The sequence below is a fragment of the Carya illinoinensis genome, chromosome 5 (genome assembly GCF_018687715.1).
Source record: "Carya illinoinensis cultivar Pawnee chromosome 5, C.illinoinensisPawnee_v1, whole genome shotgun sequence".
In the NCBI taxonomy this organism is placed as follows: Eukaryota; Viridiplantae; Streptophyta; class Magnoliopsida; order Fagales; family Juglandaceae; genus Carya; species Carya illinoinensis.
This window is the reverse complement of record NC_056756.1, coordinates 32,521,445-32,593,533: the sequence shown is the minus strand read 5'-3', so window position 1 is coordinate 32,593,533 and position 72,089 is coordinate 32,521,445. Positions and strand designations below refer to the sequence as shown.

At 37.0% G+C, this 72,089-nt stretch overlaps 3 protein-coding genes across 9 annotated transcripts; all 3 read left to right on the top strand.

Annotated features, from left to right (window-relative positions):
* The first annotated feature begins 27,172 nt into the window (after positions 1–27,172).
* LOC122310814 lies at positions 27,173–44,698 on the top strand. 2 transcript variants are annotated; one of them, XM_043124969.1, is made up of 13 exons: positions 27,173–27,793; positions 28,094–28,142; positions 38,144–38,365; positions 38,447–38,584; positions 39,064–39,404; positions 39,482–39,682; positions 39,755–39,943; positions 40,163–40,237; positions 40,315–40,381; positions 40,491–41,604; positions 41,685–41,741; positions 43,875–43,949; positions 44,098–44,698. In XM_043124969.1, exons 1-13 carry the CDS (start codon positions 27,194–27,196, stop codon positions 44,141–44,143), a joined length of 3,174 nt encoding a protein of 1,057 aa, XP_042980903.1. In that variant the 5' UTR covers positions 27,173–27,193; the 3' UTR covers positions 44,144–44,698. The 2 variants fall into 2 exon arrangements, with proteins under 2 accessions (XP_042980903.1, XP_042980902.1); XM_043124968.1 differs by having other exon boundaries at positions 39,479–39,682.
* Positions 44,699–49,898: 5,200 nt separating this feature from the next.
* Positions 49,899–55,156, top strand: LOC122310815 (beta-arabinofuranosyltransferase RAY1). Of its 6 annotated transcripts, none has more exons than XM_043124972.1 (6): positions 49,899–50,047; positions 50,223–50,563; positions 50,758–51,010; positions 51,094–51,867; positions 53,083–53,329; positions 53,535–55,156. In XM_043124972.1, exons 1-6 carry the CDS (start codon positions 50,042–50,044, stop codon positions 53,954–53,956), a joined length of 2,043 nt encoding a protein of 680 aa, XP_042980906.1. In that variant the 5' UTR covers positions 49,899–50,041; the 3' UTR covers positions 53,957–55,156. The 6 variants fall into 6 exon arrangements, with proteins under 6 accessions (XP_042980906.1, XP_042980908.1, XP_042980909.1 ...); XM_043124973.1 differs by having other exon boundaries at positions 49,912–50,047; positions 50,298–50,563; XM_043124974.1 differs by lacking the exon at positions 53,535–55,156 and adding an exon at positions 52,354–52,600 and having other exon boundaries at positions 49,901–50,563; positions 52,806–53,226.
* On the top strand, positions 54,291–55,156 carry LOC122310817. Its single transcript, XM_043124976.1, has one exon. It carries the CDS (start codon positions 54,291–54,293, stop codon positions 55,032–55,034), a length of 744 nt encoding a protein of 247 aa, XP_042980910.1. The 3' UTR covers positions 55,035–55,156.
* Positions 55,157–72,089: the final 16,933 nt, after the last annotated feature.

Below are 72,089 nucleotides of genomic sequence, written 5' to 3'. Positions count from 1 at the left end.
CTAAACATACGACCTTTGAACATGAACATAACATTACGAAAATCAATTCCAAGTGCCTCCTCACCGAATCCTCCAACTTCTTCCTCTAAGGCAACCAAGTGCTTCCTCAACACTATTAACTGTAACAGTAAAAAAAAATTAATTTAATAAAAAAATATCAACAAATATTTAGAATCACTCCCTTCTAAAAAAACCATCCCAAGTTTCTCAATCCTTGAAATAATTTAAAACACCAACTTGCACACCAACCTCATATTTGAACTGACGGATCCAAGTTTTGTGATATGTTACCAGTTGTATTTCCAATATCCCTACATAAAAGATAATAAACCATAAAAAAATTATTGAAATAATAATGAAAAATTTACAACACAAATTTTCAAACTCTCTTACAATCTCACTGAAGGACAGTTGTTCTTAGCATGACCCTCAGTCTTGCAAGTGCTACAACGCCTTTTTTTCATGGTTTGAGTCTCTTTCGGGTTTTTTGCTCTCAACGATTTTGGTCGGCCTTTAGTTGCCACCCGTGGAGGATCTTGTAAAACTTGTGTAAAATTTGATACAACTTGTGATTTGAACATTTGTGAATTATTCATTGACATGTTTTCATCTTCAAAATTTTTTTCTCCTTTAAGTTGTTCCATCAATAGTAACTCCTTGTAGACCCTGTCTAAGGCAAGAGAGAGGTGTTGACATTTTTGAATTAATTGTGAGTCAAGTTCGGCAATATCATAGAATTGCATCATCAATTTCCTTTTTCTCAATATTGGATCATCTTGTCTCATTATATGCCCATCAAAATTTGGTACGTTAAGAATAGTCCGACTCTTAGCATTGATGGTTCATCTCTCTAGAATATAATGATGTGGCAACAAATCTAATTTCGATTTCTTCCCAAGGGCACATAGGATATGCCGACAAAGAATCCTCACAAACTCAAACATATGACATGTACATATTGCCTTCACTTCTCCACTATCCAAGGTCACCTGATAAATAGGTTTTTCTTGGTCATTCTGTGTGACTCCGTATATCTTACTTTCACCATCTTTTCCAACTTTGGTTGGAATGTACCATTGGCTATTGAATAGCTCATCCTGGAAGATCATGAAAGACTTCCTTGTATAGATTGAGGCCACATCTTTTTCAATTTTCCATAATATTTTCATAATCGCCCGTATCAATTTTGTTCGCACGTCATTTTCTCTCTCCTTGAAATAACTTGAATCTAAAGCTTTCTTGTGTTGATGCACAAAATCACTCACTATTGTGCTCGAATGAACATAATCTTTAAAAAATTTATTCATGCTCTCGTTCCTTTGAGTTGTTGGCATACCGGCACAAAACATGGTTCGCAAGTAAGCTGGAACCCATTTATCCCTTCGATTGTAAAGATTTTGCAGCCAATCATTATCCACTAGACCATACTTCGCTAGTATTGAACTCCATTCCTGCTCAAACTCATCAACAATTATTGTTTCATGAATACAATGACGGAACTCTTTTTGAAAGTCCAGAAACTTGTTATACACATGTGCCAAATGTTCTGGGAATTTCTGTAAAATATGCCGCAGGCACAACCTATGGGTTGTATTTAGGAGGACCTCACTAATGGCCTTCACCATCGCCTTATCATTATCAGTAATTATGGTCGAAGGGCACGCACAAGCATTGCCTCTTGCCAAGTTCTCAATAGCCAAATATAGGATTCAACTATTTCATTAACTAACAATGCACAATCGAACATTATAGTTTGGTGATGATGATTCACCCCTGAAAATGGCACAAACGGCATCTTATAGATATTTGTCAAGTAAGTCGCATCAAACATGACAACATCTCCAAAATATTGATATGCAGCCCTTGATCTTACATCTGCCCAAAAATAACTTCCCATACACCCATTCTCATCAACTTGCATGGAATATACAAATCTAGGTTCTTTACACTGCCTATCAAGAAAGTAGGCATACAACCTTTGTGCATCTCCCTCTTCAAACAATTTCATTCTTTTATTTCCCAAATAATTCTCGACGTCCTTACCAATGCATCCAACATTAAAATCACTACCTGATTCTTTGCTCAACACCGACATTATCTTCTTTATTAGTACACCGGACTCATTCAAAGTGAGAATGAGTTTTTTTTTAGATACGTGTTACGCCTCTATGTCCACGAAGCAAACTAGTGCTTCTCGGTGTAAGTAGCTCATGGTTGTGTTTGCGGATGAACTTGCATACTGTCCACTTTTGACAATCTTTTTTTATACACATCGTTGCTTTACACCCAATCTTTATTTCTGCAGGTTCTAGAATTTTTCGTTCTAGTTGCTTCCGACTTTCATGCCGAAATCCTTCCCTTAAGCAAACATACTCTACTAGAATTAATTTTCTGTCATCTTTTGATAATCGAGTATGGTTGATCCTCATTGCAAAACCCGTTCATCTTGCATACGCCTTGTAAAATACTTGAGCATCTTCAACCTCATCAAATTCCTTCCCAACGAATGGTTCAATAAGACTACTACTCGAACTGGAAATCTTATTGACTTCATCTCCATCTTCCACTTCCACATTAACTCCATATTTCACATTCACTCGATCTTCCACCGCATTGTCTCGATCTTCCACTGCATTGTCTCGATCTTCCACCGCTCAATCTCGCTCTTCCACATTCACTTCATCTCCCTCATTCACACAGTCTCCCACATCCACATTCATATCATTTTGTTGTACTCCAATTTCAGCATCACTACTAACATCTTCAACTTTGGGACAATTTCTACTCATCATTGTCTCAACTTTATCATTATCCGAACTTGACAGAAAATCCTACAAAAAAATATAAAAAAGGATAACAATTCTTGTAAAAAAAATTTCTGTTATAAATATAGAAGCATAGAAATTCTTGTAATAAAAATTTCTGTTGTAAAAAAAAAAAACATAGAAGCATAACAGTTACTAAATTTGATGTGCATATATGCATCAGTTCCTCTTTCTATTATAATTAACGCCATGTTAGATTCCAATCTCCCCTAACCACATGCCAAAATAAATTTTCAAGAAGATGAAAATTCCAAAAATCCTCTTTTAATGTTTTAGATGAACGACTCATTTTTTTTTTTAATAGTGATATATAGCTTAAGTGGATTTAGCAGTAATGAACAACTAAAATGGGATGTTTTCTACCTATCAAATCTATCACCTATAACAGAGTGTATGCCTCCAATGGCATAAACAATATTCACAACATAAGGATGAACAAACACACTGGCCCAAATATTATCTGGGATTTTATTTAGAATCATCCACACTGAAACAAAATCGAGTTTACATCCAATAAATCTGTCAAGCGTATGACATCAGATTCAAGATTACAATAAAAACTTAAAATGGCTTTACAGATCGATTGAATGTGAGACGAAATAAAACCCAAAACTTAATAGATCTGAAAACAAGATGTTCACCATCTGGAAACAAGAATTTATTGGATGCTAAATCGACCATGTGCGACGGCTTGAGGCTGAAGTGTGCGACATGATTTTTGGGGCGGAAGTGAATGCTACGATGGGCTGAGGTGGAGGTTGCGAAGGGCTAAACTGGAGGCTGCGACGGCCTGAACTAGAGGCTGTGACGGCCTGAACTAGAGGCTGCGACGGATGACGTGAGTGAAGGCTGTGATGTTGAGAGAACCAGGAATGATTTTCCCTCTGCTTTTACAAATTTTATTGTGCTATCTCCTGTGGTGTGCTTCATGGAATTAGGATGAGGACCTCTAACGTGTTGGACTGTTATTGGTTGCTGTTTAAGTGTTGAGAACGGCGTGACCGTTCCGAAGAGGAACTGATATGATTTTAGGGAAATAACTAATATTGCCTTTAGTCCAACGAAGATATTAAACTTTTCCTTCCATATTTGTATAGATTCATTTTCTTTAATGCAATCAATGTAGAATCTAAACTTAGATACTTGCAATCAATTTGGCTTTGAATGAGTTGATAGGCAGGTCTAGCCTCTATAGTGGCCTAACTTCCCTCACAGAGGAGAGCGGTTCCAGCCTTTCGACTGCCCGAGCAACTTACCCCACCCCTATCATGGCGAAGTGTGGAATGGCTTCTCAGTTGTCCAACAAATTATCTCCCTGGAGGGACTAAAGGAGTGTGCTTAGCCTAAGGCATCCCTACCCTTCCCTCGGAGGAGTGCAGGTTTAGTCCTTTGACTACCTGACACTATTCTAAAATGCCTTCTCCTACAACAGAGTGCCAAACAGATAATGCCTCAAACCTTCACTGCACTTCGGCAAGACGATTCAGGTTGGCAAATTTCACATTTGTGATTGGAGATTGTTTGTACTGACTAGTTTGACTTTTGCAACATGGACAAACATTTCCTAATTACCTTCTTGTTAAGGTTCAACAGGTCGGTTAAGCCTTAAGGCTGCTTGGCCTACCTTGGGTGAAGTGCGAGTTTAGTAACTCGACTGCCCAATGTTACTCTAGGGATCGATTCTCCCCTAGCAAATGCTGACCTCCTTTAAAGGCTTAGAGCGAGTGCAACCTTAACGCACTTCTCGGCGTCCTTGCCTAGCACAAGGGCCAACAAGATGAGTCCAGTCTGAATGCATTGCTCGATCTCCTCTAAAAGACTTAGGATGAGTTTAGCCTTAACGCACTACTTGGTCCCCTTGCCAAGCGTAAGGGGTAATAAGGCGAGTCTAGCCTAAATGCTCTGTTTGACCTCCTTTAAAATCCTAGGGTGAATCTAGCCTTAACGCGTTACTCGGCCCCTCTTGCCAAGCACAGTGGCTAACGAGATGAGTTCGGCCTGAATGTGTTGCTCGACCTCCTTTAAAGACATAAGGTGAGTTCAGTCTTATGAACTGCTCAATCTCCCTTATGGCAGTGAGGCTAGTCTAGTCTTACTGATTGAGCTGAAATATTGCATAGTTTATCTATTTAAAATCAATGTATTTTAAGTTCTTCGTGACACTATTATTGGTTTTAGATAGAAAAATAGTTAATAAGCATAAATATGAGTTGTGATTTTTAATTGATTGATATCATGTTTATGCTTAATTTTATAATTATGATTTAATGGGACAATATTTCCTCACACATATAGTTTGTTTTTGATAATCTATTTTTTTTCTTTTAATTTATTTTTGAGTGTTATGTCTTTCTCTTATTTTCAGTTTGAATAAAATTCAAATGGGATCCAGTTGAAACTTTCGACCAAAAGTGCATATTAATTGAGAGGAATGAAGAGAATGAAGGAAGTACTTGGCAGCTGAAAAATAAGACACAAAATGAAGACGTGGTGACTTTCTTATCTTGATTGTTTATAAGCACATGCGATGAAAAGATTGATTTGCAGTAGACAAATACATACAAAGTTAAGGCTGAAATCAAATAAAGGCACATTGAAAAGAAAAACAAATAAAGAACATGGAAGTGCATGCTGTGCCGTGCTTGACTTGGAGGAAGGAGTTTGGCAGCACCAACTTGAGGCAGCTATATATATATATGTGTGTGTGTGTGTGTGTGTGTGTGTAGCTGGACAGTGCAGTAGGTACAAGAGAAGAAGAAGTGCCATGCTTAAGTTTTCAACCAAGAAGTGCCGTGCTTGAGTTTTCAACCAAGTGTGAATTTGAAATTATTTTTCTGGTGGATGAGTAGAAATTGAAGTGCATGCCGTGCCGTGCATTATTTGGATTGGAGGGAGTTGTACATTGAATATAAGTGTCGTGCTTGACTTGTGGAGAGTGATAGAGTTGGTGGGAAATTGAAGATGAAGAAATGAATTAATTTTTCTGATAAGAGAGTTGAAGATAGGTGCCGTGATTAAAGGGAATTAAAGAATGAATTCAGTGTCAAAGGGGTGAACCGACTTCACGTTTGGCTTGAGGCTATAAATATTGATGTTCTTACTCTATTAGAGAGAAAAGACGTGGGAGAGAGAGCAACAGAGAGGGTGAGAAGAGAAGAGGTTTACGTGGGGGACGGTTGGAGGTTTACGTGGGATTATTTTCTTGGTGGGAGAGAAAGTAAATAGAGAGGTACATGGGAAGTAGAGGGAGCTGGGATATGATTAATTTTCATGTGATGTGGTAGTTAAGGGGTACGTGGAATTAGATTGAAGGGGATGTTGGTCGGTTAGATTGATATTGGAGTGAATTGGTCATTTGTCAAAAGAGGAGTGTCGGCTGTAATTTTCCAGAGAGAGACATAGAGAGAGTTATGGTGGGTGCATGATTAGATAGAGCAGGTTACGTGGAAGGAAATTGGGTGAATTGAGAGAAGAAAGTCGGTCAGTTGGGATTAGTTAGATTGAAGGGTGAGTGCTGGAATTGAAAAAGGGAGAGATGTCGGTGCTTGAGTCTTGATTAAAAGAAAAAAGAGGAAGTCGGTTTCTTAGTGGGAGAGCAAGTCGGTTTCTTATTTTTTATTGGTTGGAATAAATTCATGTGTTGGAATTGAATAGAGTTGGGACGTGTGAGTGGAAGAAAGGGAAGTGTTGTGCTGGGATAGAGAGGAAGACGTGGAGGGAGTTTGATGGGGGATGAGATGTGAAGTGGTAGTTAAGTTTTTGTTGTTTAGTTTTAGAGTCGGGTGAGACGGACTCAGCACTCTGTTCTTATTTTCATTATGTTGGTTTCCGTTTCCTTGCTTTTCATTCAGAGTGGATGTTTTTCACTTGTGGCATAAAGCTCTTGTATTGATTCATTTTCTTTTAGAAGAGACGGATGGAATTCAATCTCTGATTTATTCCTCTGTAACAGCTGGATTTTCAGATTTTTGTTGTTTTTAACCTATTTCCTAATATTTCTTGTGTTTTATTTTAGTTATTTAATGGAAAATATTTATGTGATTTCTATAGTATTTGTAATGAATATGTTTGGCTAAATTTTCATACTAAGGTTAGAGGTGAAATTTAATGATTTAAATATTGTTTCCGGATCCATGTAAAATCTATTCTGCAAGCTTGATCGATTGAAAGATTTTATTATTGGATATTTTGATTATCTATATACTCATATTGATTTATTGTGATTTCCGAATACAGTGAATGCTTGAGGAATTCCTGTGGTATTCAAATAGATTTATAAATATTTTAATCATCAATCGTTCACGCTCAATCATAAGCGATTATTTTTCTTATTCTTAAATGCTAAATCTTCTAATTAAACGGAATCATTATTCTAGTTTAATTGAAGTAAATCGATCAGAAACAATATCATAAATTATTAAACAGATCCTCGAAACCTTAGTCTTCCTCCATATCAATTCATTTTATCATCTTAGTTTGATTCAGTTATTTTACAATCTTCATCTTTATATTCGATTGTATGTTTCTTTTAGTAATTTCGTTTCATCATCTGAATTTATTTTCTTTATCACAAAAGTCAATCCCTGTGGATTCGATCCTGTAAGATACTACAACACCTGTATACTTGCAGGTAAAACTGCACTAAATTTTTGGTTCATTAATTTGAGTCAGAATTTAGGCGCAGCACTTACAAACTACTCGACCTCCATCATGCTAAAGAAACGAGTTCAGTCTTTCGACTGCCTAGCTTGTCGCCATTTTTATAATAAGTCAACGGGCGGGAAAGGTCAGAAACCACCTAACCTCCTAGGTGTCCAGGCAATTCAATTGCCTACTCGACCACTTTTGTATGCACTCTATATTGACGAGTCCATCTCCCGCCTAACTCCAACAACGTATTAGACTTCTTGGCTGCGTGACAACTCACCCCACCCCCAGGGAGACCAAAGATGAGGGATTAGCCCAAGACATTCTAGCCTCTCTCCAACAAAATATGGGCCCAGTCTCTCCACAACATGGCATAAATCCCGAAGAGCTCCATCAGATTGGGATTATTCGACTATGTTGAAGGGTTAATTATGCTTACGAATTGTCCATAGTGCAGATAACGTTGTCCCTCACCCAATATACTCCCCCAAAGCAGGCAAAATATATATATATAGTACAAACAAAGAAAGCAAAGGATGCAAACTCATAAAAGTAGGAGATAAACGAAGTATATCATTAATATTATAAAGTACAAGCAAAGGAAAGAGATGGTGACGGACTCACAAAAGGAGAAGAAAAATGAAGTATTTCATTAGTGTTGTAAAGTACAAGTAAGGAAAGGAAAAAATATACATCAGTATGAGGACAATGTTTAGTTGGCGGGGTTGTCTGAGAGTACACTCAAGATCAGTTTTTTCCCTATCAAGGCATATCGCTTCAAGGCCATCAAGCTAGGAGGGAGTTCTCGTTTTTCAGTACCCTCGAATTTCTCTAGGGGTTCAAGAGCACATGATCCCTCATCCTCTCCCAACCCTCAAGGTAGCCATATTTCCAGGCGTTGTCATAGACCAAACAAACGTGAGACAACTACTGGCATAGCTGGGGCAGGGTGGCATCAACACTATCGAGGCGAGAGCGCGGATCCCAAATGGTCGCCTCATGGGCAACTATCACACTGTTGGCCTTAGTCTTCTCAAGCTCCAAGGCCTTCACTCTCTTAGACTACTCCTTGAGATCTTCTCTCATAGAGACTTGGAGGCACTCTTGAACTTCCCCTTAAATCATTTGTGCGATCGAGCATTGGAGTTGTGTTGCTTATTTAGCCTTGAGTTCTCATCAGGGGAAGGCACCTTTGACGTGTACCCTTCGAAATCCATGGTGCCTTCATCAGGGGAAGGCACATCCCGTTCAATGATACCCAGTACCTTAACTCTTTTTTTCAGTGACTCCAACTCATTAGGAGTCACTACCGACTCCCATGAGAAGTCGTGAAACCTCTGTGCTTTGGTACGGACCTCGGGAAGGTCTAGGTCCATGGGCATCCGAGGAGGATCGAAAGACTTCGTTGACTTAGGGTTTTTAGGGATTTTAGGGGTAGGACGTGGAGAATCCTTGGGAGCCATAAGAATGCAAAGATGGAAGGTAGAACACACAGAAAAAGTTCAAAGAGGAAAAAAACTCAAAGCACTCTAAGAAAAGAAGAAGAGATAAAACGAGCACCAACTACGAAGTGAGAGGGCTTAAATAGTCTCCAGGCAACAATTGATATCCCAAAGTTGTGAGAGCACATGTGCCCCACAAAGCCAAGGAGCCCATCATGAATCTCGCGTCACGTACTGCATGATGCAATGTGAGGGAAGCCGCCTGACACCATCAATGTAGAGGAGACAGAACAGACTCATTTGAGTGCTGGAATTCAATCGTTAGAAAACGTGCTAATAAAGTTAGAAGGGGAACCTTTGCACGCTGCATTAAATGACGAAAGGACCAATCAGGGTTGTCCAAGGACTTGACACGTGGAAGAGTCGAAAAGTAAAATGGATGCCCCTTTCGTAAAAAGAGGATATCAAACGGTAATAACCGCAGAAAGACATAAAGATAAAGGTAAGAAGAAATTCCCATCAGACTCTATATTAATTGGCAAGGTAACCATAAGGGAATTTTTTTCCTTTGAGTCGAAGGCCCAAAAGACAAGCTCGAATACAGGGAGCCTAGCCCGACTGAATGACCCTTCAACCCATTAAAGGCCCCCGACCTCAAAGCTAAGGTTGACTCATGACCATAATCTTGCTGGAAAACCCAAGATGCAAGTAAGGAGGGGACACATCACTCATGCACTACTCTACGACACCTAGGTTTAGAGAACCTATGCAGGCAGATGGGCGAGAAATACAGGGAGTCCTTGATCTTCTAACAGCCAGGGAGGAGGAGCCTAACGGTATACACTTGCAAGATAGAAGGGATAGGAAGTCACACCACATTAACGGCATTGATACTAGGACTCCATGCCACATTAATTGTCCCACCCCAAGAGCCACACCACATCAAAAGATTATGACTAAAAGAACAGTTGATGGGACAAAGATTAAAGACCCGAGTCACTAGAACCCGACTCCAAGGCATGCGAAACACAATGTTAGCTCTGGGTTTCCCCCAACCCATATAAAATAGACAAATGATTTCATTCTTAAATGCATCTCACAAAAACAAGTTTACAAAATTTACAAATTGTAAAATTTTATTTTATTATAATATAAATATACATATCACGTCTAGTCACATTAGTTTATGAGTTTACTTATACTTTTATTGATCTAGCACTTATTTTTAGAAAGTTTCCACACGTTCTTTGAGTTTGTAATAAATACATGCTTCTTTAATGAAGGAACAATTGTTAGATTTTATTAAAATGATAAAATTATTTTTGGGTATTTTAAATAATAACGTAATATTTCATTTTCTTGTATTTTTAAATAAAATCTTCGTTTGTCTTGATCATTTTGATGTTAGAACTTCATTTGCTAGAAGCAAAAGATGTTGTTCTTCCTCACCACTTTGAAGCTTGCATACATTTTGGAAAGTGATTTGGAGGCAATTCCCAATCCTACTCTAGAAGAAAATGCCGAGTTGAAGGAGAAGCGAAGGAAGCAGAAATAGGACAACTTTCTATGCAAAGGCCACATCCTCAACACATTGTCCAATTCGATATATGATGTCTATCGGTTTGCTTATTTGGCAATAGATTTATGGAAGAGTTTGAAAACAAAATATAAAATCTAGGAAGTAGGTATCGAAATGTCTATTATTTCAAATTTTATGGATCTTAACATGAGTAACGATAAGCCAGTTTTAACCCAAGTATATGAATTATCGTTGGTGATCTCAAATTGATAGGATTTGATATTGCTGAAAATTTCTTGGAAGGAGCAATTGTTACTAAATTGTCCTAAACATGGAATGATTACAAGAAGAAGCTTAAGCATAATGATATAAAATATTTTTTAGAATCTCTTCAAAGGCATTTAAGCATTGAAGACGACTCTAGGTACATAGACAGAAAATATGATTCTTTTGAAATGAAAACAAAGGTTAACATCATTGATGTTAACAAAAACAAGCAGAAGGATAAGTTTCATGCAATGAACAATAAAAAGTTCAAGAAAATTGGCCCTAACTCCAAATATATACATATAAAAAAAGATCATTGTTTTGTTTATGGCAAGCAAAGGCATAGTTCTTATCAATGTCAATATATGAAAGAAGATCCACTACAACAAAAAACATTTTTTGGGACGAAAATTTTCGTCCCAAAATATATAGATTTCGTTCCGAAAGATTTTTTGGGACGAAAAAATTTTGTCCCAAGGTCGTCCCAACATCACTGTCCCAGAAGATATATTGGGACGAAAATCACAATTTCGTCCCAAAATATATCTTTTGGAATGATTTTGAAATTGACCGTTCGATACCGTTCGAACGATGGATGTTTTTGTCACGGTTTAAATTCGTTCCAGAATAGCGTTCGAATGCTTCTCATATAACGTTCGAACGTTAACGTCTCTTTTGAACGGTTATCAAGATACGTTCAAACGCTAAGTAGAAATACGTTCGAACGTTAAATGAGACGATCGAACGGTATAAGAGTTCGAACGGTGATGATCAACGTTCGAACGATATGGTAATGTCATGCGTTTGAACGGTTTTTTGAGCATCTGGTATCATTCGAATGGTTTGCGCATTGTTGTTTGAACGGTACATTATCGTTTGAACGGCATGCCCATTAATGTTCGAACGTGACTCGGTCGTTCGAACGAATATTATTTTTATTAAAACCAATAATTATAGAAAAACTAAATAGACATCCATATTATTTGAAAAACATAAATTAGGAACTGTTTAATTACTCACAAAAGTTTTATAATAAGTGCGAAGAAATAAATAACCATAAAACTAGCATTGTTCATACATAATTAGATAATGTCATAAGCTAGACGTAAAAAACCATCAGTTGGTTGGAGGCCTGTACTGTTGCATAAGCTGTTGCATTTGGAGTTGCATATCTCTCCTGAACTGTGCTTGTTCTTCTTCATGTTGTTTGAGGCGCATCTCCATGTCTCCTTGTCTCGCCAATTGAGCCTCTAACTCTTGTTGTTTTGCAACCAATTCTTCAATTCTACGATTCGCATTCTCTTGAGCTATAGAGGCAGACCCGGAAGAAGAGGAAGAGGGAGAAGGTTTTACACAACGACCCAAACCCCTCAAATATCCTGAACGTTCACCCAGAACTTGTGTAAAAATCTCAACATCTGTATTTGAGGAATTTTGATCTGACGCAGATTCAGCACGCAGGGCAACCATTTTATCCTACACATAAGATAAAGAGTTAATATCATCATAAATATTCAAATATATTTATTTAAAACAAATTATAATACTTACATAAGTTTCACGGGCATCAGGATGACTCCACTCTCCATTACGATTAGTATGTGATGCAGCATATAATTTTGTCAGATCATAATTGGCATCTGAATCTTGCTATAATAAAGATTTGTTAAGATATAAAGTTATTATGATTGATATATTCAGTTAACTATATACAAATGAAAGAATAGCAATACCAATTTTTTAGAGAGGCGGTGGAAAGATCTTGAGCCTGCATGATGAGTAATCTTCAATTTTGATCTATTTGTTTTGTTTATAGAACTTCGCTCCTACATAAGAATTGAAAATATTAGAAAGTGAAATTAAAAATAGGACTAAAATAATTAAATTAATTATACCTTATATGATGGATCCTCAAACATGTCACAAAGTTTTTCCCAATCAGAAGGTTGCACATCTTGAAAAGGATGTTGGCGTGCTTCTTCACTATTCTCAAACTTATTATAATGCTCATGACACCTCGCCTTATACTTGCGGAATGCATTACTCATAAGCTCTTCCACAATTTTACGCTCCTCTCTCCGACCAAAATTTAATTCGAAATCATCCTTACAGAAAAAAGTTTGGACAAAAATATTATCATTTATAATATTCTAACTTTAAAGTAAAATAAAATTATAAGTCCAATTAAATTTCATTTATTAAACATTACCAAACAACGCTTCTTGATAAGGTCCTTAACATCTTGGGGGACTTTCTTCCATGAACTTGTTGCCAAAGGTGCATAAGTTCGTGTAAGAGCACCCACATGCGATGCAAGCCAAGCTGCTGGTTGTCCTTCGCCTCCGGTATGTTCATCAAGAATGTTAACTTTGATCTTACCCACCTTACGATATTTTTCCAACGTCACGCCTCTCGTAGTGCCTCGACCTTGACGAGATTGTACTGTGAAGTCATCATGATATATAACATTATAATCAATTTTCTATTATAATCTTAATTAATAACTTTTATGACTATTAGAATTTTACCTTGTTCTGTAGAGTCAATCTCTAATGGTGAGTTTGAAGGAGAGCTAGGAACAGGTGGAGATGGGTTGCGCACTTCCTTTCTCTTCGGAGGCATAATTTCAAAAGACTGATACAATATTCATTAAGTAAAATAGTGTTCATCATCACGTAATGTGAAAATATAATTCGTCAATCACTATCTGTATCAGTATCATTTGACAATTCAGTCTCATCTTCTGTAGATACTTCAAATGAATCAACACTTTGCTCAAGTGTCGTATTAACAATTTCAGCCTCAATATCTTCTCTATTCAATGGAATCATCTCATACTGGCTCAAATCCACAAACAAATTAAAGACGGGCTGACTCTCTTGGTATGCTTCTTGAGTAGAGGCATCATCTTCTTCTTCATCTCGCCCTTCTGCCTGAGGGATAACATCATATATATTTCTTGGAGCATATTTTTGTACTACTCGCCATTGAGTTCCCAACTTCGGGTCATCTAAGTAGAATACTTGAGATGCTTGAGAAGCTAAAATAAATGGATCATCCTCGTACCATTTTCTTGATGTATTAATACTCAAGAAATATTCATCATCACGGACTCCAGTTCGAGGATTGCTTAAATCCCACCAATCACACTTAAACAGATACACTGCAAGCTCCCCCAAATATTTCATTCTAATTATATCAACAATCACTCCATAGAAATCAATATTTTCTCCATCATGACTTCCCTCAACTAGTACACCACTATTTTGTGTTTTCCTATAATGATCTCGATCTATTATGTGATACCTACTACCACGAGAAATACATGCAGAATATCTTGTAGCCCGTCTCGATGGGCCACGCGCTAATGCATACAATTCATCTGATATATCGTTTGGATTATTGGCATGCATTTGTACAACCTACATATTAAGTAAAACGTCTATTATATCAATAAAAAAAACAATCAATATTTTCTATTTGTATTAAATGAAGTGTCGCATATGTAATGTCATTACCCGTTGTTCAAACCATCTCGGAAACTCCTCTTCATGTTTCCGGTCTATATCATTTACTCCTAGTTCCTTGAGCATGTTAATATGATCACTGAAATTGATGATTACCACATGTATTTTATATTATTAGAATTTTGCGAAAGTAAATGAGTGAATACTAAATTAAGAAAAGATTAATACTTACTTCAAGTAAATCTCTATTTCAGGGCAATTGTTCAGCACGTACCACTGAGCTTTCTCAAACTCTCTTCCACATAAGTCATAACCACGCACTGCACCAAGTGGACGTACTTGTTGGGAAAACATGGAAAACACATTTCGTTGTCTTGCTCTGTCAACGTCAAAGTTTCTTTCTGGCCGATCAAACCTAATGTCAACTCCGTGGAAATATTTGGAACAGAAGGTATGCCACTCATCATCAATATATGCTTCTGCAATTGATCCTTCTGGGCGAGCTTTATTACCAACTGTTCGTTTCAACTTCCCAAGAAATCGTTCAATGGGATACATCCATCTATACTAAACTGGTCCTGCAAGTCGAGCCTCACGTGGCAAATGGACGGCCAAGTGAACCATGACATCGAAAAATGACGGTGGGTAAATACTTTCTAGCTTACACAATATGATGGGAATTTCCCGTTCCATTCGATCCAAAGTTTCTACATTTAATGTCCGTGCACATAAGTCTTTGAAAAATAAACCCAACTTAGTCAAAGCCACGCGCACGTCTTTAGTCAAGTACCCACGTATACCAATAGGCAAGATATGCTGCAAAAGGACATGACAATCATGACTTTTTAACCCAGTTATTTTCCAGTCATTTGTTCGCACACACCTTGTCAAATTCGAGGCATAACCATCCGGTAATTTAATTTTCATTATCCACTCACAAAAAGTAGCCATTTCATTCCTTGACAATGTATACCACCCAATCGGCATGTAAACGGACGAACCATTTTCTTGCAACTGCATTTCCGGTCTTATTCCCAACCGCTTCAAATCCTTCCTTGAGTTTAATGTATCCTTCGTTTTTCCTTCGATTGACATCAATGTTCTCAATACGGATTCGCATATATTTTTTTCAATATGCATAACATCAAGACTGTGCCGTAATTTTAACTTTGACCAGTATGGAAGATCAAAAAATATACTCTTCTTAGTCCAATTCAACTCAGATGTAGCTCGTTTTCTCTTTCGTTGTTTTTTACCAAATTCATTGCAACCAACATCTACAAATTGTGCAAGTAAATCTTCACCAGACAAATATGGTGGAGGTTGGCCCCATTCAATAGTACCATCAAACATTTGTGAATTTCCCCACCATCTATGATCACCAGGTAGAAATCGACGATGACCCATGAAACATAATTTTCTCCCGTAAGTGAGCCATTCAGATTTAGTATGTTTGTTACAAGTTGGACATGCCATTTTTCCCTTAGTACTCCAACCTGACAAGTTTCCATATGCTGGAAAATCATTTATTGTCCATAAAACGGCAGCATGCATCTTGAACGACTTGCCTGTTGATGAATCAAATGTGACAACCCCATTCTCCCACAAATCTTTCAATTCTGCAATCAATGGCTGTAAGTGTATGTCTATATCATTTCCCGGCGATCTCGGACCTGGAATGAGCAAACTCATCATGAAATATGGATCTTTCATACACTTCCACGGTGGTAGATTATACGGCATAAGTACGACTGGCCAAGTACTGTGACTAGTACTCATGTTCCCAAACGGATTAAATCCATCTGTTGCCAACCCAAGTCTCACATTACGTGGTTCTTCTGCAAACCATGTATGCTCCTTATCAAATTCCTTCCACACCTGAGAGTCAGCAGGATGTGATAAAATATCATCGTTTCTAACTCTGGCTTATGAGTGCCATATCATGTTTGCAGCTGTTGCACGTGACATATATAATCGTTGTAATCTAGGTGTCAATGGAAAGTGGCGTACTACCTTTTGCGGCACATTTTGTTTGTCAGATGTCCATCTTGACTCGTGGCATATGGGACATTCGTTCAACTGCTCATTCTCTTGCCAAAATAATATGCAGTCATTCTTACATGCATGTATTACGTTGTAATCAAATCCAAGTCCTCGTTTCAATTTTTTTGCTTCATAGAAGTTACGAGGAAGTGTATTATCTGATGGCAGTGCCTCCTTAAACAACTCGAGTAACATATTGACAACCTTAATTGATAATCGGCACATTGATTTTATGTGTAGCAGTTTTACGATAAATGACAACTTACTGTGTCTTCTGCATCCTGGATATAGCTCACGTTGTGACTCATTCCACAATCGTGCAAAAGTATTATGACCCCCATCATTTGAACTTGATGTGTCCGTGCCACCTTCATTCGTAAACATTCCCGCACCGATGTCACCTAACATTTCTTCCATATCCTCATCATACTCATCTCCAACAACATCTGGTTGTACATCTTCATCGATAGCTTCTTCTTCATGTGGAGCATCGAATGAAGTTGGATATGGTTCCCCGTGTAAGACCCAATCAGTATAACCCTTGTCAATACCTTTTACAAACAGATGTTCTCTCACCAAGTCTATCTTATGAGAGCGCAAATTCCTACATTCTTTACATGGGCATCTAATACGTCCATCACTATCACATGTACCCAATGCAAACTCTAAGAATTTCTTAACACCTTCAGCATATACGTTGTAATTCTGACCCAAACGATCGCTAACTCGCATCCAACTCTTATCCATGCTGACTATCTTCATTATAAACAATCACGTGTGCATCAACAAACAAGCAAGCGCAAATTCAATCAAGGAGTATGCCACCTTACACCGGGTAGTTGGTCCTATCCCATTCGGAATTGTAAGATCACAGTCGCAAACCTATCCTCTATAATCTGTCACGCCCAACAAAATTTCGGCAGCATCTCCCCATGGTTCTCCAAATATGCTCATCTGGTTGTGTGCACCGACTTATCCATCGTCGATACAACATCACCGAAACTGCATATCCGGAGAACAAGGGATAAATCTGCCAAAATCTTAATGCTGGACGTATAACAGATATAGATCGATAGTTTGCGAGAATGATCTTACAATTCCAAACTGTCCACTCTGGACAATTCAAGAGTTATCAATCTTTCAATTAAGGCGGATTGATAACTCTCGAACGGGTCTAAGGCTAATATTGATGAACAAGCAATATAAGATATACCAATATTTAACATGTATCAAACAAATAATTCAACATCATAAATAATTAAGTTTTGTAACAAATCTTAGATGATTTGTAATTTAATTCATTCTCATTTGATTATTTGAATCTTTTAAGTATTTAAGTATTATTAAATGTAGATTATAATTAAATAATTTTTAATTACACTCCTGCATTTAAAATGATAATTATTTTAACACTGCCCAAGAAATCGTTCAAACGGTGCTCGTCACCGTTCGATCTAATATATTACGTTCGAACGGAACACGAATACCGTTCGAACCATTCGGAATACTATTCGAACGGTACACGAATACCGTTCGAACGGATTACTTCCAGAAATCACTCGTCTTCAACCTCCGAAAACCCCAAAATTTACAGTCCATATTACATCAAAAGATAGCAAACTGTATGACGAACTCATGTAAGCAAACGAAAACACTTATATAAAAACTAAAATGAGGTCAAATTTAAGGAGAATACCTGATTTGGAAAGATAAAGCGGAAAATCCACCAAACGGTAAAAACTCTTCACCAAACGGTAAAAACAACCTCTTAATCCGAAAATATAAGAGATTGATAGGAGTTAGTAATATTTGAGGGCTATATTAAAGAATAATGGCGTTGGTTGGAACAAAATGAGCGTGGGAGTGATGCTCGGTCGACTGGAACGAGTGCGAGATTGTGAGGTTCTGTCGTGTAAATGTAGAACAAAAACGTTCGAACGGTGTTTAATGAACGTTCGAACGTCAAATCGACTAGCGGGAAAAATTTCCCCCGCTAATTTAACGTTCGAACGTGAAAATTGGCGTTCGAACGTTTTTGTTAAACGTTGGAACGGTTATATTAGACCGTTCAAACGTCAAATCGATTAGCGGGAAACATTTCCCCCCTTAATTTAACGTTCGAACGTTAATATATACGTTCAAACGTATTATTAAACGTTTGAACGCCAATAGTAAACCGTTCAAACGTTTAAGTTATATTGTTGCATAAAGTATTTTTTTTTGCACTATACCTTTAAATATAATAATTTCTAAATGTACTATAGTTTAGAGCCATAGTAATATAACTATATAATATATAATCAAACATATATTATATAGTTTAGTAACATATATAGTATAAAATATCATATTACATCTAATATTATAGTCAAGTACTACATATATTAACCTATTATATATAACATATATATGGTATCATAGCATAGGGTTATATGTATCACATGCATATATATATAATGTTTATTTCTATAATATTACTAGTAGATATTTAATAATAGAATATCTACTATTAATATATATAGTGTCATCTATACTAGTATATATATGTGATACTAGTTAATATCACATATAATATATATGTTATATAAATACATGAACATAGCTTCATGTATATAGTAGTCTATATTATATTAATTATACTATATAATATAACTTATACTATATACTATATAATATTCAATAGTATAATATATTTTAGTACTAAATATAATATAATATATACTATATATATAAAAAATTATATATATAATACATAGTGTTTAATAATATATAAGTGCATTAAATATATTGCATTTAATATATTTAACAATTAAAATATATTATAATTGAATTAATTATTATATTTAATATAATTAATACCGAATATTGCATTTAAATATTATTTATTATCATGAAAACCGATTAATTAGGGATGGATATTAATATTCAGTTAATGTGTTCGAACGGTATAACTTACCGTTCGAACGGCACTGCATATATAAGCCCATCTCGACGTCATTTTCACGCATTTCCTCTGTTCTAAGCCTCCAAACCGTCGATCTCCGCCGTTGAACGCCGTCTTCGCCGCCGTCAACAGTGCCCACTCGAAACCCCTACCTCTAACAACCGGTATTTTTCATTTTTAAAGCATTTTACCGTTTAGATTTAGGTTTTTGATAGATTAATTGTTTAAGTTAGGGTAAACCGATTTATACATCAAAATAATCGGTAGATTTGCATAAATCCATGTTAGGAACATTTATTTAGGTTTCTATTGCATTTATTTTGGTGTAAAATCCAGGGAATCGAAGGATTCCATGGATTTCAATGGCCGAGTCGACTCGGCCTGGAATCCCGATCGACACGAATATCGTTCGAATGCTATGCGTAGCGTTCGAACGATATAACTTAACGGTCGAACGGTTTGTCTGAAACCGTTTGACCGTTACAGTAAACGTTCAAACGATTTAGCTTAACGGTTGAACGGTTTGTCTTTAACCGTTCGACCGTTACAGTAAACGTTCGAACATTAATTAATATTATATTTATATTATTAATATTGATATTGAGAAATATATTTATTATTGATAATGTTGTTCAGAATATCAAATATTATTAAATTGCTGTTTGTTTCAAATTACTGTAAATTGTTCTTTATTGTATTTTTCTTGTTAATGTTATATATCTAGTTTGTAATTATAAATTTCAGGTTGATTATAATGTCTACTTCTAGACCGGCACGTAAGCGACGCAATCTTGGTGAGAGTAGTAGTGGTCCAGTTCGGGAGAGGACAGTTTCACTGGAGCGACCAGTGAAGATTTCTGATTTCCAGAGTCTTCTCTGGGAGGGTCATTCATTGCCCTCAATATTCAGTGATCATGGTTGGGGACCTATCTTGGATGAACGGGAGGAAGCATGGGAGCCAGTCTCCTACATTGACATTGTTGCTGAGTTCTATAGAGAACTCGGCAGTGCCAGCGCAGATGATTCTGGGGCCTACAGTATCACTGTCCGAGGAGTACCCGTTGTATTTTCACAAGATGGACTTGCTGAGCATCTCGGTATTCCTAGGCTGCCAGATGCATATCCGAATGTGGTGCCTAGAGAGACTGATCTTTCAGTTGAGGCGGAGACAGCTGTGGAGGAGGCATCAGTTTATACTGATGAGGTCGATACCCTTGCTGATCACGAGGTGAGGGATTTGGTTGTCGGTCCAGATGCTCCACCGTATGACGGGACGAAGAGCATCAAACAGGCAGATTTATCTTCTTTCTTTAAGATATTAAATTTGATAATTGCCAATAACATTGACCCTCGGCAGCACAAGACAGAAGTTGGCATTGATCGGACGAAATTTATGATACGGGTCGCTCGTGGCATTCCTATCGACTTGGTGGGGTATATATTCGATAGGATTCGATCAGAATCTCGGTACATTTCGATGGATATACTACCATTCGGAGTCCTGATCACCCGATATCTACTATGTGCTGGTGTTGTGCCAGATGTTGCTGAGCGTAAACGGGAGCCGATGGGACCGATAAACAACACCACCCTCTCACGCAGCATGGGACACTCGAGACTGCGTTTTCGTGCACATGTTCCAGAACTAGTTGATCCTCACGAAGATGCACAGCCGGGAGATCATGGAGTCTCAGCTGCAGCTGCAGAGACATCTACACGGGCCGAGGCATCAGTCCACAGTGTTACTTGTGAGGAGATGGCTGACATAGTGCGTGCAGCGATCAGCGAGCAGACATCAGCAGTGATCGATGTAGTGCGTATGGAGATCCATTCTGCTGTGTCTGAGCTTCGTACAGAGTTTGCTGCCATGTCTGCGACTCAGGTCACCATCAGTACTCGACTGACACAAATAGAGGAACGTATAGCTGCAGTCGAGGAAGTGTGCAAAGACTTGGGGTCTTAATTACTTTATGATAAATTTTATTTATTTATTTCCTGTTTTTTGTATGGACAATATTTTGTGTTTTGTAAATTCAGTATTTAAGTTATATGAAATAGTATTGTTTTATATTTTCTAAACTAATTCTTAATTTAGATTATTTATATTATTTAATTAACCAATTTTTTATAATTACTAGTTAATCTAAATATAATTTGGCAAAAAACTTAAAAAATTAAAACTCTGTCACCGTTCGACCGATTAAAATAACGTTTGAACGGTGAATATGCATCATTCGAACGGTTAATATTAACCGTTCGAACGGTTTATCTATTTCCCTCCAAAATATTTTTGTCTATCGCGCCAATATTACGTTCAAACGGTAAAAATTAAACATTCGAAGGGTTAATCATTAACGGTCGAACGGTTAACTTATTTGGGACAAAAATTTTCGTCCCTAAGAATACCGTTGGAACGCGTTCGAACGGTCTGGCATAACCGTCGTCATTTTGGAACTAAATTCAAATTTCGTTCCAAAATCCCACTTTTTGGGACGATTTCCATTTCGTTCTAAAGTAATTTCGTCCCAAAAAATGTTTTTTGTTGTAGTGAGAAGTGAATGTCGTGACAAAAGATCTCATGACAACGATTTGTGAATTTAACCATGTGACATTTGAGAATGGAAGGTGGCTTGATACTGGAGCCACAACCCATATCACGAAGGATAGAAGTCTTTTCAAGACTTATGAAATGGTTGATGATGTAACAGATGTGAAAATGGCCGGGTGATAATATTCGAACCAAGGTCATTGGAAAAGGAACCGTTGTGCTAAAGTTCACTACTAGAAAAGTTTTGACTCTTGATACACCATGTTCCTAACACAACAACGAATTTAAAATCTGGTGATCTTTTGAATAAGAGGGATTTTAAACTTATATATGAATCGAATAAATTTATTTTATCCAAGAATAGGGTATTTGTAGGGAAATGCTACTCTTAAAATTAAATGATTAAATTGAATGTAATGGATGAAAATTCAGTTTATATTATGTCTTCTTTTAATTTATGGCATGGTAGATTATGACATGTAAATTATGGTTCTATAAAACATATCATGTCTAATCTTGGTTTGATTTCTAATTTTGATGATAATGTTTAAAAACATCAGATTTGTGCTCAAAAAAAAAAAAAAATAACTAGAAAATCTTTTCAAAGTGTTGAGCCTAAATATGAAATTATTAAACTTATTCATAGCGATGTTTGTGATATTAAAAATTTTGAATCTCGTAGTGGTAATAAGTATTTTCTTATGTTTATTGATGATTGTATTAGATATTCACATGTTTATTTGCTTAAAGATGAAGTCTTTTTCAAAATTTCTGATTTACAAAGCCAAACTAGAAAATCAGTTAGGAAAAAAGATTAAGGCCTTAAGGTCTAAATGTGGTAGTGAATATTTATCGAATGAGTTTACTAAACTCTGTGAAACTTATGGGATAAGTCACCAAGTCACAGCCCCTTAAACACCTCAACAAAATGGTATGGCCGAAATAAAAAATAGAACTCTTGTTGATATCATGAATGTTATGCTTTTAAGTTTTGGTCTTCCTCTTGACTTATAGGGTGAAACAGTTTTATCCGCTTGTTATATTTTGAATAAAGTGCCCTATAAGAAAGTTTTAAAAACTCCTTTTGATTTTTGTTATAAATATTCCTCATCTTTGAATAGATTAAAAGTGTGGGGTGTTTAGCCTATGTTAGAAATCCGGATCTTAAAAGATCAAAATTGGATTTCAAAATATATAGATGTGTTTTTGTTGGATATTCTCAAAATAGCATGACTTATAGATTTTTTTAACTTAGATTCAAATGAGATATATGAATATAAAGATGTTGAAGTTTTTGAAAATTTGACTAAGTAGGATTTTCAAAAGAATGATTCTCGTGTTCATATCCCAAATACTTCTGAAAATGCAATTGAGCTTCCTAGTGAGCTTGAACTAAGGAGGAGCAAAAGACCTCGAAAAGATGCATCATTAGGCCTTGATTTTCTTATCTATCTCATAGAAGAAGATAGAAATGAGGTGAAGAAGGAAGTTAAATTCATTTTAAACATTTAAAGTGATCCTTTATCTTACCAAGAAGCTATGTTATCAAGAGATGCGTTTTTTTTAAGAGATTCTAAATGATGAAATTGAATTAATAGTTTCATATCAAACTTGAAAACTAGTTGATTTACCTCCTAGTTTAAATGCAATAGGATGTAATAGGCCTGTGCAATGACCCGCCCAAGCAATATATTGGCCCGACCCAAGGTGACCCGCGGCCCAGACGCATCAGAAACAATCCGACCCGACCCGAATGGTTCAGGTCGAGTAAAACTATTAGTTTTTTTAGATTTATATTTTTCCTCATCTCCCCGCTTCTGCCTTTCTCACGTAGAGTAGAGCAGAGCACCACCTACTGCCTTACCATAACCACGCTTTGCTTGTGCTCCAATCTGGTACACCCACAAAGATGCTTGCCCTCCCACCCATCTCGGCACTGGCACCACCCCCAAAGCACACCAAGTGCAAAGCCCCAAAATGTCTAGAAGTCTACTCCAGCCTTGGGTTCCCTTCTTTTCTCCCCAAAGATGCCAATAATTTCAGGTGAGCTTCTCGGATAATTGTATAACGAGTAGTTGCATGAGGCCATTGATACAGAGCAAGACAAGTCCAATGGTTCTTCTCCATGGTTTTGACAAAGAAATTTGGAGCATGAGAAACGGAACATACCTCAGCAAATCTACTTGATCTTGAAGCTGCGACCGAACGGCGATGGTGAATAGCGAAGGAGAATGCTGATGGAGACTGCGACAGAGAACGGCGACGGAGAACGCCACTAGCTAGGATTTCTGCAGGCAGCTGAAGTGTTTGCTTGGAGTACTCGGTTGCTTGGAGGCACGATCAAGAGGAGAGAGAGAGAGAGAGAGAGAGAGAGAGAGAGAGAGAGAGAGAGAGAGAGAGAGAGAGAGAGACTCGATTTCTGCAGATGTGATCGAGGAGGGAGAGAGAAAGAGAGAGAGGTCTACGTTTTTCTAAAGGGAGATACGGTCTACGGGTTTGTTTAAATGCTTTGGTTTTGCCTGCTATAATATTTGGATGACCCACTTCTAATTTTAACCCGCTTTTATCGGGCTGGTAGGGTCGGGCCTTTCGGTTTGAGCGAGCTAGGCTCATTTTTGCACAGGCCTAGGATGTAAGTAGATTTTTAGGAAAAGCTTAAAGTCGATGGTTGTATTAATAATTTCAAAGCTTGTTTAGTGGCTAAGATATATAGACAATGAAAAGGTATAGATTATGTTGATACATTTGCTCCTATTGCTAGAATATTCAATGTTAGAATTTTAATTTCTCTTGCATCGCTCAATCATCTACTAGTTCACTAAATGGATGTAAAAAACTTTTTTTTTTTTTTAAATGGAGAATTAGATAAAGAGATTTATATGGAACAACTCGAGGGTATAATAATGGCTGGTCATGAAAGGAAAGTTTGTCAATTGATTCAATCCCTTTATGGTTTAAAACAAGTTCCTAAACAATTGCATGAAAATTTTGATAAAATAGTTTTATCTTATGGTTTTAGAGTGATTGATGCTAATAAATGTGTTTATTATAAAATAGATAATAATGATTGTGTGATCATATGTTTGTACGTTGATGATATGTTAATATTTGAAAGTAATCTTCAATGTATAGAAGAAACTAAAAGGTTTCTTTCTACAATATTTGACACAAAGCATATGGGAGATGTTGACGTGATTTTTGGAATCAAGATTGTGAGGACAATTAATGGTTTATCCTTGATCTAGTCTCATTATATTGAGAAAGTGATCAAGAAGTATGGTCATGAAGACCAAAAATCAGTCTTAACTCTATATGATCTCAGTATTAAATTGAGAGAAAATAGAGTAAAATGTATATCCCAATTAGAATATGCTAGTGTGATAGTGAGTATAATGTATATTATGCATTGCACTAGACTTTGCACTTGCCATTGGGAAATTAAGTAGATTTATTAGCAATCCAGGTAAAGAGCATTGGAATGTTATTTCTCGAGTTCTAAAATACTTGAAGGGGACAATGAATTATAGTTTACACTATCAAAGAAAACCTGTTGTATTAAAAGGATACAATGATACTAGTTGAAATAGTGTAGAATCAAATTTTAAGTCTACAAATGGGTGGATTTTTACGTTAGGAGGAGTTGCGATCGCATGGGGATCAAAGAAGCAAACTTGTATACCTCATTCTACAATGAAATATGAGTTTATTGTTTTAGCAGCTACATGTAGAGAAATAGAATGACTTAGGAATTTGTTGGTAGCGTACCAATTTGGACCAAACTATTTCTTGTATTAACTACTTATTGTGATAGTAGGGCAACCTCGTGAGTAGCTACAAGCAAGATGTATAACAATAAATCAAGACATATTAGTTTAAGGCACAATTATGTGCATGAATTACTCAATAATGGTGTGATTACTTTTGAATATGTTAAATCTAGTCAAAATGTTAACAAAAGGCCTACCAAGAGATATGATTTATAAAACATCTATGGGAATGGGTTGAGGTCTATAAATTAAGTCGTCTACGATAAGAACCCAATCTTGAACTTGAAATATAGGCAATGTTCAATGGCTATCAACAAGTCAATAAAGTGATGATTGTCTAACATTGGATAATTGAAAGTAAATTATCCTTTTATACCCAATTCCAAAGAGATGTATTCTAGTGTTAATAGTTTCTAGAGTTTAAAGGATGAGTAGAACTCTTAATAAGTTCATAGACTAATTTTGTCGAAGTGAAACAGGATCACCTTAGATGAGCTTACCTACGTGAGAGTGGAAGTATGGCCGCTTCCTATAGTATCGACGATGCCTAGAACTCTCACGAAACTGGGATATTCACAAGGCTTTAAGAGTGCAAGCTAAATTAAAACACTTGGAGACTCAAAAAATAATTGCTTGAATTCTATCCTTCTAGTCTATTATAAGGTTATCAATTCAAGATACGTTTACTTATTACCTTGACATCGCTTTGATATAATTACACTAGGTGAGGGTTCAAGTTCAAAAGACATCTTCATCGAAATAATTTATTTTGTCCATATGCACAATAATTTTTTTAATTATTATTTCAAATAGTGAGGAAATGTTAGATTTTATTAAAATAATAAAATTATTTTTGGGTATTTTAAATAACAATGTAATCTTTTATTTTTCTTATACGTTTAAATAAAATCTTGTGCATTGATGAAAAAATGTCAACTCTTTGAAATATATAAAAAATGAAATATTAGAAGGTATTTTTTACGTAGAAGAAGACTAGCCGTTTTCTGTCTATTATATGACATTTGTTATGCAACTAGTCGTAGGAATGCATCATAAGTGGTTATAAAATAATTGATCTATCATATTTTAGAATAGATAAGAAAAATCAGAGCTTAGTATAGACATAAAGAGATTAGATTAAATTATAAACCTACAAACTGACATGAATTTACATAATTAGATATATTTTACGATAAAATTAATTTTATAATATGTCATATTATATCAAATTATATCATTTTAGAAATTATTAAAATATTTATGTTTTTCCATCCCACGTATTTCTTTTATCTTACTTAAACGAAGTGCAGCTCTCTTAGATGGTTCGGTTTGGCTATTGGGATTTTTTATCTCAAATACAAAATTCTCATATCATCATCATAATTTTTTTAAATTTCTATACAAAATATAATAAATAATTCAACTTTTTCTTAATTTTTTTAAAATTTAAAATAATAATAATATTAAAATATAATATTTTAATATTTAATTTTAAAACTCAAAATTTTTATCTAAAAAATCTCAGCAGCAAAATGGAAATCATCTCGAACCTAAAGCCTGCCAATCCCGACCCGGTCCCGACTGTTGCTGGCTGCGTCCGTACAGCTTTTGCGGTTCATCCTGTCCTTTTGGGCCTAATAAACAAATCTTTAATAAAGAAAGCCCAAAATAGTGTGGGAGGCCCAACCCAGTAGTGTCTAAAGTGAAACGGGCAGTAATTCCTAATGGCAGCAGTGATTGGGACTTTGCTCTTCGTAAAATCTAATTTCCCCCATTTCCTTCCATTCATTTGCTCGTTCGTTCATCCCCTGCAGCTGCACTGTTGCGAGGAACCCTCGTCGGCCATCCCAATATTGGAGGACCAAAAACCCGCAGTATACGCCTTTAATACAAGTCACAAAGCTCAACCCCACATGGACGCGTACCAGCAACCTCAGCGATACATGAGGCCCCCGCCACAGCCCCCGCCACTGCCGACGTCGGATCCCCACCACCAACAATTCCAACATCACCAGCAACCACCTCCGCCGTGGTTCTCCAACCAGTTTCAGTACCATCATTCCCAGTCCCCGTCACCGCCTCCTTTGCAGTGGGCTCCTCCGCCTCCTCCTCCTCCTCACTCGGACCATCTTCCTCCACCTGGTTCTGCTTATCCTACGCCCCCTCACCCTTACCCTGCGCACCCGCCACCCCTCCACCACCACAACCAGTTCCCTCCTCCTCCTCCCTCTCGCACCCACGTGCCTCCCCACCTCCCTCCTCCTCCTCCTCCTCCTCCTCCTCCTCATTCCCAGTTTCCCCAGTCTTATCCTCAGGCCAGCCAAGTAATCTCAACTCTCTCTCTGTTATTTAGCTTTAGTTTTGTTTTAATCTTGCCCTTTTTTATTCTCTAGGGTTTTACATTTCTTTATCAGTTTCATTCCTGTTCGTTTTGAATAAATTTTCTGAGTTAAGGATCCGGTTTTGAGTCACTAATTTGTATCTATCTCTAGAATCTCATGTTGATTGGTTCGCATTCATTTCTCTTTTGAGACGGCATGCTTTCGTACTAAAGCCCGTCGTTGGGATGATTGAGTAGCTTGCATATTTGACTGTTTTCTAACTCATCGTATTCTATTTTGCAGGACTGGGGCAGTACAAATTGGCCTCACCCTCAGGGTTGGAGTTATCCTGGTAAGCTTCTATATATTAATTGTTTCATCGTGTTCATATGGAAATGCATTGCGTCATTATCATTCCTCACGTTCTGCTCACTCTGTAACAACGTAAAATGGAAGATGCTAATTTTGTTTTCGATAGGTAATGATTAAAATAATTTTTATTTTTTATTTTATTTTTTTATTTTTATGTCGAGGAACCTCTCTAAGGTAAGGCCCTTTGGACCTATCATTGGAGAGTAAATCCCAATTCCGTGCACCGCAACTTCGAAAGTTTTCCTATACGGAATTGGTTAAATCGCTGGCTTTTCACCAGAGGGTGTGGCCCTAAAGTATTGTTTGCACCCATGAGGTGTTGAATCTTGGATCTTGGACCTTGAAGGGAGTAATAATTCAAAACCAAGGCCTTCACCACTTGGGCCAACCCCTTGGAGTTAACGATTAAAATATTATTAATAAGAATAGGTATAGCCCAAGTATACAGGGGGTATACAAGAGATAACACCTATCTAGGAAGAAAGAGAAAAAAGAAACTCATGAAATTTCAGGCCATTAAAATCTACACCTTTGGCCCAAAGAAAAAGAGTTCTAACAAATAATAATCTGATCTCCTCCATAGAATGCTCATTGTCTTCAAATGTCCTGCCATTTTGTTCCTTCCAAATGCACCATAGAAGACATATAGGAATCATTTTCCACAATGCTGAATTTTGTGGGATACCACCAAGATTTACCGAACAAGCCAAAAGCTTGGCCAATGTAGCATACATGACCCATGCTAGTTCTACCCTGCTGAATACTTTGACCCAAAGTGTTTTAGCAATATCGCAATGTAGTAGCAGATGGTCCACTGTCTCTCCATTTTGTTTACACATACAACACCATTCTACCACAATCACCCCACGTTTCCGTAGGTTATTTGTTGTCAGTATCGTCCCTAAAGTTGTTGTCCAGGCAAAAAAGGCTACCCTCCCCGCGGGCGGGGGGGGGGGGGGGGGGGGGGGGGGGGTTTGTTTTTCCAAATTTGTCTCCACGGAAATTGAGTAGGTTGCAAGTGTGTGAGGGCCTTATAGAATGAGAAAACTGAAAATGCACCTTTCCTGGTAGGTGTCCACTACAAAGTATCAGCTTGTTGAGTACTCAATCTCATGGAGTATAAAAGCTGGAAGAAATTCTTGAAGTTGCTGACTTCCCAATCTCGGGCCGCCCTAGTAAAGCTCACATTTGATTGGAATACATCCCCAACCCTTTCCATGAGTTCGGCCATTGAAACTTCTTTCTCACGTGCAATCATGAACACTTCAGGGGATAAGTCCTTGAGAGCTTTGTTGCCACACCATATGTTATGCCAGAACCTGATTCTTGAGCCATCACCCATCACAACTATAGTATGAATGCAAAGGCCCCCCACCCTCGCTTGATATGCTTCCATAGACCCACACCATAAGTCCTGCTCACCTCTTTAGAGCATCTGCCCCCCAACCCCACCACAGGCCTATGTATCTAGTTTGGTATTAGAGCGCCAGAGCCATTTCCCAAGCAAAGCCTGGTTGAACAATCTTAGATTTCGTACTCCCAAGCCACCAGAAGAGATTGGAGCACAAATCGTACCCCACTTTACCATATAAAATTTAAACTCATCCCCAAGACCGCTCCAAATGTAGCCACGATATAGTTTATCAATACGTGCTGCCACACTTGCAGGGATTGGGAACAATGATAAAAAATAGTTAGGTAAATTAGAGAGAGTACTTATAAAAAAAAATTAGATAGAGTACTTTTGATTAGAGTAATCCTACCCCCTTTTGACAAATATGACTGCTTGCAACCTACCAACCTTCGTTCAATCTTCTCAATCACTGCATCCCAAATAGTTTTAGCATGAGAGTTGGCCCCCATAGAAAGCCTAAGATAATTCATAGGGAATGAAGAGACCTGTAACACCCCGTTCCCGTAGAATAGAGACGTTACTAACATACATGATAAAATGTCCGATAAAGAGACTCAATATTTTGAAATACCTCATTTATTGGAAAACTTAATTGAAAAGAACATAAATAGTCTTTGAAACTTGAAACTGAAAATAAAGTAAAACATAAGCTAGTCTTAAACAAGACTGGTTATTGAAATGACGTAAAAGAAAGCTTAATCCTTGTGTAAAAGACACTTATTCCTCTCTAAGTCTTTATACTTGAACTACTCCTTGCCATCCAGCTCTGCATCAAGTGCTTCTGCTTTGCCATCAAATGTTGGAGGGTGCTAATGCGTAAATTGGTTTAGGGTGCAGCCGACCCTGGGATTCTTGACTCCTAAGCCTTGATCATCAGCAAAGTATCGAAGGAGTCTGGTGGCAGCAGCAGCCAACATCTCAGGCTCATTCGGTGGTGGTTCTGTGGAGCCTTCAGGGTGCTCATTACGCCTAGTAACCGATGCCATTCTAACAACATTGTTCATGCAATGAGTATAACTAATACAATCATTCAGCAATCAAGCACTCAATCAAACAAGGCAATAATTAAAACATAATCATAAAGATCCTTGTGAACTTCGAGCTGGCAAGAGTCATTCTAGGTATTTTCTATCCTAAACTCATTTCTTAAAAAAAAAGTCTACAGAATCTCTCGACCTGGCTCTGATATCAATTGTAACGCCCCAATGGAAGGCCTAAACCACATGGCTTATACTCTAAAAGGACTAGTCAATGATACAATTGGAGCCCCGTTAGAACCTTATAAAAAGCAAGAAATTTTCCTTCCTAAGCAATGTGGAATCCCATACACCACCTATCCTTATCTTATCATATGGGGGTATCACAAAACCTGACAACCAAGAGTGTTCGCTAGTGACTGCATATTACGAACATTGCCAACGGAAACTATTTCTGACTTGGATAAATTTTCTTTCAACCCCGAGACTGCCTCAAAGCGAAGTAGGAGTACCCTTAGTGCATGAATCTGGTTTAGATCTGCCTCGCAAAAAATAAGTGTATTATTTACAAACAATAAATGGTATAAATGGATAGTACCTTGATGTGTATCACCAACCAAGAAACCAGTCAAGAAGCCACTGTTAACCATCATTGACATCGTTTTGCTAAATGCCTCCATTACTATGACAAAAAGGAGTGGGGACAAGGGATCCCCTTGCCTTAGGCCTTGGGAACTGCTAAAAAGGCCAATTGGAAAGCCATCCACCAAAATTGAGAACCTCGCCATTGATTTGCACCATCTAATCCATGTACGCCACCTCTCCACAAAATCACATCTCCTAAGCAAGTATAACAAAAAGTCCCAATTGACATGATCATAGGTTTTCTCCCTGTCTAACTTACACAAGAGACCCCTCTTGCCCGCTTTAATTTGACTATCAAGGCATTCGTTAGCTATAAGAACTAAATCCAGAATCTGTCTCCCCCATATAAATGCATTTTGCGGTTTCATAATGATCCGCCCCAACACACTACTCAGTTGGTTTGCGAGGACCTTGGATATAATCTTATATACCCCATTCACAAGGCTAATGGGCCTATAATCCCTAACCTCCGAAGCCCCCCCCCCCCCCCCCCCCCCCATATTCTTCTTGGAATAAGTGCAATAAAAGTGGCGTTGAGGCTTTTCTCAAATTTCCCAACCGAAAAGAATTCATGAAATACCTTAATTAGTTCCTCCTTCATCACTTCCCAGTAGGTTTGGAAGAAGCCCATAAAAAAGCCATCTGGCCCTAGTACTTTATGTTTTACCATCTTTTTTACCACTTCATGAACCTCAGCCTCCTCAAATGGCCTCTCCAACCAGGTGACATGTTGCTATTCAATGGACTAAAAAACTAGCTCATCAATCTTCGGCCTCCACTCCTCAGGTTCGGTAAATAACTGCTCAAAATAGCCAGCCACATGATCTTGGATCACCGGGATCTCCGTACGAACAACTCCATCAATATTCAACATCTCAAAAGCATTGGTTTGCCTATGAGAGTTTGCCATTCTATGAAAGAACTTTGTACTACGATCACCTTCTTTCAGCCACAAAGCTTGTGATTTTTGCCGCCAAGAAATCTCCTCCCATAGGGTGAGCCTTTCTAGTTTCGAGATCAGTTTTGTCATCCGAACAAGATCATCCGCTGAGGATGGTTCTCTTCTGAGCCCTTTCAAGCTTCTCCAGTAGTGACTTATTGCGTTTACCTATATCACCAAAAACCTGCACATTCCAAAGCTTAAATTTTGTTTTTTTCAAAATTTTCAGCTTACTTGCAAGAATGAAACTAGGAGTGCCTTGAATCTGGTAGGAGGACCACCATTGTCTAACCTGTTCCACAAAACCTTCCTTCTTTAACTACATATTCTCAAATTTAAAGTATCTTTTTCCTCATTGAATTCCCCCACAATATAACAAAATAGGGAAATGATCAAAACAAAGGCGAGGCAATCGTTTTTGACATACCTCTGGGTAATGAATTTCCCATTCCAGGGAGACTAAAAACCTGTCCAATCTCATTGTCCCAACCACGACTGATTATTGGACCATATGAAGGTACCACCCATAAGAGAAAGATCCATCAAACCCAGCTCAAATATACAGTTTGAAAAATTCACCATGGCTGCTCGTAACCTACTGTCTCCTGATCTTTCACTAGGGAATCAGACAACATTCAAATATCCACCAATGCACCACGGCAAACCCCACCAGCTGTGTAACCTAGCCAACTCCTCCCAAAGAAGGGTTCTACTACTGTCCATTGTTGGCCCATATAAACCAGCAAAGGCCCATCTAAAGTTATCCTCCACATTTCGAAATGAAACAACCACTATGTACTCCCCAACGTACTCCACTATTTTTGTCACCGCCCTTCTATCCCACATGACTAGTACTCCACCTGATGCTTCATTCGAAGCCAGAAAGACCCAATCTACATAAAGACAACTCCACATGCTTTTGACCATTCTTCGTGAAATATATTCTCCATCATGGTTTATTGCAAACACGCAATATCTGCCTTCCACTCTGGGAGTAAGCTTCTTTTTTTTTTTTAATTATTATTATTATTATTTTTTTTATCCGTAGGCGCTTATTTATGTTGTTAAGCCCTCGGACATTCCATTATAAAATCTTTTGCTTCATGGAGATAAAATCGACCCCCTTCCTCTTGGTACTTCTCGACTTGAGTCCTCGTAATTGATAGACCACATCAATCTCTTGAGCGCCCGCTGTTTTTTTGCACTAGATTTCTTATTCCTGTTGTTTCCAACTTCAATGGTAGTTAACAAAGCCATAAATTGTTCTTCAAAACCTTTACAATCAATGCCCACACAGTGCTGTATTTCTTTTACTTTATTCATAACCCAGTCCATACAGTGTTTCGCCAAGGAGGTACAGACTTCAACGGAATGGGCTCCCCATCTATCTAGTGCCCCCTTCGATGCCACCAAGAGACCCACCTCCTCTTCAGTAGATGGAGACCTACATTCCAGATCATTGATTTTGCATAGAGGATTTGTCGACTATAATGTTTCCACATTAACTTCCCCAACACCATCAACCATCACTAATTCCACTTCCCCGCCCTCTATGCCTTCCGGCTCATTTTGTCCACCCTCTGTAAGATCATAGTTAGCATGCATGAAAGAACTTGAGGTATCCACCATAGGCTGGCCCGTCGGCGGAGATTCCCCCATGAGAACCAACCCCTCTTCCTCTCTGCTCCCCGTCGGAGTCGTTTGTTCACTCCTTGCCAAGAAAGAGTCGGCAATCGTGATGGGTTCATGAGAAAACGCATTTGCTAACGAGAATGTCCTCACCAACGACGTATCAGGCATCACCTCCACTGTCGATGGGTCCATTGTCTGCGAGGAGACCACCGGCAACCTTGCTGACTCTGATGAAGGGTGCCCACTTGACGATGGGCTTGCAGATAGTGGATCTCGTCTCCTCTAGACCGAGCCCACCATTTGTTGATGGTTCGAAAGGCTCAAAGGGATCAGCCTAGGTCTTGTGCCTGAGCCCATTTTCTACATCCCTTTATCCTAATGTGCCCCCTTTGAAATGGCCCACCTGATGCAGCCCTCCTGCATTGCCCATCTCTTGAGTGAGGCTAGTATCATTCACACTCAGGCCCATTTCAATAGCCCTTTGCTCCAAGCCCACCCCCACAACACTATTCTCTTTTTCTATGCGAATTAAAAAGTCCACTCTACTATGAAGGAAGCAGAGTTGGTCCTTCACGTCCAGAAGCGCAGAGAGTACGCTCGCCATTGCCGGGCCCACATCTGGCCTGCCATAGCCACCATTCCTCTGGACAGTGCCTATCCCTATTTGTATGAGGATCTCTATACCCCTGACCATTACCCAAATTTGTAGAGGCTCCTCTTGGACCTTCCCTGGTACCACTATCTCCACCCTTATCACTGGGTTGTGCCGGCTTTGATGGTACCCCAAAGCCTCCCTATAGGAGCGATGTTGCTGCTAAGGCACCGCCACCGTAGATACTTTACCCCTGTTATGGTTCATCCCTTTTCCTTTGTAAACGAAATCCCATAGCACCTCCATCATCTTCTCCCATCCCTTCCCTTCCACCTCATCTAGTACAATGATGAGACTGCGCCTGCTGCCACCACCATATTCCACTATTGCCATGCATCGACCGCGAGTGTTAGAGCACCTCTGTGTGATGAAACTATGGTTCCCTTCATGTACCGTGGAATAAAAATCCTTTGCTGCACCCCTCAAACAGTCCTCCATTGCTTTGGCAAGCCATTTCACCATGGACAATACCAACTCATCTTATTCATGACCTTCCAACTTCTCTCATTGATGAGGAGTGAGCTTCCTTCCTTAAAAAATGAAAACACCTATGATTCAACTAGTATATGTTTCGGAATAATGATCACCCCTATAACACCAAAATCATCGAGATCTCAGAAGAAGAGACATTATAGAAGAAAAGTCTGATAAAGGGTAGAGAGAATACGAGCATAAGCCTTTAGTGCAGATATGAGGCAGATTCAAAGAACAGAACAGATGGATATTGAGAGGAACATGGTATCCCAAGAGTTACAAATTACGAAACCCAACTGCACCTCGGTGGCCCAAGAAAGTACGATCGGCGATTTTTGTGCAAGATGGCGATGGAGTTGGCTTGATTTTCGGTGACACGGAGAATTAGAGCCTTCTCTCCTCCATCACCGGAGAACATCTCGGTACCGGAGTACTCTTGGCCAACGGAGCTGTCAATGCTAGGGCTGCGCCACCACGCACTAGGCACACGAGAAAGACGCACTCTCTCTCTCTTATGTATTATATTGTAATGCAAAACAACGCCTTATAGTTAGAAATCAGCTCCGTAAATGGAAGGTTGACATTGTATGTTTGCAAGAAACAAAAGATGCTAATTTTCTATCAAAGTAGGCATAATTTTAATATCTTTGCTATTGAATGATCTCCAATTTGTGTCTTGACTGGCGTGGCAGTTGCTTGAATTGAAAATTATGGAATTTTAGCTATTATGTTCTGAAAAGACCGAGAAGAGGATTGTTGGTGACTAAGTAATGATGCATATAGCATATTTAAATGCTAAATTTGCAAGTGTTTGATTTGGTTGATATCTGTCGTTTTCAAAATTTTTCAGTTGGTCACATAGAAACAACGCATAAAATATAGTGCTTTACCTTTGTTAATAATTTCAAGTGGAATGCTATACATGTTGAAGGTGCTGGTGGACAGCATATATGCTGTGTTAGAGTTATCGGGATTTTTTTGTCAAGTAATTGAAGATTTTATCAGTATTTCTAGGCTCTTATATTTATAATTTGGGTCACATGTCCCCGTCTATGCTGTCTTTGCAATCTTGATCTTGCATAATCATCTTGAGCTTCATTTATTTAGTTGTAGAGAGCCAATGGTCTTTTTGGCCATATGGCATCTATTTCCATACCAAAGGGTGTATTAACAATGCAAGGAAGACCTAAGCTACATCAGTCCATACTCTAAAAGAATTAGCTGATGTTAAAATTGGAATGTTTTGAAATCATTATAAAGGGCTTAGACTTCTTCTTCTTAAGCAATGTGAGATCTCATTCACCACATTTCTTTACACAATCCGATATATTGTAATCTCCCCACTCAAATTTCCAATGTCCTTGTCAGGTTATATCATCATAGTCCCACACTTCTAGTTGGGATTGGCTTTGATACTATGCAATGTAAGGCCCAAACTACATGGCCTATACTCCAAAAAGACTAGTCAATGATACAATTGGTGCCCCATTAGAACTTTATAAAGAGCAAGAACTTCTCATTCCCAAGCAATGTGGGATCTCATATACCACTTACCCTTATCCTTATCATATGGGGTATCACAATCTATCCCCCTTAAATTCCCTACATTCTTGTTGTGTCAGTCTGTCTTAGGTCGGCTTAAGTCTCACATTTCTGGGTTGGGATGGACTTAGACATTTCATTCATCACCTTTCTATACACAATCTGAGATATTATAATCTCCCCAACATCCTTGTCGGGCTATTTCATCATAGGTGGCACAACTCAAATCCCATATTTTTAGTTAGGATTGGCTTTGATATCATATGTAACGACCCAAGGAAGGCTCAAGCCATATCTGAGCCCATACTCCGAAAAGGGTAGCAACTATGTAGTGGCGTAGGTTTATGGCAAAAGTTCCACAGAGAGAGAGAGACTAAGGCCTCATTTGGGGTTTCAGATGAAACACAAACCATCTGAGGTGGTTTTGTACAGCCAAAGTTGCTTGTATATCCAAATGTCTTATAAAACACTAAATGGGAGTATTTCAGTTCATCTCATGGTGTCTTTGAACTATTCATTGATTGAACAAGTCACAAAGACCGAGACTCTCATATCAATTTTTTTACCGAGACTCATATCAATTTTTTTTTTTTCTTTCTTTTCTTTTTCTTTTATTTCCCTGCTTTTTCGTGTTACAATTGGAGACCCTTGGAAGCTAGAGGGTTTGAACTTCTCCCTCCCATGTGGGATCCCATTTACCACATTCTTATGCACAATCTAGGGTATTATAATCTCCTCTCTCAAAACCCTGACATCCTCACCATGCCATTCTATCCATCGTAAGTGGCACGATTCAATTAGCACACTTCCAGTTGGGTTAACTATGATATCATTTGTAATGATCCAAGGAACGTTCAAGGCACATTGGCGCTATGCGCCAAAAGAACTAGTTGAGGTTATAATTGGACTCCCTTGGAAGCATTATAAAGAGCTTGAGTTGCTCCCTCCCAAGCAATGTGGGAATTGGGATCTCACTTTCCTATACACAATCTGGGGTATTACAGGTGGAGAGTGAAGTCATTGGCTCAATCTCATCCTGTTGTGAGAGTTGTGTTATGAATAAGAAAGGAATAATTATTTTGCTTTAGTGAATATTCATTTCATTGAAATGGCATGTGATTAATTGCAAGGCTTGTGACACCCAAGTATGTATTATTATGGTGTGTCCACACATATTCAGAAGACACCATACTGGGAGACAGCCAGTTTGGATGAGAACAGATGTAGGTTGTTTGAGAGATGATGATTTTGTACAAATAATCTTTTTTCATGTAATCCTCACTGCTTTATCTTAACCGTGTAGACATTGGGCTCTATTGTGTTTACTTGATTACACCGTTGTATCAGTGAGGCTGCAGAAAAGAGTAATTTAAGATGTGTTTTATGCATTTAAAGTGGTGATGGTAATTATACATAGTACTTGCTATGGGATCATAGTTAAAATCTTATTTATAAAAAGATATTTGCTAATCCCAATCGTACATATAAGCAGTCGAACCTGCAATTCGAAACATAATGTGCAATTGATGTATGATACTGCTGCTTATTATTTGAGGGTAGGCCATATTTTACTTTTTGAGTAAGAAATTTGTTAAGTTCATACTTACCAAAAAATTTTATTAAGTTCATCAATAATTGACATTTTGGTTTAACTTATTAAAAAAGTTGACGTTTTGGTTTAAATTTTCATGTTTATATAATGCAGCCCATAATAATGAAGAAGATTGGGCTGCCAGGGCTCGAGCATGGGCAGATGCTAAAACCGCAATGGAGAATCAGCATTCACAATCACAGTTTACACCAGTTGGCAGGGTGGAAGATCAAAGTCATTATTATGATCAGTATCCACAAGCCGTTGATGCTCATTACCCTGATATTCAAGATCAGTCTCTTTCTGCTCCAAGCTATCAACAGTTTCCAGTGTCAGGTGCACCTCTTCACGAGCCATCAATAGTTTATTCCCAGGAGATTGCATCCATTGGCTCTGACCTATCTTCTTATGTTCCAGATACGCGTCTACCTTACAATATTAGAGATGGGACATCGGCTGGAGATTCAAGTGCTGTATTTCATCATCAAGGAAACATACTCACAAGTTCATCTGTTCATCAGCAGGAGGTACCTTCTAGTTATTCTTCTATTACAGGTAATAATTCACTTAGCATATTGAGTTTGTACATGAAACTTGTGTTAAAGAACTGCTGCTATGGAACCCTCTTTTACTAATTTTTTATTTTTATTTTTTTTATTGGCACCGTGCGTCTGGGAACAAAGGAACCCTCTTTAGTAAATACTTCTATGGTACTGTATTAATTTATAACTGGGGCCTTATAGAGACCTCTTACCTTCTTTAGTTATTATTTTATGTTTCCACTTTAATCACAGCTTCTGCTGTAGTTAAGATGAGAAGCAATACATAATTTCATTACAGGATGCTACATCGCTGATCTTGCGATCACATCAAAAGTATAAGTCTAAGAAGCCAGGATTTGTCTGCTTACCTTTATGTTGTGGATTCTTGATAGCCTTCTGAACTTCATCAACACCCCGTCCCCCTCTTCCCCCCAGTATGCATCCACACATGACCCATTTTATTTGCTTTTTGACTACTTACTTAATTGGCAGGTAAAGAAGATAAAACAGATCAAAATGAGCAGTCGTACAAACTGTTGTCTCTGCCAAATTCCTCAGCTCAGGAGGGACAGCACCATTTACCAATGCCTGTACCCTTCACATATGGCAATCAATCAGCTGATGCCACAACCAATCTTGCTGATCAGCCTTTAGATTTTGCACCTAGATTTAACCGTGATCGTGATCAACATATGCAATCCACTTATTCTCATCATGATTCAGTTGGACCTGTAAGAAGCATCGACCCTCACTCAATAAATAGCTGGACTCCCCCTATTACACCTGGTTTGGTTTATCCTTCAATTTCTCCAGATATTACATCAGGGGCACAGGTCTTGATTCTGGCTTCCTGAGTTGTCCAATTCTTGAGCCTTCATGTGACTATGCTGACATTTGTTTCATTTAGCAGCATGATCCTTCCCTGGCAATACAGTCTCCTGTTCCTCGACATGTTGCCCCTCCATTTGGAACGTTCCATGGACCAGGTCAGCCAGCAATTCCATCTGGTGGTATACCCTTTGCTCTCAGTACAGGACCTGCACTTCATCCTACCACAGCTTTCTCTGGTGATGCATATGGAATTTCTACTGTTTCTGAACGCCCTAAAAAGGTAATCTTCTTCAGCCTTCATTATTAAACAGTGAGAGAGTTAAAATTTGCCTTTTTTGGAATTTTTTTCCAGCCTTCAGTACCTAATTGGCTTAAAGAGGAAATAAAGAAAGCAGTCATTACAAGTTCTTCTGTGGACCATCCTAAGGAGGTAACACAATCTGTTGAGGATGAAGGTATTGATAAATCTATTGGGAAGGGTGACCAGGCAGATAGCAAAAGCATTGATTCTTCTAGGTCAACTGAAGAAGAAGAAGATGAGGTTCTATTCTGTTAACTTTTTCACATCTCAATACTTCAGGTTGATTTAAAAAGATGATTGATTTTCTGTTTTTTATCTTCTGGTGAATGTTTTTTTTTTCATACCATGAGAAGTCCTTTCCATTACTTCTTTCGTGAATTTTTCTTCATTGTGATATAACTATTGTTTGCTTATTGTTTGTCTTTTGTTCTTCATAAGCCATAGTTTTGCTCTGTGTAGGATGATGTGGAAGCAGAAAGAACTGCAGCTATTAACCAGGAAATAAAACGTGTGCTAACTGAAGTTCTTTTAAAGGTTACAGTTGCTGAAGTGTGATGGTGTCTTATTTAGTTTCTGTCTTCTGTAGTTCTAATTGTTATGATTTTTATTAGGTTACTGATGAGCTGTTTGATGAAATTGCCACTAAAGTTATTGGTGAAGATGATCTAACAGTCAGCGGTAATTGGATCTCGACCTCCAACTTTTCTTATCAGTTTCAATATCTAGTGCTGCTAGCTGTGAAGTATAATTTTCTGCCATTTGAAAAAACTTGACTATGATGTAACAGTTGAGCAGAACACTATCACTTCCAATCATAAGGAATCGCCATCATCTCTGTCGGCAGTTCCAGTTACTAAGGCAACTGCAAAAGTTCTAATTCCCGCATCTGCAAAAGATTCTAACACTAAAATTGTCGGTGAAAAATCTAGTTCCAGCTCCCCAGGAGATATTTTAGGGCTTGGAAATTATGCTTCTGATGATGAAGATGGAGATGATGAAATCCGAAGCTCAAGTCTAACAAATTCCAATCAGCAGTCAGGCATTAAAACGCTTACCGAAGATACGCATGATGCTGCTGAGAATGGAATCTCTAAACTTCTTCAAGAGCACGGCAGAAGTAAGAAAAATATGGAGAGTGGCATGGGCAAAACCAGTTCCATTGAACCCAAAAACAACAATGGTGCTGCTGTTAGTGAGTTGAATGATAATAGGGTGGATGGGGGTCTAGGCCGTGCTTATTCTTCCAAGGTGATCTCTGAAGATGGTGATGAAGGAATTGCTGTTGGTGGGAAAATGCTAGTTGGAACCAATGGCTCAAAGAACACTGTGGGAGTAATGGAATCTGGACAACCTGGAGAGTATGTTAGTTTTAAGAAAACATCAACTAATGATCCCCAACACAGTGAAACAGGAATGAAGTTAGATAAAAGTGATCGACAGGAAAGTAAAAAGAGTTCTGGGAAAGATTTTGTCAAGGAGGGGGAGGGTAGTAAGATCAAGGCGGATGCAAAGGGAGAGGAGAAACGTAGGAGACCAGATGAAAGACATCCAAGAAAGGATAAAGCAGATGATTGGAATGGGCCAAAGGAGCGAATTAAAGAGCCAGGGGAAAGAGCCAAGCAATCTGAGGCAAGAAAAAAGTCTGACCATCTTGACATCAGGGAAGACAGGAAAGAAGCAGAGAGATTCCATCGGGGTAGTGCTAAAGAAGATACCAGTAGAAAAAGAGAACACAGAAAGAATGAGGAGGAAGATAGGTCACGAAAAAAGAATGCAAGTGAGTCAAGCAGGCACAAGAGAAGACGTTCTTCTTCCATTAGCAGTAAAGGTAGAAACAGCAAGGACATCTCTGTTAGTCATGCCAATAATTCAAGTGATGAAGCCTCTGATGATTCTAAAAGGTTCGCCATTACAATCTTCTTACTCTGCCTCTTGTCTTCAGTTGTGTTAAGTGGTCCTTATCTGCAGTCATATACTGCAGGAAGATGCAATCAAGGAAACGGAACACATCACCATCACCTGTCAGGTCTAGGGGAAGGTACCCATTTATCAAAATCCCTATGCTTTTGTTCAGGTTTACAAATGTCAAGGGGCTGTTAAAAAATCCTACCGACATCAAACCGACCCCATTCTATTTTACTTAATTTTTAGGAAAAACAACTTGATATCATCACCTAGGAAATTAAATGTAAGACATTAGCATGTTGATTTATTGGTACAAGGAAAAAAATTTGCAATCTTTTTGTTAAACTTCCGTTTAATGTTTAAGTGCCTGGCATAATATTTGTTTTTACTTAACTTTTAATACAATGCCTGATATATACTTTGAATATTTCCTTTGAGGCAAACTCTTTGTGGTCTCAAAGGATGGTTGAAGCAAACTGTAATAGTATGCTGTTAATCACATATACGATGAAGGCAGCTTAATAATGTGACTGATTAAGCTTGCAATTCTGTTTTTGGTGTGGGTGATCCTGTTAGGTCAGAAGTCTGCATAATGATAGTGATCTATAGGTTCAATTTAGGTGAAGTTTCTTGTATCATTTTCTAGTTGCTAGCCTGTAACTAGGTGTTTTCATTTGTTTACTTCCTGTGAACTTGGGCAATGCCTATTTACATTTTTTTGGTAAGTAAAAGTAACTTTGTTAATGAGAATGAAATAGGCGTTACCCACGCCTATTTACACGTTTCAATAAAATCTTATTTTACCTATCCAAAAAAAAAGGTGAAGTTTTATTTCTACATTCCATTCTGTGGAGACTGCTATTTATGCAAAAGCTTGCACATAGATATGTAATAATGAGGATAATTGGGTGCTTCAGTTTTTAGAATATGCTTTCCCCGTGAGACTTTTAAGGTCTGCACTTAAGTCTTGCTTTCTGCCTATTTTCAGGGAACACACCCTAAATTTTAACATTAGCCTTTTTGTGTATGAAGCTTCTAATCTTTGCCCTTGCTACTTTTTAGTTCCTGTGTAGGTGTTGACTAATCTAAGTTATTCTTTGCACGCAGCTCTTGAAATAGTGTTTTTATTTATTATTTATTTTTATTTTAAATCAAGCAGCTCTTGAAATGGTTAAATGACAAAATATTAACTGTGCTAACTGACCATTCTCTTGCATCTTTCATATTTGGTTGGGATAACCTAGTTGAGTTGAGTTGACAATTTTCTAAGGTTTGATATATTTGTTAATTCATTTTTTTAAGTAGTCGAGGAATTTATTAGAGAACAAAGAAGGCATATCCCAAGTACACAAGAAGTATGCAAGATTAACTAGAAATAGAAAAAGAGACAAGAAAATCATGTAAACTCAGCCTATTAAAATTTATAAAAGCTGTCCAAAAGAATATGGTATTGAAAATGGAAGTTTTTAGCTCCTTTATCATTCGTTTGGGATCCTCAATTTCTATCAGTAATCATACTGAAGAAAATCATACTATTAGTTCCTTTCAAGTGACTGTCAGTTCTCTCTACTGATTCTTTCCCCCTCCCTTTGCCTCTATTTTTATCTGGCTGCAAACAGTATGTTGGCATATGCACTTGTTTATTTCTGAACACTCACATCAGTCGTGAAAATCTAGTTATAGCTGCAAGGCAGGTTTCCCCTCGGGATTAATTTATAGAGGAGACTGATTGTTACTGAATTTGGAGCGTTTCTCCAGTTCATTAATCCTTTATTAATATCATTTGTACTGCTTTCAATGCTGCTGATTATGGTGTTATCTTTTTGTTGCATTCTTTAATCTAATTGATATCTAGGAAATGTATTTAGTAGTCAGGTGTAGACAACAAACATCGAGTGGTTTCACTTTGATGCATCTGTCACATATTGTTTGTTATGTCTGCTAGGCTACTATCATAGTAACGGGAGATTTTTATTTGATTTCAATTCTTAATAAATGTGAAAAATGCGTTCTCTGGAAAAGATTTATCTTGTTCATTGGTGGATCTGCAGTTTTTCTTGAGGATTAGCAATATTCACTCTTTTTTGGATTGATCCCTATTGATGTTTTAATTATCTCATTCTAATTTCTATATCATAAACAGAAAATGCTATGCTAAACAGGCAAATTCTTATCAAGTTTGACTATGTAAAAGGTTGAACGTTTCTCTCCTGAATTACATTTATATAACTCACGAAATTAGTATGATGGATGTTTTCATTTCTAGACAAGTTTCGCGGTCCCCGCATAGCAAGCATTCTCAGCGCAGGCATTCTCCCTACTCTTCTCTTGATACCACCAGGTATATCTCTTAGCTTAAGATATTATTAATATTGTTGTGACATACACTCCCATCATCATAGCAAATAAGCAACTCAGGTGAAAGAGTCAGGCTTGTGAATTATCTCCCCACATTATTTAGTCCATTTATTTCACTAATTTAAATGCAGGGGAAGAAGGTCAAGGTCCAAATCACCTGTTCGGAGGCATAGATAATCTGAGAGGAGCCCTCCAGATCATAGGCACTTTTAGGCTCGAGTTCACTCATATCAGTGCATAGTCATGGTGGTTGACTGATGTACTTGGTTACTCCAGACATCGTGTTGGTGTATGTCAAGGGTAAGTTAAGCTCGAGTTCACTAATATCGGTGCAGAGTCATGGGTTTGAGTGATGTACTCGGTTACTCTGGACACCATGATAGTGTATGTTGAGGGAAGTTAAGCACGTCCTGTAATATCTTTGTTGGTCAGATAGATGAATGGAAAGTACATGTTAGACGGGTTAATGATGGATCAAGGTTGGCAGATGTTGTGTTTTCACGTCTTGGCTCCCCTGCTCCTGGAGAAGTTTCTATTACAGTTTTGTGGCCTTATCTTTGCATATTTTCTAGAGGTATCATCTGTAATTGTATCCCCTGAAGTGTATTTTATTTTGATTTTGATTCGTTAGGTTGTGGTATTTATTCTGAGACACTACCATCCGGTTAAGAGGAATGGTAGCCTGTAACTTGTACAAGTCACAAGACCTAATTAACAGACTGAGTTGTACCAGTCACAAGAGCAATTATTAACAGACTGAGTGAGCCCGAGCCGCTTCCCTCTAGCATTTAAAACTAATCTTCCCCCACCCCAACCCATACACCGTTTGCCACCAAAGGGAGGAGCTCTCTACTACTCTCTCTCTCTCTCTCTCTCTCTCTCTCTCTCTCTCTCTCTCATTTTGTACTTGTTTTGGGAGTTAGATCATCCATGCTCCTCCCACAACATCAGAATCGTTCTGTTGATCTCCTTGAGTCAGCCAACTTTGCTCTATTTATGTTGGTGTTTGGCAGCATGCAGTTGAAGCCATATGCTGCTTTTCGACTGGCATGCCACCACGTGCCATTTTCCCTGTATCTTTCAAACCTTTTTTGATTGGATTCTTCTGTTCCGATTCTGTTTGGCCGGCGGTCATCACATTTCCCATCATCTCTTCAAGTTTGCCCTTTTTCCTCCACTTTCCTTATCCGTGGATTTTGATCTGTATGTTCACTAATCTACCATCTCTCACCACCAGGACAAGACACTCTTGACAGTCCGCTCCCAAACCTAGCGAAGAACATAGGTACTGAGTAATGTTTCGGTTATATTGTTTTTTTTTTCCTCTTATAGTTTCTTTGCGTTGCATATATTGAAATTTTCCATCATTTATCTTTACTCTCTCGCGCGTGCGCGGGGTGGTTCCATTGTCACTGGTTATGTCCTTCCCGTATAACAAGTACGTAACACGATGTGGGGAGCCTCCCGTATTCCATATCCTCCAGCAATTATTTTTTGCTGATATATTGATATAATAATTTATGTAATTATTTTTTGTTGATGTATTGATATAATAATTTGAGAGTTTGAAGACTTTGTCTTGGAGGACAGGTTTATTGATTTTAATAAAATAAAAGTAGTTAGTTTTGGGGAAAACCAACATGATAAAAAACGATTTCTATTTTATTGAATCTTAGAATATGATCTGTATATTACAAAATCCTGTCTATGATCCAGAAAATTTATCCTTAATGGAACCCAATTATACGTGTTGAGTTTTGAAAACTATGGCACAAAGATTATTATAGTTAGACATTAATAAAAGAGTATACAATCATAGATCTCACTCTTTCAAAACAAGTCCAACATACTTGTTTTGAAAGAGAGATCTATTATTAGAAAATTAATTTTCTCTCAAGTCTCATTATTCAACTTTTTTTAAAATGAGTGTTTAGTATTTATGCATTTTATGACTGTAAATATTATTTTTTGATATATTTTAATAAAAGAAGCCTTCAGGCATGAGATTGTTGTGGATCTCACTCTTCGGCTGTAGGACTACTCAATTCCTTTTGAAAGCTTATTGATTACACAACTCTTTTCAGTACTAGTAAAATCTGAAAAAGAATGCTTTGGAACGGTCATGCTATTTTCAGCCCTTCAACAGCCTCCAATAATAAGGTACCATCTCAACATTGCATAAATTTAAACCAACCATGAGGATCACAGTATGAGATTTCTACCAAGAATTAAAAACCCTATGAAGGAATTGTTTTTCCCTTCCCTATGCTATCAGATGAGTTGTGCTTGTTGCTTCTACCAGCCGTTGCCACTACTACCAGACCATCTCTACCAGTTCGAAGCAGCTAGTCCATGTATTTTATGGCCCATTTTGAACTTTTATGCCATCCTCTACAACAACATCCAACCTCTCAAAAATCATGTCCTTTGATTCCTTTGATGCAGAATATAACCGTCACAACAATGTATTCACTGTAGTCTTTCATATGGCTCTTTAACAATGTATTCACTGTAGTCTATTTTGCAGAAATCACCAATAAACTTGAAACAAAACTCTTCGAATTGAAAATACATAATATTTTGGTTTTTCTGTAGGCTATTTTACATAAATCACCAATAAGGAATTAAATCGCCAATCGACACTAATATTTTTTCTTCTCTATAGTCCAATATTGCTTAGTACATGGGGTCCCTTTAACATCCTAGTTGTGGTTCAAGCACAAGACACCAAATGAGCACATGATAATCATCTATGATAGATAAATTCGAGACTTTCCATGGTTCTATATGCACATTGTTAGAAAATTACTTGTTTCAATTAACGTCGTTGTGCGGTGATATAGCAATGATGGGTGAAGTTTTATAGCTTTGCGGCGTCAAGGGGTGATGGTTGAACGGAGAGAGGGGTCATGGGGTCTTTATGTCGAGGTTCAAAGCAACGAGGTTCACGATAGGCAACAATGGGAGAGATAGTTAGGGGATCATGGCGTCAACATTCACCGATGGTGAGATGGGAGAGAGGGAGAGAGAGGCAGGGGTAAGGGATCTAGGACAGGGGTCAGGCTGTCGACAAATAGGAGAGAGGAGAGGGGGGAGAGATTTGGGCTTGAGAGTAGAAAATTTTCATGGGGGATCTGTGTGCCATGTAGTCCCATTGTGAGCCTCATGGATGGACTACATGGCCAAGAATCATTGGAGGTTGATTTCAACCCTTTAGCAGTGTGACCAAAAGATTTACTCAAATATAAATCATGATAGATTCTGGTTTCTCCAAATTGCACTAATGCCCATTAACAATGTGGAATTGATCTCGAGGATTTTTTTTTTGACAGTGAAATAGTGTTTCATCCATTTATAAACTGGATAATTACAACTTCTGACTTGAAAAATACAAGCCAAATCATAACCTTTATTCACTCTCCAATCTACAAATTTCTTTGTAGTTGACATGGTCTTGTCCAACTCCTCCAGACTAAACCGTCTGAGAGACAGCCCTCCAGACTAACAGTCTGAGAGACAAACCTTTATCTTAAACCACCGTCTAAGACAGCCCGCACAACTCTCCCTCCCTAAGAGTGGAGTACAAACTCTACAGACCCTAAGCCCTAGAGACTGGTTCTTAACACTACCTAAAAATAAACTAAATTAAACAAAATACTTAAAATCACTCAAAAGAAAAACACCCTGGGCCCAAGCCCAATCAACAGAAAATCCAGCCTATTTGCAAGTGGGAAGCCCAATCCCGAGGATTTCAAGTTTATAATCGAGGCCCATTTGCCAACAACTATTACATATTTTACTTCTACCATACGATATTCCATACGAGTCATTAGAATCGAGTTTTGAATATAATATATATTTAATTCCTAACTCATGTATTCTTAGGGTTGAAAATTTAAACCGAAAAATTAAAAAATAAACCCGGACCATACCTATTGGTTTGGTTTTAGCATCGGTTTGGTCCGGGATCAATTCTATGATTTCACAAACCGGATAAAATCAATTCGGTTTCGGTTTTAGGATTTTTGGAATCGAATTGGCCTAGACTGGATCGGTTCAATGTTTTTATATATATAGTTAATTTTTAATATTATATATAATTATATATAAAATAATTTTATATTATAATTTATAACATAAAATTATAATATTAAACATGAACATTTGTTTGATTATATGTTATTAATATAAAAAATATATATTAATTACATTTTTAGGCCTAATAAATTCTTAACATATTTCTTTAAATAATTTTGATAAATATATAATACATTAGTAATACTAATATATATACATTAGCATATTAATTACATTTTATTTTAATTAATTGGTATATATTAGTATACTGATGTATATTAATACTAATACTATATTAAATCACTATAGTATTATATTAAATAACTATAATTTATTAATATTAAATCACTTTTATATAGTAATATTAATTATATACTAGTACTTAGTGATTTAATGAAATTGATACTTGATTAAAATCGAAAAATCGGATTAGAACCAGTAAAATCAGAGTACTGATTCAGGAGGGTAACAGGTACAATATCAGTTCTTAAAAATATAAAATCGGTATAACTGGTTCAATTCTAAAAATTATATAAATTCTATTGAACTCCTCAATAATTTAAAAAAAAAAAAAATGTCTTGTATAAAGTTATAGTTTCAACTCCAACTCCACTATGAATAGTTTGATATACCATCTCTCCGAGTGACTTTGAACTCCTCGCCGAATATGTATACAATTTGTTGACTCTACCCTTAAACTAGTCCTTATGTGGTCTTTAATAAAGCATTAGTGGTTGAGACAATCAAAGTTTCTGTGCAAAACGCATAATTAATGCACACAAGTCTCTTAGAGCACTCTTAATAGTTTATCTATCCTATCTTTTAAAATATATTATCAAAATTTATTTTTTCTATTTTACATACTGACTTTTATAATATACCATACATTAGATTATCTATTTTTTCTTCATATCATTTAAATATTATACTGTTTATTCTTTTTTATTCATTTCAAATATTTTCTCCAACTATCAATAATATCCTCATATATTTTGATATTTGCAATATCTCCTCATATACAATATCATATAATTATATTCTATTTTAAATTAACCTAAATTTATAAGGTCAACTAAAATATAAATTAATTCAAAAAATAAAAAGAATAGATTATATAATAAAAATATTCTCAAAGCATATTATGAGAAAATACATTTTGGATAATTGTAAAAGAATATTATTAAGATATTTAAAATATTGAATGAGGGGAAAGAGAAATGAATTAAAAATGTTTAGATTGATGTAGAGTATCCTCTACTTGTAGAGGGGTCACTGTAGCAAAATGTAAACTAATTTTAAAATACAAAATCCAATGGAATAATACTTTAAGAGCATTTCTTTAAATTTTGAAGGAAAATATATTATAGAAGAGCCATTGGGACTGCTCTTAGTTCTAAGTATTATAAGTTGATTACAAATTATTAAGTTCATAAAACTGGCTTTTGGGTCTTAAATTATTTCAACAAAGGTGACATCTTTCTGTATAAAAAAGATGGGAGGATTCTGAGGCGTTAGTTTCTGCGCATATTGGCGAATTGACTTTAAGCAAAGACGTGGTATTGCTCGTGCATATTTTCTGGGGGATACGGCTTTGTAGCACGCATTTTAGGCAGGTCGACTTGAAGAAGAGACTAGAAGAGATGCGTCTCCCAAAGAGTCTCCTCAAATCATCTCTCTCTCTCTCTCGGTTGACCGACATATTTCGAATTTTCAAATGCGGAAAAGAAAGGTTTTTAATGGAAACCAAGGTGTCCATGTCGGCAAACCTCACATGGCTCATGGTCTTCCCCGTCTTGGTGGTGCTGATACTAGTGGGGAAGTTTGATACTAGCGCATTTTGTATCTTTCAGTTAAGTTTCACCCCCTCGCCACACACGCACACAAAAAAGAAAAAAGAAAAAAAGAAAACCAGTACAGCCGCCACTCAAACAGTCCATAAATAAACAAAACAAACCTCTCCATACCAACTTCATTTGGTTTTCTTCTCACAACACAGCAATGAAGGTCCTTTCTCTTTTCACTTCTTTCTGCTGTTAAGTTGTCTGACTTCCCCAATATGCCAATTTGTTATCCATGCCTTCTTATGAAACCACCTCGTATTCTTTTTTTGCGTAGTTTTTTATATTTCCTGTTTTGGATTCATGCGGATTATTGCTCAGCAGTTTGTTTTGGTTCCCAGGCATTTCAAGTTGGATTATGGTCAGTTTGGCTATCTGGGTTTGTGTTAATTGGTCTCTCTCTCTATTCTACTCAGAGGTTACCTACCCTCAAGGATCGGATCAGAGTGACCAAACTTGATCAAGAAGCTGTCGGCGATCCAGACAATCCGAAGATTACCATATTCTCAGCACCTAGTCCATTCAATGGCTCTGTTGGGGCTAGGCAGAGTCTAGCTATTCGGTCATGGCTTGCACTGTCCGCACAAATTATTGTTGTTCTCTTCAGCCAAGACCCTTCCGCTGTTTCTTTCGCAGTTCCCTTTGGTTCGAGGGTTTTGGTTGAGCCCAACATTGATTTCACGTAAGCATATTAAGTTATTTTATTGATTTTTAATCCATCAAATAGAATTGACCGTATTAATTTGAACGAGAATATCTGTAAAGCTTCAATTTGGTATTTTTGCTGTGCCGGGAGTTGGAGGACTGTTTCTTGCCTCATTTACAAGGAAAGACATTGAATCCATTGCCTTCTGATCAGTATATATATGTATATAGGTTCCTTGGTACCCCATTCTTTCATTCAATGATAGCAAGATCGCGGTCATTCACATCGGATATTTTCGTTGTTATTGATCCCGAAACCATTCTTCTACCTGACTTCATTTCCACCCTAAACTACGCTTATGAACTTGACCGTGATTGGCTCCTTGTTGCTTCATCACGTAATTTCTCCTACTTCCCATACTACTTGGATGAAGCTGGGAAACATTGGCAAAGAGGGGATGGAAAATGGGTGAGAACCCAGGAGGTACAACAGAACTTGTTCCAGGTTGAAAGTTGATGAGCCCACTCGAGACTAGTCCGTTTAACAACTATTCTACATTTCTTCAGTTGCAGGAGCTGCTTTCTAAAATCTGGCGATGGAATCGTTGTGAAGGAAGAATGCTTATGGCTTGGAACAGCGGAGATTGGCCATTACATACAGGAGTTCTTCCTCCTTTCTTGTATGGGAAGGGGATCCACAACCACTGGGTCATTAATGAGGCTGTATCATCTGAACTCAGGTTTGTGTTTGATGCCAGTTGGACCATCTCAAGTTTCCATCTAAATCATCAGGACCATTGGCCTAATGGAATAGTTGGAGATTCCAGAGTTTCAGATATTGAAAACAGAAGGTGGGAGTATGTTGGCAATTCCCATATTGGGGCATTGTATGGATCATTGTTATATCGCGAGGCTAATTACTCTAGCCTGATAAAACTTTTGAAATGTAGCGGACAATATGTTTTCACCAACACAACTGAAAAAACTGTCTATCCATACGGATACCAGAGTGCCCGTAGCTTATGTAAGAGAAGGATCTTGCATTCATGGTGGAAAAAGAGGATCGTGGCTTGTGTTGATGCTATTAAATCACTGGACAAAATACTAGATTGCTCTTTGAAGGATCAGATGAGACCCTCAGCCCCATTAGATCTTTCATTCTCCTTGGAGTCACTCCTTCCATTAATTGCAGATAAGAATAAAACAATTGTGCTTGCAGTTGCTGGATATAGTTATAAGGACATGCTAATGAATTGGGTGTGCAGATTACGCCGCCTTCTGATTACAAATTTTATGATCTGTGCCCTTGACCAAGAAACCTACTCGTTCTCTGTTCTGCAGGTATTTATGCTTCACTACAGTTTTTATATTGTTTTTTTCCTTCTAATTTTATTTTATTTTTTGTTCTAATCAACTTGTTGGTCATTCTCTGTTACACAAAATGCGTGTTTATGGACATCCATGCGCTCTATTTGGCATACGCAGATATGCTTTAGGTAGAGCAGATTTAATCAACCACAGCATTGCACCCAAGGGTGGCAAATTTGTGGCCCCTATATTTATCAACCCCCTGTTTGGTCCTTCGAATCTTGAAGCTTGTCTGTGTAGTGGACTGATCTCCATATGTCTGCATATTGTTTACACGACTCTGATATTTTTTAGTGTAGTTGATATCATTCTTACTTTTCGCATCAAACACGTTAATTGAGTTGCTGAGTTGTGCCTTGTGTTCTATCTTGCTGCCTGCTGATTACCCCTGATGCTTTGGAATTGTTATTGCCCCCACCTGTGCGTAATCTAAATTAAACAAATTCTGGTTACTGGTAGGGTCTGCCTGTTTTCAAGGACCCACTGGCTCCAAATAACATCAGCTTCAATGACTGCCACTTTAGTACAGAATGCTTTCAGAGGGTGACCAAAGTGAAATCCAGAATGGTTTTAAGTATACTGAAGCTTGGTTACAACGTGCTCCTAAGTGATGTGGATGTATATTGGTTTATGAATCCATTGCCTTTGCTTCACTCTCTTGGCCCTGCCGTTCTTGTGGCACAGTCTGATGAATTTAACAAGACAGGTGCATATTCCAAGCATTCTCAAACTTCAAATAGTAACCCCCTCTCTGAGTGGTACAACTTACAGAAAACAAATATGCTATTGAAGAAGGAAACAATGATACATTGGATAATTTCATGTGATTCACTTATATTTGATTAATTGATAACATCTTCTGAATTTCATGTGACTGAAACCATCCCTCTCTTTTGATGTGGCGTATACAGGACCAATACCTAGGCGTTTAAACTCTGGTCCTTCAAATCTTGAAGCTTGTCTGTGTAGTGGACTGATCTCCATATGTCTGCATATTGTTTACACGACTCTGATATTTTTTAGTGTAGTTGATATCGTTCTTTCTTTTCGCATCAAACACGTTAATTGAGTTGCTGAGTTGTGCCTTGTGTTCTATCTTGCTGTCTGCTGATTACCCCTGATGCTTTGGAATTGTTATTGCCCCCACCTGTGCGTAATCTAAATTAAACAAATTCTGGTTACTGGTAGGGTCTGCCTGTTTTCAAGGACCCACTGGCTCCAAATAACATCAGCTTCAATGACTGCCACTTTGGTACAGAATGCTTTCAGAGGGTGACCAAAGTGAAATCCAGAATGGTTTTAAGTATACTGAAGCTTGGTTACAACGTGCTCCTAAGTGATGTGGATGTATATTGGTTTATGAATCCATTGCCTTTGCTTCACTCTCTTGGCCCTGCCGTTCTTGGGGCACAGTCTGATGAATTTAACAAGACAGGTGCATATTCCAAGCATTCTCAAACTTCAAATAGTAACCCCCTCTCTGAGTGGTACAACTTACAGAAAACAAATATGCTATTGAAGCAGGAAACAATGATACATTGGATAATTTCATGTGATTCACTTATATTTGATTAATTGATAACATCTTCTGAATTTCATGTGACTGAAACCATCCCTCTCTTTTGATGTGGCGTATACAGGACCAATAAACTTACCTAGGCGTTTAAACTCTGGTTTCTACTTTGCTCGTTCTGACAATTCAACTATTGCTGCCATGGAGAAGGTGGTGAAGCATGCAGCGACGTCGGCCCTATCTGAGCAGCCAAGCTTCTATGACACATTGTGTGGGGAAGGTGGGTCCAATCGTGTGGGTGATAATAGATGTGTGGAACCTGAAACGAATCTGACTGTTCATTTCTTAGATAGAAACCTCTTCCCAAACGGTGCTTACCTAGATCTGTGGCGGAAGAAAAACGTTAAAGCTGCCTGTGTGAAGATGGGTTGCTTTGTTCTCCACAACAATTGGATTGGTGGGAGGCTGAAGAAGCTAGAGAGACAGGTATTGTCAGGCTTATGGGATTATGATTCTAGTACAAGGATGTGCTTGCAAAACTTGCCCTAGTTTAAATCGAATTGCTCATTTTGAGGCCAAGGCGATGATGCCTTTTCATGCCATGTTCAAGGCTCACGACTTTGGTTTTCACTTCAAAGAAAGGGGGACAAATTTCCAAATAGATACAAGATGAAGTCATTTCCTTTCACTTCAAGGCTCACCTTGGTTTCATCACTATCTTCTATTGAAAAATGTTAAGCCGTCCGTCAAAACAAAAAGAATCTTCCATTGACATTGGTTGATAACAGTGGCATAACTCAAGCAACACAATACACAAATCACTCCACATTCCCTGTCAGCGGATTATGACGAAAACTTTGGTCAGTGTACGACATTGGCAACCATGCTGAAGAGGTGCATTCCTTTGGTGGGGTTCAGTCGGTATTCCAGCAATAGAGAAAGCGGGAGGAAAGAGTTGGAAGGAGCTTCAGACGACAGATCATCTGAATCTAGAGGGAAGAAAGAAGTGAAAGAAGTGAGAGGAGCTTCCATATCCTTGGACGTGAGATTACAGGGAAAAAATATTTACGTCAGAATAGTTCATGCAGGTGGGCGTGAGGAACTCTATCCAAATGCAATTCCTGCATCTAAGCTGATGGAAAAATATCCTGGGATGTCTGTTGCGCGGCCAGAAGTCTTCAAAAGTCCACACGACTCCCTATTATGTCCGGAAGACAGTCTCTTGCCTGGTCAGAAATACCATGTAGTCCCATCCTCAACTGTGCATAAACTCCGGAAAAAGGCCGAGGTAAAAGAACATGTTGCAGTAAAAAAGGAGACTTGGGATTGGAAGATCACCATAGATGTAGGTGAAATAAGTCTGGAGGATAGTATTTTTTATGCAAAATATTTTTATCAATCCAAGGACAGGACCGAAAAGTGCTCAGAAGACACAAAACCTTCAACGAGGAATCGTGTTAAGAGGGAAAAAACCTTTTGTACCTCCACTCCCAAAGGGAAAACCATTCCGAGGATTGGGGTGGGAGCCCAGCCTGACTTCTGTACCGGAGCTCTCTCCCTGACTTTGTTCCTTCTTTCTCGATGTTTCTCAGTTGTCATCCAATGTTTTTCCAGTCTTCCCAATTAGCAGGGCCAATTCCGAGAAAGAAGAAGAAAAATAGTATTCCTAGAAAACAAACGCTGGCTGCATAGGAAGTCACAGAAATGTTAGCCACGGTATGAATAGAAGGTTCACTGTTTTTCAGTGTCTCAAATTCTACCATAGGAGCTCTGTTCTTGATCTAAAGAACTTCTCTTTTGTAATTATAGAACTACTTCCCATAACTTTGGACTGTCATCTGTTAAATTCTCCCAGTATTCTGAAATTTTGATCGGAAAAAAAAAAAAAAAAATTGTTATGTCCCTTTTGTTGGATTTATTATCACTGGTCTTAAAACCTTTGCGACGTGTAAGATTAAGAAAATCTATTAAATAAAAAGTTACCTATATATATAGTTATATATATTTGTAGACATTTTAAAAGAGTGTTCATATTAGTCAAACAACATGATCTTTCTTCTTTATTTTCATGTTAATGGTGAGAAGTCTTATAAATTTTGCTCGAGTGAAGAGATGAGTCTCACCAGTGGACAAGGGAGAGAGCTCGGAGCGAAACGCCGACGTCGGCAAGAGAGAGAAAGTAAGAAACGGCACCGTCTTGAGCGAAGAAATGAATAAAAAGTGAAGTTTATTATTAAAAATTAATTAAGTTTTTATATAGATCTCATATTTATTTATTTATTTTCATAATGATACACACGCTTGCATATTTATGATTGTAACTTTTATTTCTCTTTAATTTTTAATCTTCACAACTAATATTCTTGGCATGGCATGGCGTATTTAACGAATTGTTAACCAAATTAAAAATAGAATTATTAAAATATAAAAACTAAAAAATTCAAAATAATGAATGGATGATGTGACTTTAATCTCTATAATAGTAATGGTTGTTTAACAATAATATAGAGTGTGATATTGAAAACGTAGGATCATTGTGAGAGTAAATTAGATTATTTTATCATGATATTTTCATTTAACTTATATGAGTAATTGGATAGAGCAACTCTAATTTCCCCAGTTTCAATACAAAAATAAAAGAATAAATAAAAACTCAAGCCTCTGGTTTCAAAGTTGCCCAAGGCTGATAAACTTTTCTGGATCTAACTTTGTGCAGCTCAAAGGTGCTTAGTAACAATCAAATTGAGTTTCTTCTTTATTTTGTCCTTATAGGTATACTGATCTTCAACCCACAATTTTATAGAATTAATAATTGGGATCATTCGTCTCTCTCTCTCTCTCTCTCTCTCTCTCTCTCTCTCTCTCTCTCTCTCGTCTTTTAATCTTTGGGATCATCAATTCATCTTTGTCCGATATTATGAAGATGCTGAGGCAACGGGTCTGTTGAGTCCAAAAGTAAATCTAGTATGTGTGTGTACATATACTCTTACTAGGAGTGTTATATACACGAGGGAAATACATAAAATCAATCATACAAAATGATATGATTTCATCTGATCGGTTAGATATATTTTACAATAAAATAATTTTACAATTTAACAAACTACACCAATTCATGTTAATTTGTAGTATTATTTTTATATAATTCTTTTGTAGTTAGAGTACTTTTTTCATATATATATATATATATGAGAGAGAGAGTGCAGAAGGAGAAGCTAACATTTGGGGTGCAAGGCAACATTGCCAACTGCCAAGCATTCACTAAAGAATACTAATTAGAGCTATTTGGTTTTAGAGACGAGATGAATCTCAACTCGTGTGGAGAGACACTCTTTTATCCACACACTTGTTTTAAATTCACTTTTAATCTAAAATCATCTTATCTTATCTCATGTCCTAATCGAAATACATAATTTTAAAAAATTATCTCATCTTATTTCAACTCAATATCTCACTACTATTCACAAACAATCTCAACTCATTTCATCTTACTTTCTAAACGAGCACTCCTCCAATACTCATTAGCAACAACCTTTCATTGTAGTTAGGGATGTAAGCTGGTCGGTCCGAATTGGAAAAACAGACCGAACCGGACCGGACCAAACTTTAGAATTTATTAGACTATTTGGTCTGGTCCTAGGGTCTATGTATTTTGGACTAGACCAGACCGAATGAACCGAATTCCTATATATATTTTAAAAATATTTTTTTAATAAATTAATATATTTTTTTATATAATAATTATATAAGTTAATGATGTAATTTTAATATAATTTATTATCATTGATCATATAAAATAATTTTTTAATGAATTAGTTACATAATCTATATTAATAATTTATTTAATTTTAATTTAGTAATTTAAATAAAATTTTTTATTAATTTATTTAAAAAAAATAGATCGGACCGACAGCTACCAATCATGTCCAGTCCCTATAGATGTTTGATCCGGTCCAATTTTATAAAAATGATGGAACTCACTCCAAACAACCGATGTATACGCCTAATTGTAGTAGCTGGCAAATACTATACACATAAGTAGCAAACATTTTACTGACTGACCCAGAATATTCAAGTTTTTTTTTTGGATTGTCACAATAATATTTTTTTAGAAAATAATTTTTATAAATCGTATTTCATTTATCCCGTATAAAACACTAGCAACTTTTATTTTTAATTTTATTTTTAAATTTTGGCCAAGACGAGGGATAATTCTGCCTTGCTTCCAATTCCTTTCTATTTTGGTTTAGGTACATTTATCGCAAAGTAAAAGCCACATCCTATTATCCTGTAGCTTAAAAATAACCGAAAAGAATCCATATCCTCTCAACCATATTAAAAGAGAAATTCTAAGCCACGTACTGAAATAGAATGTATACTGCTAGCGTTACCGCTGGTGTGCCCGTTAGTGTATTTTTTTTTTCTTTTATTTTCTTTTCGACATTAAATAAAATGGAGTTGGAGTTAGAGGTGTCACTCAACTTACTCTAAATCCAACTTTATGCTTCGACTCTAAATTTACCTTCTGAATTCAAATTTGACTCCGATATTATATATATGTTATAAAAATATATATTTATTTATATATTTATCATATATACTAATATATTTATATAATTATATAACTATAATTATTATAAAATTCAATAATATGCTAGTATGAGTTAATTACTATAAAATAATATACTTATACTATAATATAAATAGATTAATGATAGTTTAGCATATGTAAACCTCGAATCTGTGAAGTAGCAAAAGTCTTCTCTCAACTGTTTTCTCTTCTCTTTGCAAACTACTTGGGCGAAAGGGGGGGGGGGTTCGTTAGAATCCGTTTTTGCTTTTGCTGAAGGAGGAAGCAAGAGTCGCTACTTGCTACTATGGGCAGAGGTGGAGTTATGGAGGAAATGGTGAAGATTTGGGATAGATTAAAACTGAGTGAGGAAGAGAACATTCCGAATGAAGTTAACTACAATCAATCAAAGAAGTTAGAAAGAAAAGGAAGGAGTATGGTGGGAAAGTCTACTTAGAAAGAAAAATTGGGAAGGATGCAATTTGATCTACGATGGAGAAGATTTGGAGGGTGGGGAGGCCAATGGAGTTTCAAGAAATAAGGACAAATTTTTTCATTATTTCGTTTGCAACAAAGTGTGATGAGGAGAAGGTATTGGGAGGATGTCCGTGGCTCTTCGACAATCATTTGTTTGTGCTGAAGGAGTATGATGCACAATACAAACACACTTGCTAGAATTCGATTATGATAGTTTTTGGATTCATATGATGAATTTGCCTCTTAGTTGTATGACGAAGGTAATGGGTGAACAAATTGGAAGCTCCATTGGGAGGGTAAAGGGTGTGGATGTTCAGGAGGATGGATCAGCTTGAGGTCGATGCTTAAGGTTGAAGATAGAATGTAATTTGACAAAGTCCAGGGGGAGAACCATTGAGGTGGAAGGGAAGAGAATGTGGATTCCATTTTAATATGAGAAGTTGCCAAAGCTATGTTTTCGATGTGGTGGGATTGTTCATGGGAAAGAGGGTTGCAAAGAAGGGGTTGGAGAGTTGAACCAGTTTGGCTCTTGGCTACAAGCTGTTCCATGAATTGTAGAAGAGCTGAGAAATGGGGAAAGCAAAAGAGTGGGGAATCTGGGAATGAAGATTCTCAAGTTTCATTCACAAGATCTAAGGGAAGGGAAGAAGATTCTGGGGGTGGGAAGAGGGAGAAGGTAGTCAAGGAGAGGGGAGTGGAAAGGGAGAAAGGGGGAGAAGTAGTTGAGGTAGAGGATGGGATGGAACTATTGGGGGTACCAGATATTGCTGAGTTTGATGAGAATCAGCTTAATCTTAGGGTGAGATCTGAGAAGGAAATGTTACTTTTATAGTAGAGGTAGTTAGTGCATATGAAGCTCATGCAAATATGAGAAGTGTTGGGAGAGGAATTGGCCATGTAGAAATCTCAGAGTTAGCTGCAGAGCATTTGAGAAGGGAAGAAAAGTAGTTGGAAAATGAGAACTAGAGGAAGGCCTGCATCAGGTATTACTAATGCTAATCTTACCAATAAACGAGAATTTGGTAGTGTGGAAGGGGAAGAACTGTTGATGGTCTCAGAAAAGAAAATGAGAGTGGAGGTTGAGATGACCTTGGACATAAGGCAAGGGGTGGAGACTGCTAAGCAACTTCACCTGGTGTTATGAATTTGCTGAGTTGGAACTGCTAAGGGATTGGCAACCCTTGGACATTTCAAAATCTTTTCCTAATGGCAAAGGGAAATAAGGCCAATATAATTTTTTTGATTGAAACATTTTTGAAAGTTGATAGAGTAGAGAGACTAAAGAGGAGATTGGGTATGGAAGATTGTTTGTAGTTGATTTTGTTTGGAGAAGGAAGGTTTAGCTTTATTTTGGAGGAATAGTGAGGGAGTGGAAATAAAAAATTACTCAAAGTGGCATATTAATGCAATAATAAGGAGTCAAGGGGAGGGTAAACATTGGCCTTTTACAGGATTTTACAGCCATCCTGAGATAGGAAAAAGGTAATTCTTTTGGGAATTGTTAAGTAGTTTGAAGCCAAAGGAGTAAGAACCATTGTGTGTGATAGGGGATTTCAATGAGATCCTTTGCCAAAACGAGAAAGTTGGGGGTAGACAAAGAGTTGAATCTTAACTAACTCAATTCGTGGAGGTATTGGAAGAAAATTCATTGTTTGATCTGGGCAGTTGCATTAGTTTTTTCACATGGAGTAATAGGCATTTTGATCTCTCATTCACCAAATAGAGATTAGATATGTGTGTGGCTAACAATAAATGGAGAGATATGTTTTTAGAGGTAAAGGTGGAAGGACTGCCAGTAAGAAGTTCTAATCACCTACCCATTTCACTGTCAATGGGCAAGATTGTGCAAAGACAGAGGAGGTGGCAGTATCCATTCAGATTTGAGGCTAGTTGGGTTAAGGAGGAGGAGTGTGAGCCAAGGATAAGGTACGAATGGGTTGGTGGTTAGCCAATTGGGGGTCCTCTGAAGACAGTTCAATCTCGACTGATTTCTTGTAGTGAGACTTTGTTGAAATGCTTTAAAAGAAGGGATAAGGGGAGAGTAAAATAGATTGAGCAATTAACAAAAGTAATTAAAGAAGTGCAGGAAGAGTTGAGCCAACACAATGTGAAGGAGTCGAAAAGTTTATAGAAAGAAATAGAGGCCTTGATGGAACAAGATGACCTAATGTGGAAACAAAGGGCAAAGATGAATTGGTACTGCTTGGGTGCCAGAAACACAAGGTTCTTTCATGAATGTACAAATCAAAGAAAAAAGAAAAGTAAAATTCTCTCAATCATTGATGGGAAGGCAATGATGAGAGTGGATGAAATGGATGTTGCAGATGCCTTTCAAGAACACTTTACAGGGATATATAAGAGTGCAAATCTAGTTGTAGAATACATTAATAAGTGTTTGGGGGAAATGGAGAAGTGTTGATGAGGATATGCAGAAAGCTCTGGAGAGGACTTTAATGATAGAGGAAGTTGAGGCTGCTTTGAGAATGATGGGACCTCTAAAATTCCCAGGACTTGATGGTTTTGGGGCATGCTTTTTCCAATTATTTAGGCATATTGTGGGAGATGATGTATGTGAGGTAGTGTTGCAGTTTCTCAATGGAGGGAGAATGGCACAATATTTAAATCACACATGTTGCTTTAATTTCCAAAGTAGTTGATCCTAAAACTGTTAATGATTTCAGACCTATAAGCTTATGCAATACTATATATAAGCTTATAGCAAAAACTCTTGCCAACAGATTGAAAAAAGTTGTGGATGTGGTTATTTCGAAGTGCCAGAGTGCTTTCATACATGGGAGATTAATCTCAGATAATGTTATAGCTGCTCATGAAGTACTGCATTTTATGTAGACTAGGCAGAAAAGTAAAGATGATAGCATGGCCTTGAAATTGGATATTTTTAAGACATACAATAGAGTAGAATGGGTTTACCTTGAGGCAGTAATGAGGGAATTGGGTTTTGGGGAGAAGTGGATCAGTTTGATTATGAAGTGTATCACCTCAATTTCATATGTTGTACTGACCAATGGTAAACCAGGTGACATTATTGTTCCTTCTAGAGGACTAAGACAGGGAGATCCCTTGTCTCCTTATCTATTCCTCCGGTATGCTAAGGGGTTAAGCTCAATGTTGATTAATGCTGAGAGCAGAGCTGAGTTGAATGGGCTTTCAGTGGCAAGAAGAGGTATAAGGGTTACTCACCTACTCTTTGCAGATGACTGTATTATTTTTTGGAAAGCTAGCTGGATTGAGTGGCAGAAGATTAGTGGTATACTTGACCTGTATGAAAAATCTCTAGGCCTAAGTTTGAACAAGCACAAAACTACTATCTTATTCAGTCTTAAGGTTAAAACCTCTATGAAAGATGGAATTACCAAAGCAATGGGAGCAAGGCAGCAAAGCAATTGTGAAAAATATTTGGGCTTATCAATTATGGTTTGTAAATCCAAATACAACTCCTTCAAAGTCATTAAAGATAGAGTATGGTAGAAGATTAGTTATTGCAAGAATCAATTTTTGTCACCCTCGAGAAAGGAAGTATTATTAAAAGTAGTGATACAAGCCATTCCAACTTATTATATGAGTGTGTTCAATATGCTAAAAAGACTTTGTAAAGATATTGCAGCATAGATGGCTAAATTTTGGTGGATTTCAAGAAAGATGATAGTAAAATACAATGGAAGAGCTGGGAAAAAAATGAGAGTTTCAAAGTGTGGAGGAGGCTTGGGTTTTCGAGAGATTGAAAGTTTCAATGTGGCTTTATTAGCCGAGCAACATTGGAGAGTGCTATCCAACTCTTAGTCTATGGTCGCCATGGTCCTTAGGGACAAATATTTCATAAATTCCAAGATATTGGACTCTAAGTTAGGATATAAGCCATAAGTGATGTGGAGAAGTCTATAAGGACCTTTGAATTTACTTAAAGAAGGGCTAGTGTGGAAAGTAGGAAGTGGGAAGAGTATCAACATATGGGGGGATAAATGGATCCCAAAACCTTCTACTTTCAGCATTAAGACCCCAAGAACAGTGCTAGCAACAGATGCTAAGGTGAAGGAACTTATTGATGTGAACTCTGGTAATAGGAAGGAAGAACTGGTTAAAGGCATCTTAAATGAAGAAGAGGCAACAATGGCATGCAGCTTACCTATAAGTCTTTCTGGTTTGCTTGACAAATAAATATAGGCCCCTTTGAGGAATGGATAGTATAATGTCAAAAGTGCCTATCACCTGGAGATGAATGGAAAGAAAAGAGACAAGGGAGAGGTGTCAAAAGGTGCTACAAGAGTATGGAAGGTTTTCTGGAGTCTTAATATACCTGGGGTGGTTAAAATGTTCTTGTGGAAGGCATTGAATAACTACCTACCAACAAAAATGAACTTATTTTGCAGGAAAGTTGTGAAAGATCATTTGTGCCCAATATGCAAAAGGTAGGAGCAGACAACTACTCATGACTTGTGGAGCTGTGGTGGAGCTACTTATTTGTGGGCCGATAAATCAAGCCCAGGTTAGAAATGGTCATCTAGTGAGAGAGATTTGTAGGAGTTATGGGCAGACTTGATTGAAAAATTAAGCAAAGAAGAGCTAGAACTAATGGCAATAATATTGACAGGGATCTGGTTGAGGCGTAATGCCTTTGTTTTTTAAAACAAATTTGAGGGGCTTGATGGGATTTTCTTAAAAAGCAGTAGCAAGTCTAGTTGAATTCCAGTAGGCTTAATAGTAGCAAGATTGGAACCAAGAGGAAAGGGCTCAAGTGAGAAGGTTATGCAGATGGAAAGCTTTCCACCTACAGAGGACTATGTTAAGGTGGACTGAGATGCTGCATTAGTTCATAAGGAGAGAAGAATGAGAACTGGTGTTGTAATAAGAGATGACCAGGGAGATGTCTTGGCTTCTTTGTGCAGTTACAAGAGCTATGTGAGTGATCCTCTAGTGGCTGAATTGTAGACTATATGGTGAGCCATGAAGTTATGTGCAAAGCTCGGATTTTCCAAAGTATTATTTGAAGGTAATGCATTGAGTGTGGTAAAAACAGTTAATAGTGTTGACTTGAGTTGAGTGTGGCATGGTCAAATAGTGGAAGATATGAAAGGGATCTTGAGAAATAGATCCACTTGGTAGGTTATACATACATTTAGAGAGTGTAACAAGGTAGCTCATTTTCTTGCTAAATTTTCTTTAAACGTGAATGAGGAGAGAATTTGGATAGAAGAGAGACCTGAGGACTACTATCTTATGTTCAAAAAGATAAAAATGTAGTTGATGAAGTGGAATGAAAGAGGTATACTTTGATTTGATTGAAAAAAAAAAGCATATGTAAACATTATAGTTTTACTATCATACATAATCAAGTATAGAAATAAGTTAAACACTAATATTTACATAAGTATAATATAATAAGTTAATAGCACATATACTAATTTACTAAAGTATAATAAAATGTAATTACACACTAGAAAGTCTAGTAAATAATTAAGTTATAAATAAGTTAGACACTAATATAATATAATAGCATGTAATACTATAGTATAATAACATATCATTAGATACTAAAAATAATATGTAATACTATCATATGATAATATGTAATTAGACACTATAGTATAAATCTAGTATAAAAATAAGTTAGATATTTAGTATAGAAGTAAATTAACAGTGAATGATTTAGTTTTAGTTTTTATTTTTGTGAAAATTTTTAGATTTGAAAGCCCACAAAAAAATTGTTTTTTAAAATGGGCTAAATATGAAGCTAAAAAAAAAAAAGCTCAAATCCAACTCCACTCTGACAAATTGAAGTCAGATTGGAGCCTATATAAGTTGGAGTCGAATTTAGAGAATTCAACTTCGATTAAGTTAATGCTCACCCCTACCTACCACCATACACACAGCACAGTTGGTTTCCCCACCTCCGGATCCTTCAGATCTCAGCCTTCTTCTCCATACTTGTAGGTGCGTGTAGCATTGTAGCACAAATACTAGCTTCACCGTGCATTCCTCTGAAACGTTGCGAGTGACTTGAACTACCAAATTCTAACTATCTGGATTTGTTATAGGTTTTCCTAATCGAGAATTTAGGAGAAAAGGATGTGAAGACTTTTGTTAACGACTTCAGAATATATGATTGCAATGCTTCTTTCACGCATGCAGATCACAACCACATTCGACAAATCCACCTATTTGATTTAATAACCACTATTGTAGTGGTCCCCTCCAAGCTAAGGAACAAGGACCTGTGTTCAATTTGTTGGTTCTATTGCCTGTGTTAAGGATACAACTGGAGACCTCTGGCCAACTAACTCAACACAATCACATACACAAGGAAAGTCATGAAAATTGTAAACTATGTATCCTGATCTGCAATAGTTTTGGCATATTAGTAAAATTAGTGTATAGATTTCAGCATTACAATTTTTGTGTTTAATGTAATGATTGCACAGTTTACTGTATATAATATAAGATCACACACTGTGTTAAGTGGGGGGAAATCAAATCCTTTCATGGTATCTGAGGCCTTAAGGATTCAAATACACTTCCATGGTTTCCAACACCTCTTTTTATTCTTCTCTTCTCTCTATCAATACCATGATTCATATGATCTCTATCAAACTCACCTCCACCAATTATCTTATGAGTTTCTTCCTTTACTTACTAGTCAAAACTTACTTGATTATATTTATAGAACAATAACACCACCCTGACCTATCATATCCTAAGACAATGCCTCTATTTCAAATCCTCAATATCTCTAGTGGAAGCAGACTGACCAACTGATTCTTAGTCTATTGTATTCCTCACTTTTTGAAGAGGCAATTGGTGTGGTCCTTGGCTTAACAACCTCCCGTGACACATGGATTGCTCTTGAATGTTCTTTCTCTAACAAATCCAAAGCTATAGAATTACGCCTTAAAGATGATCTTCAATTGATGAAGAAAAGTACTCATACTGTAACTGAATATTGATGAGCCTTCAAGACTCGTTGTGATCAACTTGCTACCATGGGTTGTAATATTGATGACAATGACAAACTTCATTAAGTTCATTGGTTCCTACGTGGTCTAGGTTTTGAATTTTCTATATTCTCTACCACTATGTTGTTCCACACACTATTTGCCTTGCTTTAAGGATATCATTCCCATAGCTGAGAGCCATGACTTCCTTATTAAGACTCATATTGATAATACTGCAAATTTTGTGGCCTTTACTGCTTTACAAGGGAGTTGTACTAGTTATCATGGTGGATGCCATTCAGGAGTCAGTGCTCATGGAAATCGAAATAGTGGTGACTGCCAACACTACAACAACATATACACCACTTTAGAATCATCTACTACTTCAAATAAGCCCAAACCCACTCGTCAAATATGTGGCAAAATTGGTCACACTGCCACAAGATGCTGGGAACGATGTAAACATCAATCTCATATGGCCAATGTTGCTTAAGTCTTCTCCAACTGCACACAAAAATGAACCTTCCAACTCATATTGGTATACTGACAGTAGTGCCTTCTCCCATATGGCCAATGATGCCACACAACTCACTCAATCTACTTCATACCTAGGCAATGATCAAGTTCTAATTGGAAATTGTGATACTCTCTCTATTACACATATTGGTTCTCTTAAACCCACCCATTCTCTTTCTTTACATGATGTTCTTGTTATTTAACATATCACCAAAAATCTTATTCCATTATTAAGCTCATTGCTGACAATCATTGCGCAATTAAATTTGTTCACTATGGTTTCATTATACAGGATCTAGCCATGGGATTGGAGTTGGGAACATGCAGATGTGTTGATGGCTTTTACATTCTTGATCAAGGACATCGAATCTTTATGACCAGTCTTACCAATAATAAATTGTGTGCCTCTTTTTCTATATGTCATGTTCGTTTAGGGCATGTCTTGAATAATGTACTTAGTATTTTGAATAAAATTGATCATTTATCTCTTACTTCTATCTTGCCAAGCCCTGGTCTATGTTCAAGTTGTCAACAAGGCAAAAGTCATAAACTGGAACTCACAGCCCCAACATTCTTGAATTGATCCACTGTGATTTTGGAGACCATCTCCCATAACACCCATCAATGGTTTTGATTTTTATGCTATTTTTATTGATGATCACACTTGGTACACATGATTTCATCCTTTCAAAACCAAAGCTTATTTTTTCACAATTTTCCTTTGGTTTCACAAACCGGTTGAAAAGTAGTTCTCTTATAAAATTAAATCTTTTCAATGTGACGGTGGAATTGAGTTCACTAATACACAATTCAAATCTTACTTAGATGATCATGGCATACAACAACATATTTCTTGTCCATACACACCTGCACAAATAGAAGGGCTGAATATAAACATCACCATATCATAGAAACAGGTCATACCCTTTTGTTTCATTGTCATGCTTTTGCCTCTCTATGGGTTGAGGCTTCTCCACTATGGTCTTCATCATCAATCGACTCCCAACTCTTTTTCTTAATGGCATATCTCCATATGAGGTCCTTTATGGTAAGACCCATTCTTACTCCATGTTTCGTACTTTTGGCTACTTGTTTTTCCCTTACTTACACGATTATTATTCTCACAAACTTGCTACAAAAAGTACACCTTGTGTTTTTATTGGTTATAACTCTTTTCACAAAAGGTTTTTCTGTCTTTCTCGAAATACACAGCATGTATATGTCTCTCACTATGTTTCATTTGATGAGACCAATTTTCCTTTTATTTGAACTCAACCATCTCATCCCTCCTCTTTTCATGACTTTGTCATCTTTTTTGAATCCCCACTTCCTACTACACTAGTCATCCATTCTTTTCATACCCCTTCTCCTTTCACTCTACCATCTAAAATGCCAACTTGTCTTCCTTGTACTCTTGATTCACCAATTTGTCACTCTTCCTCAAATAATACTCTCACTGTTTCCTTCACTGTTGCAACTTCCTCTACAACCCCTGCACCACTTGAAGTCTTTGACCCGTTTCCACTACCATCCTCGACCACTAACATTCATCCAATGGTCACAAGGGTAGAAGCAGGTATAACAAAGCTTAAAGCCTATCATGCACTGTAGCTACATTTTCCATCTCAGTCTTTGCTTGCAATCAAAGAATCGAAAGCATTTAGGACAACTTCAAAACATCCCAAGTGGATGTTGCTATGGATGAGGAAATGCGTGCTATGCACCAGAATCAAACTTGGACATCGGTACCTTGACCTTTCAATAAGAACGTAGTTGGTTGTCAATGGGTTTTTCTCACTAAGCTTCATCCTAATCGCACCATCGAGCATTACAAAGCTTGCCTAGTTGCCAAAAGTTATACATAGTTATTTGGCTAGGATCTTCACGAGAATTTTAGCCCCATAGTCAAAGCTTCAATTGTTCGCATTGTTTTGTCTCTTCCTGCATCATTTCATTGGCCCTTAAGACAACTCGACGTTAAGAATGCCTTCCTCCATGGTCCACTCTCTAAAGAAGTATATATGGAGCAACTCCCTGGTTACTGAACTTTCTTCTCATGTTAGTTGCCTCCACAAGGCCCTTTACGGATTAAAACAAGCCACATTTGCTTGGTTTTAGAAGTTCAACAACTTTATAATCCGTTTTAGTTTTCAATGCAATGGAGCTAACTCTTCACTTTTTGTTTGTCATCATCCAATAAGCATTATTTATCTACTTCTCTATGTAGATGATATTGTTGTCACCAGCAATAACAACAAACTTCTCGACACTTTGATCAGTTAACTCAGTCATGCTTTCTCCATGAAGGATCCATTATTTTCTAGGCATTGAAGTCCAGTTTCTTTCTTTTGGTCTCTTTCTCTCAAACTAAATATGCCTATGATCTTCTTCAATGTGCGGGCATGGTAGATTCCAAACCAGTTTCTACTCCAATGGTTGTTGGTCAAAAGCTTACGAGTACAACTTCAACATTTTCTAATCCTACCTTGTATCAGTCCTTGGTTGGTGCTCTTCAATATCTCATCATCACAAGACCCGATCTCTCTTATGCTGTTAATTAGGGGTGAGCATCGGCCAGTCCGGACCGGACCGGACCGAATTGGGTCCGGTCCGGTCCGGTCCCATTTTTAAAGGACCGAAAAGATTCGGTCCGGGAGTTTTTCACCCCGGACCGGACCGAATAGAAATTAAAAAAATATATTATTTATATATATTATTTATATAATAGTTGTATATAATTAATTATATAATTATATATGGTATAAAAACATATTAATAGTCTAATATAGACTATAGTTATACTAATATAGTTATACTAGATCACTATAACTAATACTTCAACAATAGCTATAGTGACCTGTACTAATAGTCTACTATTAATACTAATATACTATTATATAATTTATATAGTTATACTAATCACTCTAATTAATACTATGTATAGCTATATAGTATATTTATCACTTTAATTAATATAATTTAAATATCACTATACTTATATTTAATGAATATATAAAAAACATTATAGTTAATACTTATATAGTTATACTAAAATACTGATTTACCATAACTAATATTACTAATATATAGCTATATTAATGGTCTAATACTATTATAATTTATATAGTTATACTAATCATAATAAGTTAATAACTAAATCACTAGAAATATAACTATATATATTTAGTATGAATGTATTATTATATTATTTAATATATAACTATAATATATAGTACTAGTATATATTAATATATTATAAGAGTTATAGTATAAATATAATATATAAATTATAATATACTAAATCACCATAACAGTAACTAATACTAATATATAGTTATACTAATAGTCTACTATTATATAATTATACTAATCACTATAATTAAAACTAATATATAGCTATACAATATACTTATATAGTTGTACTAATACTATTAGTCTATTATATACTCTAAAACTCAATTCTAATATAGGCTATATAGTTATAACTAATACTAATATTTATATTAATACTAATGATGTAGAATATAGTTATACTAACTAATTGATTCAACATAACTAATATTACTAATATAATATAGCCAAATTGAATTATTAATAGTCTAATACTAATACAATTATATAGTTATACTAATCATAAATTCATAATAACTAAATCATTATAAGTCTATAACTATATATATTTAGTATCAATGTATTACTATATTCTTTAATGTATAACTATTAACTATAATATATAGTACTAGTATAACCAATAAAATATATATATATATATATATAATACTAGTATATATATTAATGTATTAACATATTATAAAAGTTATAGAATAAATTATAATATATCATATATTTGTAAATTTATAATAGTATTAGTATAGTTAGCTTAATATATAATATGTTAGTATTAAATCACTATAACTACATAGAGTATTAGTAATAAGAGTATTACTATTATTTAATATAGTATTACATATAGTATTACTATCATTACATATAGTTATTAGTTATAGTATTAGTACTAGTATAGTTATTAATACTAGTATAGTTATTAGTACTAATAGACTAATAGTATTAGTTATTAGTATTACATATAGTTACATATATAGTTATCACTATTACTATTATTACATATAGTTATTAGTTATAGTATAGTTATTATTACATATATTTATTAGTTATAGTATTATTACTAATAGACTAATAATATTAGCATATTACTAATATATATATAATAGTATACTATATGTATATATATTAAATATATTACAATATAATTACATAAATATTAAAAAAAATGTCATTAAATATTAGCATATTACATAAATATATAGTTATCACTATTACTGTTATTACATATAGTTATTAGTTATAGTATAGTTATTATTACATATGTTTATTAGTTATAGTATTATTACTAATAGACTAATAGTATTAGCATATTACTAATATATATATATATATAATACTATATGTATATATATTAAATATATTACAATATAATTACATAAATATTAAAAAAAATGTCAATAGACAAAAAAAAAAAAAAAAAAGTCAACCTTGGACTGACTGGACCGGACCGGACTGAATAGGACCGGACCGGACCGGACCGGTCCTGATGGAGTTCGGTCCGGTCCAGGGTGGGAAAACCATGGACCAAATAGGTCCGGTCCGGTCCACAAAACCTCCCCGGACCGGACCGAACTCACCCCTACTGTTAATACGGTTTTTTAGTTCATGCATGCACCGACTGATGACCACTATCGAGCTGTCAAAAGAATCTTTAGATATGTCAGAGGCACAACAATCTTTAGAATCCAAGCTGCCAAGGTTTTATACTTCGTCATATATTGTGTTGATTTCGAAAGTGCCGGATCCCAAGAATTTTGAGAAATTTTGGCCAATTAGTCTTTGTTTGGTGGCATGCAAGATCTTCTCGAAGATTCTTGTGACTCGTTTAACGGGCTTTTTGCCAAGGTTAATTTCAGCGGAACAAGGGGCTTTTATTCCGAGTCGTAGTATTTTGAGAACATATCTCTTGCTCAAGAGATGATTTATGTTTTGAAAAGGAAGAAGGTTGGCGTGAATGTTATGATGAAACTTGATATGGCAAAGGCATATGATAGGGTACATTGGGATTTTTTATTTAATGTCCTAGCTAGTTTTGGTTTTTCGAAAAAATTTTGTAATTTGGTAAAAGAGTGTGTCGTGTCCCCTTCATACTAGATGATGATGAATGGGTCATACAAAGGGTTTTTCAAGTTGACAAGAGGCTTGCAGCAAGGGGATCCCCTGTTGCCATATTTATTTATATTGATGCAAGAAGTACTTTCGAGGCTTCTTCGGAAAGAATTCGACGAGAGCCACATTGGTAAGTTTATCATCCTATGGGGACACCATTGGTGACTCACTTGTTATATGCGGATGATATTTTAATTTTCTTAAATGGTGAAAAGAGATCTTGGAAAAGATTGGGGGGCGAACTATCTTACCATGAAACCTGGTCTGGATAGCGGGTTAGCCGAGAGAAATCGACAATTTTTATCTCCACAACTATTAGTGCAGCTCGGCAATGTGGTTTGGTGAAATTTACGGGGTATGCGCAAGGTAGTTTTCCTATCATGTATCTAGGGGTTTCATTGGTATGTGGTAGATTGAAGGCGATCCATATGGATCAATCGGTAGCGAAGTTTCGGGCTAAGGTTTCTGGGTGGAAGGCAAGGTTGTTGTCGCAAGGGGGCGGCTAATTTTGCTTAAACATGTGTTATCTAGTATGGCTTCTCATTGCTTGGCTGTGATAAACGTTCCTCAGGTTGTGATTAAAAAGATCAATTCATTCTTGCTACATTGTTTTGGGGAGAGAAGAGTGGGAAAGCAAAAATGAAGTGGTGTGCGTGGTCTTGGATGTGTAAACCAACAGGGAGGGGGGCCTAGGCTTGAGAAATTTTCTGGAAATCTAACGAGCAATGCATATGAAATTGGCGAAGCTAATTTTATCGATGGACTCGTTGTGGGCTCAGTTTATGGTGGCAAAGTATGGAATGGGTCAACATGTTTCTTTACTAGTAGCTCGAAGTAATAGCTCGAGATTATGGAAGTCTATAGTCTCTGTTCCTCCGGACGTATGTGAGGCAACTAAAGTCAGAGTAAGGGAGGGCATGGTTTCTTTTTGGTATGA

Bases quoted from the DNA above. Each gene is read 5' to 3' on its own strand.
- LOC122310817 (XM_043124976.1), top strand. From the start codon at position 54,291: ATGCTGAAGAGGTGCATTCCTTTGGTGGGGTTCAGTCGGTATTCCAGC.
- LOC122310814 (XM_043124968.1), top strand. From the start codon at position 27,194: ATGGCAGCAGTGATTGGGACTTTGCTCTTCGTAAAATCTAATTTCCCC. The intron at 38,585-39,063 runs GTAATAATTCAC...CTTAATTGGCAG, and splicing joins TAGTTATTCTTCTATTACAG to GTAAAGAAGATAAAACAGAT. The intron at 40,382-40,490 runs GTAATTGGATCT...ATGATGTAACAG, and splicing joins AGATGATCTAACAGTCAGCG to TTGAGCAGAACACTATCACT.
- LOC122310815 (XM_043124971.1), top strand. From the start codon at position 50,100: ATGCCAATTTGTTATCCATGCCTTCTTATGAAACCACCTCGTATTCTT. The intron at 51,011-51,093 runs GTACAACAGAAC...ACATTTCTTCAG, and splicing joins AATGGGTGAGAACCCAGGAG to TTGCAGGAGCTGCTTTCTAA. The intron at 51,868-52,353 runs GTATTTATGCTT...GGTTACTGGTAG, and splicing joins ACTCGTTCTCTGTTCTGCAG to GGTCTGCCTGTTTTCAAGGA.